The sequence below is a fragment of the Pipistrellus hanaki genome, assembly GCF_964339955.1.
Source record: "Pipistrellus hanaki genome assembly, chromosome: X".
NCBI classification, from domain to species: Eukaryota; Metazoa; Chordata; class Mammalia; order Chiroptera; family Vespertilionidae; genus Pipistrellus; species Pipistrellus hanaki.
In genome coordinates, this window is record NC_140524.1 from 77,843,942 (window position 1) to 77,904,889 (window position 60,948).

Sequence of the window (60,948 nt, forward strand, 5' to 3'; positions counted from 1 at the left end):
AGGCACTTAGGCTGTTTCCAAATCTTAGCTATGGTAAATTGTGCTGCTATGAACACAGGGGTGATTATATCCTTTCTAATTGGTGTTTCTAGTTTCTTGGGATATATTCCTAGATGTGTGATCACTGGGTCAAATGTGAGGTCCATTTTTTATATCTTGAGGAAACTCCATACTGTTCTCCACAGTGGCTGCACTAGTCTGCATTCCCATCAGCAGTGTACGAGGGTTCCTTTTCTTTACATCCTAGCCAGCACTTGTCATTTGTTGATTTGTTGATGGTAGCAATTCTGACAGGTGTGAGATGGTACCTCATTGTTGTTTTGATTTGAATCTCTCAGATGATTAGTGACTTTGAGCATGTTTTCAGATGCTACTTGGTATTCCTTATGTCTTCTTTCAAAAAGTATCTATTTAGGTCCTTTGCCCATTTTTTTTTTTTAAATTGGGTTATAGGCCTCTACTCAAGGATACAAAGTTTCAATTATAAAAAGATAAATCCCAAGAAAAATGGCGGCAGCCACAGAGCTGGAAAGAGCAGGCTAGGGTTGCCCCTGGCAATGGAGGAAGTAAAGCTTTCCACCTGCCCTGGCCAGCCTAGGCCTCCACTCAAGGATAGAAAGTTTCAATTATAGAAGGTACATAAAACCAAACACAAATGGCTGCCACCATGGAGTGAGCAGGGGGCTTGGCTCCGCTCCAGGCTACGAAGTTTCAATTGTAGGAGGTAAATAAATCCCAGAAGATACCAGGGCCTCTGCTTGGGTTGCAGGGGGGGGGGATGGCTGACCTGAAAACCAACACAGGCCCCTCACCCAGGCCACCCCACGCCTCAAGGGAACCCCAAACCTGATCCGGGACACCCACCCATGCACCAGGCCTCTAAAAGAGTAATGTGCAGATTGATCATCACTCCAACACACAAGATGGCTGCCCCCATGGAGTCAAAGATCCTGCCCCCATGTGGACACAAGAGGACCACCACAAGATGGGCAGCAGGGGAGGGCAGTTGAGAGGGACCAGGCCTGCAAGGGAGGGCAGTTGGAGGAGATCAAGCCTGCAGGGGAGGGCAGTTAGGGGTGACCAGTCCAGCAGAGGAAGGAATTTGGGGGCAAACTGGCTGGCAGGGGAGCAGTTAGACATCAATCAGGCTGGCATGGGAGTGGTTAGGGTGTGATCAGGCTGGCAGGCAGAAATGGTTAGGGGCAATCGGGAAGGCAAGCAGGCAAGCAGTTGGGAGCCAGCAGTCCTGGATTGTGAGAGGGATGTCCGACTGCCCATTTAGGCCCCATCCCAGTGGGCCTAACCCAGCAGTCGGACATCCCTCGAAGGGTCCCAGATTGGAGAGGATGCAAGCTCTCCAATGAGGGACACCTTCCTCCCCATGCACGAATTTCGTGCACTGGTCCTCTAGTTATTTAATAATATTATATTTCTTTCTCTTAAGCCTGATGTCCGTGCTCCCTCAGAGATTGTTTCTGCAAATTTATTATCATCCTTAGAAATGGCAATATTTTCTTGTTCTTTGCCTGTATTTTTAATGGGAAGTTGAAAAAAGTGGCAATTCTCTCAGTATTGGAAGAATAGTTTTCTACTTCTTAGCCAAGTTTAATTTAAAACTTAAGATTAAAATTTTGTAAAGCCTTAAGATCATTTCAAGTCTTTTCTGGACATGTGTTGCCTGTACCTGTGTGTGCTTCTGCATGTGTGTGTGTCACTTTTCAATTCCCTCATATGCATGGCTGTTTTTGTATGTCTTAATTTCCCCAAGATTCTTATCCCAGCTGCTCTTTGGGACCTTAGATATTCTATTTTATGTCTCTTCTATTATATTTTGAAAATTAATTTTAATAAACACTGCCTTTTTAACTATTTAAAGTGTGTATAGATTTTTGGGACACCCTGTATAGGTCAAATTGTATAATCTCAGAGTTCTAAGCTAAAGATTTTTAAGTCACTGTCATAATACCTTGACTATAATTAAGTTAGGTAAAAAATAACTTTAATTCACAAAAACTTTAACCAAGATTACATCCTAGCATGCATTCTTTTTACTATCCACCCTAACTTTATATAGACACATTGTATTTTCTGTTCTATAGTCTTTGAGATCATTAAAATCATTGCTCAATTAATAACAGAAAGAGCAACTTATCTTAAATGACTTTTTTTTTTACTTCATCAATATATACTAACATTTCGTGATCAATTTTAAATGACTCCATTCTACATGTAAAAACATTTAACATAATATATAGATTAGATTTTAAAGTTATGTCATTGCAGTTTCATCACAGAAATTCCTTCATATCTTATGAAATATTCTTACAAGAATAATTCCTTGGAGAATATTTTCCTTGCTTATGAAAATATAATTAAAAGTATTTCACTATTCTATTTAATGTCTTATATATGTGTCATTTAATTGGTCATATTGTATACTTTAAAAAAATGTAATTTAATATGTTTTCTTTTAGCTGTGGATTCTTGAACATTTACCTAAAAAAATCACTTGAAAATAATAAATTAAGTTATTTTATTCCAGAGAAAGAGAATTAATATACTAGTATATCTTTTGTCAAAGATATACTAGTATATTATTAATATAGTTTTAATAGCAATAGGCCAGGCACGTATTAAATATAGCATTTTAAAATTAGGATTTATTTTAGTATTTATTGATACTGACTTTTTTTTTTTATCTCTTTGTTGTACGTATTTGGATTTTTACTTTTAAGGATTATTTTTCCTTCTCTCAGTAGATTACTTATATAAATAAGATTATAGCCATAAAACTTTCAGGAACAGAGACTTCAAGTAGACATCTGGGATCATGAAAATTTGACTGAAGCCAACATTAACTTAATCCAGTTCTAACTTTCTGAAGGAACAAAGCCAATAACACAGTCAATTCTAGGAGAAACACTGAACTTTTTATGACTAGCTATATACAGTACATGCAGGACCAATGAGATATGATCACTGATCAACTACCATGAGCTCTAATCAATGAACACTTTAGTATATAAGACAATCCCATGGGCATGATGAGAGAAAAAATACAAACAAAAATTTTAGGCACTAGAAGAGGATTATGCATCTCTTAATTTTTTACTCTGAATAAAAATAAACTCTCAAATACTAACTACACATCCATATTCCAAATTAACTTCTTTAGAAATCTAAATTCCATTTCCTATTCTCTTAAAATCTATTGACTAAAGACTTTTCAATTTATGAATGTAACTCCTCCACAAAATGGTTCTTCTGGTCCCTGACGATGTTGATAAACATAATCTTCTTCTAGTGCCTAAAATTTTCATTTATATTTTTTCTCCCTGAACATGTAGGTAAACACATGGAAGTTTGTACCGGCTAACCTTAAAGATGCCTACAGCCTAGCCCCACAACTGTAAATGAACAGTCTCTTTCACTCTGAGGTTCCTCTTGGGGAATTTAGCCTCAGAAACACTGCATGTAGAAACAAGATGTATGTTCCATGATGTTTGTGGCAACATTATTAGTAATAGCAAATGATTGGGATCCAACAAATGTCATTGAGTGGAGAAATCTATATAGATAAATGCCTAAGTGACCATTATAACTGAAAGGCCAGAACAACCGGAATGACCAGTTGATCAGTTGCTATGATGCCTACTGACCACCAGGAATCAGATGCTTAATGCAGGAGGTGCCCCCTGGTGGTCAGTGTGCTCCCACAGCCAACCTCCCATGGCCTTTTCTTCTTCCCCCACTGGCTGACAAACCTCCTACTGCCCCACTCCCCCCCACCAAGCTGACCAACCTCCCATTGCCCCTCCCCCCAGCCAGCCAACTTCCTGCAGACCCTCTCCCTGGCCAGCTAAGCTCCAGTGGTCTCTCCCCTCCCAATATGCCTCAATCAGGGGGTTGGCTGGCCAATCTCTTGGGGTCCCTCCCTGCAGCAGGCTGGCCCCCTGATAGCTCTTGATTGCCTGCCAGGCCAAGAGACCCCACCTGTGCCCGTGCAGGATTTCATGCACTGGGCCTCTAGTGGTGAAATAATTCTGGTACATCTGTGCTATGGAATTGGTAAAGACAGTGGTACAGCCCATGTGTGACATAGAAGGATTGCTAAGATTCACCATTAGATAAAAAAAAAAAAAAAAAATCAGAAAATCAGGTTGCAGAACAATGAATATTAACAGTATATAATTTTCTTTCAAATTTTTAAAAACAAAAACTGGCATTTGTCTATATTTAGGTTAATACAATATATAAAAGGTTTAGAAGAAATATGAATGGAAGATAATCATTTCAATTATTTCACCTGAAATAGAATGGAAGAGAAAAAACAATTTTCTTTTCCTCTTTTCCCAAGATATGCAAATATCATTTGGTGAATAAAAATGACAAGTCTAAACTTAGGAATGAGAGTCTTCATGAAAAGGACATTTTGAATACTTATTACTGGAAGTTTAAGGGTAAGCATACCCCTTCTCTGTGAACACAAGCCAATGTTTTTAAAATTACACATTGGGAATAATCTATAAGGTACAGTTTCACAACATTTTGCATTCACTTAAAAGAGAAGTGTATTTTATTTGTCTGCTAGCCAAGATTTTGAAGTCTCCCCCCTGGGCTTCTGTTGTTTTTTGAAGAGCCCCTTAGGAGTTTTTTGAATCTCTACATCATAGAACACATGAGATTGTCAGAATTGGGACTTTTTCCCAGAATGAGGGATACTGATGGAGGAAGAAGAATTTAAGTGTAACTATATCCATTCCATCCTGAACTGGTATAACTATCATCATTATTTTTTAAAAAGTGGTGGCAAGGACAATATTCACAGTACTAAAATTGAATTACTAAAGCAAGCATCATAACTTCCAACAATAAAAACGTCATCTTTTCTTTTTAGCAACCTTTCCTTTTTAGTGATACATTTGTCTTCAATAATTTATGGACAAATGCTCAGTACTCCATGACCCAGAAATACAACTAAAATGCTAACTGTTTTAGTTAACCCACTGGCCCTATTAATAATAACAAAAATATGTATAACCTCATACAGTTTTCTCCTCAATTTCAGAGAAAACTCAGATCAGTGCCCAAAAGCATTAAAGAAAATATATAGTGTTGTTACATTGAATGCAGATGGTTTTATTTCTCAATCAATTATGGGGTACATAGTGATAAATACTTTTAAAGCTTTTTTAGTTCTCTCTTAAACCTGATAGGAAGTGTTAAATTATATTAAACTAAGGGAGGTGGTAGGGATAGTATAAATGGCAAAGACTAGGCAGTGGCAAGCCCAATTTAGTCCCAAATGTGCCATTTACTGGCTTTATAGCTTTGGGAAGGTAATTTACTCTAACCAAGTTTCAGTTTATCAGTCTGTAAAATGAGAATACTAATATGTTCAGTTCTATAATATGGTTCTGCTACAAGAATTAAATGAGGTAGTACATGTGGAATCACTTATGTATATGTAATTATTTATAATTATTCATAGAAAAAACAAATGGTTTAGCTATGTTAAAATACTGCCACAAAACAAACTGAAAGGAGAGTGTATCTGCAATCTCCTTGAAACCAAATAATAGATTTCACAAAAATTGGTTGTTTTGGTCCTGTTTTTGATTCATTTTATAAGTGCCATTGAGCCATTGTTTCACTCTGTATCTATTTTCTCACACATGATTAGGACTGATATTTATCCCTCTGGTCACTATAAAACAGTTTTCACAATAGGATCTCAGAGAATAGGCAGTATACCAAAGGCTCAGTTTACAATGTAATAGTGTCAATCAACCAAAGTTTTTCTCAACATAACACCAGCAAAGACAGGTTTTGTTAATAATTTAACATTCATTAGTTCCTTTTGGTAATCTGTAGTGCAACTCAAGTAAGTTCTATGAAGTGTTACTATTTACAATAATTTTAGTTTCTCATCTCCAGTAGTGTCAGACTGCCCTCTGCAGTTCTGAAAGGAAGATCACATTTGCTTAGACTGAAACTCAAACAATTTATTTTAAAAATCAAATATAAATCAAGATATTGAGAAATTGGCTTTAATTCACATTTTCATCTTTCTCACTCTAACCAAAGTTGCCCCCACACACTTGAAACTACTTGGTAACCCAAATTATCCTAGCACTTTCTTTTGTTTCTACACTGTACTAAGTTTCCTTTTACACTGACTGTTCAGAACACTGTACATCATCTTTGCCTGCCTCCATGATCACATGACACACTCTCCCTGTTTATGTGTATATGTGTTCAAAATTTGCTCTTCTCATGAAAACACTGCTCAATGTATTAGGACCCACTTTAGTCCAGTATGTCCTGATCTTAACTTGATTATATCTTCGAAAACCCTATTTCCAAATTAGGTCAAGTTCATAGTTACCAGATGGTAGGACTTGAATATAAGTTTATGTGGGACACCACTCAATTCATAACACTGAATCCTTTTGTATATTGTCGTTTTTTTTATTCCCTAACCTTACCCTAATTTAATAAAAGCCTAATATGCAAATTGTTTGATCAGGTGTTTGACCACTTGCTATGATGTGCACTGACCATCAGGGGACAGCGCAGAACATGGCTGGCAGTGGCCGGCAGTGGAAGCACTGCTGGACCCGATGGGCCCTGATGAGACCAGGACCATGGCAGGATGGTGGAGCAGGTGAGCAGGTGGCGCCAGGCCGAGGAACATGCTAGAGGGCACCCAATCAACCCGCAGATGGCGACTAGCGTCCCGCAGGCTCTGATTGCCCGATTGAGGGCTGGACCCTGGACTGGGTGGGGGAACTGGGAGTGGATAGTAGCAACCAACCTCCAGCGGCACACCCAGGCAGGGGGCTATGACCTCTGGCCGGCTACCTGGGAATGGGGGTGATTGGGACAGAGATGCAGTAAGAATGTGGAGTGTCCAATGAGCTCACTCTCACTCCCCTTGCTACCCTCCTCCAGGACGCCAGAGCTCCTGTGCAGGGAAGCTCTGATACTCAGGTGCCTTCCAGGTGATCTGGGCCACAGCTGCCCAGACCACAGGAACCAGTTGGGCTTCCTGTGGGTTTACACAGGAGCCAGTCTGTGAGGCTGACCAGGAGAGAGCATTCTGCCTGCCCAGCTTCTGTGTGGTGCCCCTGGGTGGTCCAGAGGCCCATGCTGTGTTGATAGTGTTCACCACATCTTTGCATGGGGACTCAGGTGCTGTGACTTAGGCAGAGGGTGGCACATGGGGGCTGAGGGTACAGATGCTGCCCAGGGCCCAGAGGTCATCTGGGACCTGCCCTTCCATGCCAGATACTATGCTTTCATCACTGGCCAAGCCTATCAATCAAAACTGTGCATGAATTTTGTGCACCAGGCTTCTAGTTGAGATATAATTGACATGTAATATTATGTGTACAATGGAGTGATTTATTATATTTGTATATTACAAAATGATTACCACAGTATTTAATTTAGGTTAAATATCACCTAAATTACACCACATTTTTACCATTTCTTTTTTTTGTGGCAAGAAAATTTAAGGTCCAATCGCTTTGCAATTTTCAAGTATCCTATCTAATAAAAGAGTAATATGCAAATTAACCTTCACTCAGCCACACCCATAAGCCACATCCATAGCCAATCAAGAGTGAGTATGCAAATTAGCCCCAACCAAGATGGTTGCGGCCATTGAGAGCAGGAAGGAGGCTTGGGTTTCCCTGGCAATGGAGGAAGCCAAGCTTTCCACACATCCTGGCTGGCGAAGCCCTCCACTTAGGCTACAAAGTTTCAATGATAGAAGGTAAATAAATGTCACCAGAAATGACAGCAGCCACGGAGCTGGAGAGAGCAGGAGGATAGGGTTGTCCCCGGTGATGGAGGAAGCCAAGTTTTCCACACACCCTGGCAGGCCCAGGCCTCCACTTAAAGCTACGAAGTTTCAATTAAAGAAGATAAATAAATGCCAACTGAAATGGCTGCCACCACAGAGGGAGCAGAAGGCTTGGCTCCACTCCAGACTACAAAGTTTCAATTGTAGAAGATAAATAAACCCCAGATACCAGGGCCTCGCTTGGGTCACCAGGGGGTGTGGCCGGCCTGCAAACCACCACAGGACCCTAGCTCAGGCTGCCCCATGCTCCAAGGGAACCTCTACCCTGATCCAGAACACCCTTCAGGACAAACCAGCTAGCCCCCACCCATGCACCAGGCCTTTATCCTATCTAATAAAAGAGAAATATGCAAATTGACCATCACTCCAACACACAAGATGGCTGCCCCCATGCAGTCAAAGATCCTGTCCCCATGTGGACACAAGATGGCTGTGACAAGATGGCCAGCAGGGGAAGGCAGGGAGGGCAATTGGGGGTGATCAAGCCTGCAGGGGAGGGCAGTTAGGAGTGACCAGGTCAGCAGAGGAGGGAAGTTGGGGGCAAATAGGATGGCAAGGGAGCAGTTAAACATCAATTAGACTGGCAGGGTAGTGGTTAGGGGGTGATCAGGCTGGCAGGCAAAAGCTGTTAGGGGCAATCAGGAAGGCAGGAAGGCAAGCAGTTAGGAGCCAGCAGTCCTGGATTGTGAGAGAGATGTCTGACTGCCCATTTAGGCCCAATCCAGGGATCTGGCCTAAATGGGCAGTCGGACATCCCTCAAAGGGTCACAGATTGGAGAGCGTGCAGTCTGGACTGAGGAACACCCCCTTCTGCATGCATAAATTTTGTGCACTGGGCCTCTAGTATAATATAATATTGTTAAATATATGTACCACACTGTATATTAGAGCCCAAGAACTTATTCATTCTATAATTGGAAATTTGTACTATTTGACATCTTCACATTTCTTACACTCTCAGTCCTGAAGCCATCATTCTATTATCTGGTTTTATAGGTATGACCTTTTTACACTTCACATATAAGTGAGGTCAGACATTTTCTCTCTCCTGAATTATTTCACTTAGCATAATGCCCTCAGGGTCCATTCATTTTGTCACAGATGGCAAGATTTCCTTCTTTTTCATGGCTAAATTATACTCCATTATATATCACATTTTATTTTTCACATAGCACACCCTCGAACACCCTCTGGCCATCACCACCCAGTTGCTTGTATCCATTAGATGTACATATATATTCTTTAGTTACCGTAATCTCTTCATCTTCTTTCATCTAGTTTATCCTCTCCTATGACCTTTGTCAGCCTTTTTAAGTATTCAGGCTTCTGGTTCTATTTTGTTTGTCACTTTATTTTTTTCATTGGATTCCATATCTAAGTGAGATCATATAATATTTGCCTTTCTCTGTTTGGCTTACTTCCTTAGCATTATAATATACAGGACCATACCTGTTGTCTCAAAAGGTAACAGTTCCTTCTTTTTCTTACAGCAGAATAGTATTCTATTCTGTAAATGTACCAGAACTTTTTCTTATCCACTCATCTACTGATTGACACTTGCGCTGTTTCCAGATCTTGGCTATTGTATTGTAAATAACTCTGCTATGAGCATAGGGGTGCACATATTCTTTCTGATAGGTGCTTTGGAATTTTTAGGATATATTCATAGAAGTGGGATCACTGGGTCCCATTTTAAAGGTAGTTCCAGTTTTAGTTTTTTTTAAAAAAAATCTTTATTGTTCCTCACTGGTTTGGCTCAGTGGATAGAGCATCATCCTTCGGACAGAAGAGTCCCAGGTTCAATTCCAGTCAAGAGCATGTACCTTGGTTTTGGGCACATCCCCAGTGGGTAGTGTGCAGGAGGCAGCTGATCCATGTTTCTCTTTCATCCATGTTTCTAACTCTTTATCCATCTCTATAAAAAGTCAATAAAATATATTTTTAAAAAATCTTTATTGTTGAAAGTATCACATAAGTCCTCCTTTTCCCCTATTAACCTATTCCAGCCTGCTCCCATCTCTCCCTACCCTCAGGCCATAACCACCCCATTGTCTGTGCCCTTGGATTATGCATATATGCCTACAAGTACATTGTTTGATGTCTTCCCAACCTCGCTCCCCTGCCTTCCCTCTGAGGTTCAACAAAAAATAGACCCAGAGACATAGAAGCAACAAATAATAGATCCAGAAACTGTTGGATCTCAGAAGTAGTTCTATTTTTAATTTTGTGAGAAAAATTTATACTGTTTTCCACAGTGGCTACACCAGTCTACATTCCCATCAATAGTATACCAGCTTTTCTTTTCTACACATTCTCACCAGCACTTTGTTGTTTGTTGATTTATTGATGGTATGCATTCTGACAGGTGTGGGGTGATATCTCATTGTGATTTTAATTTGCATCTCTGATGATTAGTGATGTTGAACTTTTTTTTTTTTTCATTTGTCTTTTGGCCTTCTGTATGTCATCTTTGAATAAGTGTCTATTCTGGTCCTTTGCCCATATTTTAATTGGATTATTTTTCTTCTGGTGTTGATTTGCATACTTTTTTATATATGTTGGAAATTAGGCTCATCAGATGTACCATTGGCAAATATGTTCTCCCATATAGTGGGTTCCCTTTGCATTTTGTTGGTTTTCTTTGATGTGCATTAGTTTTTTAGTTTGATGTAGTTCCATTTGTTTACTTTTTTCTTTGTCTCCTTAGCCCTGGGAGATATGTTGACAAAAGTACTGCTATGATGGGTATCTGAGGTTTCATTGCCTATGAATTTTGTAGGATTTTTATGGTTTTGCAACTAACATTTAAGTCTTTTATCCATTTTTATTTTATTCTTTAGTGTATGGTGTAAATCTGTGGTCTAGTTTTATTGCATATACCTGTCCAATTATTTCAGCACTGTTTATTGAAAATACTGTTTTTAAGCCATTGTATATTCTTGCCTCCCTTGTCAAATATTAATTGGCCATAAAGGCATGGGTTGATGTCTTAGGTCTCTGTTCTATTCAATTTATATATATGCTTGTTCTTATGCCAGAACCCAACAGTTTTGATTATAATGGCTTGGAGTATAGTTTGATATTCATTATTGTGATATCTCCATATTTATTCTTTCTTAAAATTGCTGACACTATTCAAGATATGTTTTGGTTCCATATACATTTTTAGGATATTGGTTCTAGATCTGTGAAATATGCCATTGGTATTTCAATAAAAATAGTGATGAATCTATAGGTTGCTTTGGATGGTATGGATATTTTAATGATGTTAATTTTTACAATCAATGAAAACAGTATATATGCTTCTACTTATTTGTTTCTTTCTCATTTCTTTATTTAATATTCTATAGTTTTCTGAGTATGGTTCTTTTATCTCCTTGGTTAAATGTATTCCTAGGGTACATTATTTTTTGTTGTATTTTTTTCAAAAGTAAATGGGATTGTTTCTTAGGTTCTTTTTAGTATAGTTCATTATTGGTGTATACAAATGCCATTGATTTCTGGATATTTCTTTTATATCTTCCTACTTTGCTGAATTCATTTATTAGGTCTGATTTTTTTTGGTGGGTTCTTTGGGGTTTTCTATGTACACTATTATGTATTCTGTCAAAATGAGAGTTTTACTACCTGCTTTCCAATTTGGATGATGTTTATTCCTTCTTCTTGTCTGATTGCTATGACGAGGACTTTCAGTACTATGTTGAATTAGAAAGGTGAAGGTGGACATTGTTGTCTTGTTTCTGATTTTAAATTTAAAAATTTTAGTATTTTTCCAATATTAGATATAGGTTTGTCTTATATAGCCTTTGTTGTATAAAAGTATGGTACCCCTATTTCCACTTTGTTGAGAGGTTTGTCACAACTGGATGCAGATGCTTTTTCTGCATTAGTGATATGGTCATGTAATTTTTGTCTCAATATGTTTATAGGATGCATCACATTTATTGATTTGGGAATATTGTACAAACCTTACACCTCCAGAATGAATCTCACTTGATCATGGTGTATTATATTTTTAATGTATTGCTAGATCCTGTTTGCTAATATCTTGTAAAGAATTTTAGTGTCTATGTTCATCAGGGATATTGGCTGATAATTTTATTCTTTGTAGTGTCATTCTCTGGTTCTGGAATTAGGATAATGCTGGCATCATAAAGTTCTTAGAAGTCTTTCCTCTTCTTTATTTTTTTAGAATAGTTTGAAGAGGATAATTTTTATTTTTTATTTTTGTGGTAAAATTCACCTCGAAGACACCAGTCCCAACTATTTTTTACAGGGAGTTTTTTATTTCTTTCACCAGATGGGGGAAGTTTTCAGTCATTATGTCTTCAAATAGGTTTTCAGTGTCTTGCTCTCTCTCTCCTTCTGGCACCCCCATAATTCTGATGTTGGTATGCTTGAAGTTGTCCCAGAGGCTTCTTACACTATCTTCAAATTTTTGGATTCTTTTTCTTTTTGCTCTTCTGTGCATATATTGATATGTTTACCAGAATTATAGCTTCTTGTTTTATTGATCCCATCAATATTATGAAGTGGCCTTCACTTTGAGATCTATTTTGTCAGATATGAGTATTGGTACACCAGGTTTTTTTATTTGCATTTGCCTGAAAATTTTTTTCGCATTCCTTCACTTTCAGTCTGTGTGAGTCCTTTGTTCTGAGTGGAAGAGGGTCTCTTGTATAATACAAGTATGTGGGCCATTTTCTTTCCATTCAGCCACCCTATGTCTTTTGATTGGAGCATTGAATTCATGTACATTTAAGGTTATTATTGATAAGTACCTGTTTGTTGCCATTTTTATTCTTTATGTCTATGTTCCTTCCTCCCTTTCTATTTCTTCTTTTTATACTAGTCTCTTTTTCATTACTTGCATTGCTTATTTGGCTGTAATAAACTCACTTAGCCTTACTTTTTTGTTTTCTGTAAAGCTCTTGATTTCCCCTTCAATTTTGAATAATAGCCTTGCTGGATAGAATATTCTTGCATGCATTCCCTTGATTTACAACACTTTTTATACTTCAAGACATTCTCTTCTCAACTGATGTGTTTCTGTTGAGAAATCAGTTTATAGACTAATGGGAGATCCCTTGTAGGTAATTTCTGTCTCTCTTACAACCTTTAATATTTTTTCTTTATCTTTTAGGTTTGCAAGTTTAACTATGATGTGTTCTGGTATAAGTCTTTTTGGGATTCCCTGTGCTTCCTAGATTAATGTGAATTTTTTTGCTCCCAAGTCAGGGAAGTATTCTGTCAGTATTTCTTCAAACAGGTTTTCTATTCCTTGCTCAGCTTCCTCTCCTTCTTGTACCCCTATTATGTGAATGTTTTTTTCTGCCACATTATCCCAAAGCTCCCTTAGACTCTCCTGCTTTTTATTTATTTATTTTTTTAGAGTTGCTGCTCTGCTTGGGTGTTTTTTTCTATTTTGTCTTCTAATTTGCTGATTACGACCTTAGCTTCTTGTAGACTACTGTTGAAATCTTCCATGGTGTTCTTTATTGCAGCTATGTCATTCTTCATTTCCTCTTAATTTTTTCTCCTGTTGGTGTATTTCTCATTCAGCTTGTTATAATTCTCATCGAGGTGCTGGTAATTCTCATTCAGAGACTTGAAAATCCTTATAACTATCACTCTGAATTCATTCTCTGATAAATAACTTGCCTCCATTTCATTTAGTTCCTTTTCTGGTGATTCTTCTGTTTTTTCATTTGGTCTTTATTTTCCCATTTTTTGCTGTTAGTTTGTATTTATTTCTATGTCTTAGATCAAACTGATATGCCACCCATATTTTTGGGTTATTCTTATGTAGTAGATGTTTGGTAAAACCCAGTGATGGAGTCTCTTATGTTTCCTAGGCTGGGTGTTTTGGGAAGGCTCTCTACTTGAGATATTTGGGTTATCCTGTTATAGTTGGGTCTTGAGTGTTATTGTCTCATTTGTGGATGGAGTCTATTCTCATGGTGTCTGGTTATGTGGCTCAATTTCTACCATATAATGCCAGTCATTGTGGAGGTAGTGACTGATAGCACAAAATACAAGACAAGGCATGACACAGAAGGAACAGAAAATGAATGTACACAAGACCCCAGTAGCCCCAACAAAAGAGGTAACCAGAGAAAATAGAATTATTAAAGAGAAAAGAGTGGAAGCATTATATAAAAAAAGAAAGAAAAATATGGAAGACATCACAACAAAACAAATAAAGAAATAAGCACAAAAGGCACAAACAAAATAAACAATAAACACAGAAAGGTTAGGCAGCAGAATCTGTAGATGCAGAGCTTAAATATAAAAAATAAATTTTAGCCGAAACCGGTTTGGCTCAGCGGTAGAGTGTCGGTCTACAGACTGAAAGGTCCCAGGTTCGATTCAGGTCAAGGGCATATACATTGGTTATGGGCACATCCCCGGTAGGGAGTGTGCAAGAGGCAGCTGGTCGATATTTCTCTCTCATCGATGTTTCTAGCTCTCTATCCTTCTCTCCTCCTTTCTGTAAAAAATCAATAAAATATATTTTTTATTAAAAATAAATAAATAAATTTTAAAAATTGAGAAATAGGGGAGGTACCATAGTTTAGAATAAAGGAGGGAGAAAATAAATGAGTAGACAAGAAAGAAAAGAATTGAAAAGGAAAATAGAGGATAGACCATATAGGCCTAAATTTAGGAAGTGAAACAACTTAAGAAATTAGGAGAATCAAAAAGACAAAGAAGGGAGAAAAAAAGGAAAAATAAATGAGCCGAGAGAGAGAGAGAGAGAGAGAGAGAGAGAGAGAGAGAGAGAGAGAGAGAGAGAGAAATTAGATAGGAGCAGGGGAGAGGAAATTAGAAATATAAGCAAAACATGAGAGACTAGAATAATAATAAGCTAAAACAAATAAATAAGGAAGATCAATTTAAAAAGGGGGGAATTGAAGAAAGAAAAAATATAAAGGGGAAAGAAAAAATGAAATAAAAAAGAGAAAGAAATAGGTGCAAATAATAAAAATGAAATTTCATTTTTCAAATGTTTCATTTTTCATTTTTCAGATTTTCAAATCTTCATTCCCTTCCGCTGAGTTTTGATACCACATGGGAGCTGGCTTAGGATCCCACTCTTCTGTTCTACCTGCCAATTCTGGTTTTTCTGTTACTTACTTAGGTGCTAACCACTGTCATGCACTGTGTTCTGTCTTTTGGCAACCATCCTCTGCTTTTTTCTGTCTCCACAGGCCTTGGTTGCAAGCAAGAGAGGCCAATATTCCCTTTTATCCTGTCCACAAGCTTTCAATCTTAATCACTCAACATTCTGTTTCTGACAGGGCTTTAGGTAGTGTTGGTGTTGTTCTGCTTCCAAGGAATATGATGGGTATATTTTCCCATCCAAGAGCTACTCCTCCATGAGTGGCCCAAAATATTCCTCTGCCCTTTGCTGAACAGAGATCCTTATAAGGAGACCAATGGGGTCCGCTGGGACCTTGGAGTTTTTATCAGTCTGGTTCCTAGAATAGTGGAGCAGATAGCCCCTCATCCAATCCAGTCACTGGAGACTTTTTGAGGCTGTTCCATCCCTTAAATTTGGCCTTTGCCTTTGTTTCCCCAGTAAAGCTCAAAATACAGTGTGTGTGGCAGGCTATATCACTTAGGGCAGGTTTTTTGTTCTTTACCTTCCCTCTGAGTTTGGGAGGAGTAGCTCCTACCAGGGAAAATAGTCACTTCGGTTTGGAAGCCTATGAATGACCCAATGCAGGAGTCCTGTTTGCTGCTTTTCCAAGTCTCACTGCTGTCTCCAACCTTTGCCTGTTCTCAGACACCTCAAGTTCGTGCCTCCTTCCAGCTCAATTTCTCGGTTAGTTGTAGTTGCAAATGAAAACTCATATGCTCTGGGTTTAGAGATTAAAAAATAAAAGACAGCCAAAACCGGTTTGGCTCAGTGGATAGAGCATTGGTCTGTGGACTGAAAGGTCTCAGGATTGATTCTGGTCAAGGGCATGTACATTGGTTTCAGGCATATCCCAGGTAGGGGGTGTGCAGGAGGCAGCTGATTAATGTTTCTCTCTCATTGAAGTTTCTAGCTCTCTATCCCTCTCCCTTCCTCTCTGTAAAAAAATCAATAAAATGTATTTTTTAAATAGACAATTGAAACTGCTGTTCTCTTCCCCACTGGCTCTGGGTGTTCTGGGTTTAGACTCCACTGCTGCCATCAGTCTTAATACCTTTAATAGATTTTTGGATGATAGGGGTGCTGCAGGTCATGCAGTGGTGGGTCGGAAGCACAACTGGTTGGGTCTCTGATGAGGCCACACAGAGGGTAGATCTGTGTGCTCCCAGAACATTTCTCCCTATAGCTCAGCATCATCTTCCCCACCTCTCATGATCTCGCCCTTCCCACCTGGCTCCAGGTGCCTACTGTTCTTGTTCTTAGTCACCTCTTCAGCTGGACCACAGTTGGAAATACCAGATGAATATTCTCCTAGTTGTATTTCCAACCTTGCCCTGGGACAAGGTGCCTGATAGGTCTGCCTAGTTGACCATGGTTTTCTCCTCTTCTAAAGATTATTATTGACAGGCACTTGTTTTTTGGAATGTTTATTCTTTATGCCTATGTTTCTTCCTCTCATTCTATTTCTTCTTCATACAACAGTTCCTTTAGAATTTTTGCATTGCTGGTTTGGTGATAATAAACTATTTTAGGTTTGGGTTTTTTTTGTTTGTTTGTTTGTCTTTTGTTTGTTTGTTTTGTCTATGAAGCTCCTGATTTCACCTTCAATTCTGAATGATAGCCTTGCTGGATAGAGTAGTCTTGAATTCAACCCCTTGCTTTTCATCACTGTGTATACTTTGTGACAGGATTTGAATTCAACCCCTTGCTTTTCATCACAGAGTGTATACTTTGTGACACTCTCTTCTGGCCTGATGTGTTTCTGTTGAGAAATCAACTGATAATCTAGTGGGAGATCTCTTCCAGTCTTTACAATTCTTCTTTTGTCTTTAATAATTTGCCATTTTAATTATGATGTGTCTTGGTGTAGGTCTTTTTTGGTTCATCTTGAATGGGACTCTCTGTACTTCCTGGACTTGTGTGATTTTTTTGTTCCCCAAGTCAGGGAAGTATTCTATCAGTATTTCTTCAAACAGGTTTTCTATTCCTTGCTCAGCTTCCTCTCCTTATAGCACCCCTATTATGTAGCTATTGTTTCATTTCATGTTGCCCCAAAGCTCCCTTAAACTTTCCTTCTGCTTTTTATTTTTTTCCAATCAATTGGGTGTTTTTTGTTTTGTTTTTTTCTACTTTGTTTTCTATTTCACTGATTTGGTCCTCAGCTTCTTCTAGTATACTGTTGAAACTTTTCAGGTATTCTTTATTGCAGCTATTATTCATTTCCTCTCAATTCTTATCCATGTTGGTGTATTTCCCATTCATCTACTTATAATTCTCATGATGCTTGAGTATCCTTATAACCTTTACTTTGAATTCTTTATCTGACAAATCACTTACCTCCATTTCATTTATTTCCTTTTCTTGCCAATTTTTCCTTTTCTTTCTTTTGGGAATTGTTTCTTTGCCTCCCAATTTTTCTGTCCTTTTGTATTTGTTTCTGTGTCTTAGATCAAACTGCTATACTACCCAGAAATTTTTGAGGTGGTCCTATGCAGTAGGTGTTTTATGGGACCTATTGATGCAGTCTCTCAGATTTCCTGAGCTAGATGTTCTAGGAAAGCCCCCTACTTGAGTTATTTGGGTTCTCTTGATGTATTTGGATCTCAAATGTTATTGTTTCATTAATAGAATGAATCTCCTCACAGATTGTCTGTCCATGTGGTTCACTCCTGACCTCACCCAGCAAGCTGTTGTGGATGAGCTGCTTAGTGTACCAGGCCATCCACCAATCCATTGATCCACTGCTTGTGTCTGTCTCCATGGGCTTTTGACACAAACAGGAGGGGTCAATTTACCCTCTAAAGTAGGCTTGTTAGTCACATAGGCCTCAGGGCTAATTCATCAAAGTTCCTCTGGCTCCCCAGGATTTGCCTCTGCCCACCTTGCCAGCTGTCAGTCTTAATCACTCAAAAGTCTGTTTCTCACAGGGCTTTATAAGGGAGAAGTGCTATTTATCTTTCAGGAAATATGGTGGGTGTGTTTTCCTGTCCCAATTAATTGTTGATGTCCTATTCATGGGAAGCATCTTGGATTACATTCTCATTACATTTTCTAAAATGAAATAGATTCAGCATTACATAATATAAACTTTCATAAATAAAGAAAAATTTAGTGGCAAAAAAAGTTCTAAGAAATTGAGAATAAATAATGAATTGCCTCTCCTCCTGAGGCTAAAAGATGCTCACTTTATGTAATTTAGAATACATAAGAGACAATCATCTGTACACACCTCTACCTGCCATGTGAGTTTATATTTCATATAATGAAAAGTTCAGATTTTCAAATTGCCTACCAACTAGCATTTGATAATGTCTTCTAAAATTACCCTATACATAACAATGGTTGTTTTCAGGTTTGTGGATGAAAAACAAAAACACATATATTTCAGACTTGACAGTACTATTTTATTATTTACATAATTTTATTTTTATTGAATTTATTGGGGTTACATCCTATCTAATAAAAGAATCATATGCAAATTGACCATCACTCCAACACACAAGAGGGCTGCCCCCATGTGGTCAAAGATGGCTGCCCCCATGTGGACACAAGATGGCCACCACAAATGGCCAGCAGGGGAGAGCAGTTGGGAGGGACCAGGCCTGCAAGGGAGGGCAGTTAGGGGTGACCAGGCAGGCAGAGGAGGAAAGTTAGGGGCAATCAGCTTGCAGGGAAGGGCAGTTGGGGGGGGGGGTAACCCAGGCCTGTAGGGGAGAACAGTTGGAGGGGACCAGGCCTGCAGAGGAGGGCAGTTAGGGGCAATCAGGCTGGCAGGGGAATAGTTAGGCATCAATCAGACTGGCAGGGGAATTATTAGGGGGTGATCAAGCTGGCAGGCAGAAGCAGTTAAGGGCAATAAGGAAGGCAAGCAGTTGGGAGCCAGCAGTCCTGGATTGTGAGAGGGTTGTCCGACTGCCCATTTGGGCCCTACCTGGATCGGGCCTAAACGGGCAGTCAGACATCCCTTGAGGGGTCCCAGATAGGAGAGGGTGCAGACTGGGCTGAGGGGCACCCCCCTGCATGAATTTCATGCACCAGGCCTCTAGTTGGTTAATAAAATCACACAGGTTTCACATGTACTCTATAACATGATTTGTCTGTACTATTTTTATATATATTTTATCTTTGTTTATTTTTAAAGTTCAAGAATAAACATTATTCAAGTTATTCTGAGGGAAAATCAGCATGAACATATACAGAGTTTTTAAGGGGAAAAGCCTGAATATGAAGAAAATGTACAAAAATACAGTTACTCTTTGTAGCAAAATGTTTATATTATTCTATTTTTCTTTCAGCTTATATAGGTAGCTAGTTTACATATACATACACACATTTACATGCATGTTTTTACTGAATTCATTTGAGTTACATTGATTAATAAAATTATACAGGTTTCACGTATATGATTCTACAATACATCATCTGTATATTGTATTGTGTATTTACCACTTCAAGTCAAGTCCTTTTCCATCTGTGTACAGATATACATGTTCCAAATTAGTGTTAAAATGGAATATCAAAAGTGTATATGTATAGATGAATGCAGGTTAAGGGGGTAATGGGGAAATAAGGACACATATGTAATACCATAATAAATAAAGAAATTTTTACAAGTATATGTTTATTAAATAATCAGATAAATTCAATGATTGAAAAAACTGATTCTCCCATTTAAGCTGTGTATGAAAAGAGCTACAATTTTAGATTTCAGAAGCACATATGCACTATAAAATAAAATAACTTGGTCCTTCCCCTTTAAATTCCTGTTGTTCACAATCTCTTTATGATGTCATCATTAAACATTACCAAATGAAACTTACATTGCTGCAGTCCTGGCAACACAGAGGCAGGGAAGATGTCTCTTCTAAGATTGTAAGTACTCTTTCTAATATTTTTTTAGTGTTTTTAATAAGAAACATGCTCAATTTAGCTACATGATTATGTTGTTTAATCTAAATAATGTTTTTTAATCATAATTTTGTTTATAGATTAAAATTTCTATTTTAAACAGATAAATGAAGTTCCCATCAATATCTTGAGTGTTTTTCTTTGAGATGTGGCTAGTCTAGACTATTTCACAAAATAGCTGCCTGCCCTTGACCATTTTATATTTGTGTGTGTGTGTGTGTGTGTGTGTGTGTGTTTATAACCACATCTTATTTTATAAAAATAAGTAATCAATGTGTGTAAAAGCATTTTCATGGTAAAATAAGATAAAACAGTAAAATTTTATTATACTTTAAATATATATATATATATATATATATATATATATATATATATATATATAATTGATTTTTAACAGAGAGGAAGGGACAAGGATAGAGAGCGAGAAACATCATTGAGAGAGAAACATCCATCAGCTGCCTCTTGCATGCCTCCTACTGGGAATGTGCCCACAACCAAGGTACATGCCCTTGACCAGAATCGAACCTGAGACTTTTTAGTTCATAAGCTGACACTCTATCCACTGAGCCAAACCAGTTAGGGCAGATTTTATTATACTTTGATACACTAACCTGTGTAAGGAAACTTAGATCCTTCCGTGTCTGATTAAATGGAAAACTTAGTATTATTTTCAATGAAGGAAAGCACAGTGAGTTGACTTTTTAAAATGAGTAATTGCATGGATAATAAAATTTTACTCATAGGGAATTAAACAACAGTATTTCTGCAGTTTTTAGTGGCTGTATCTTACAGTGTTGATCATTATTTTAAAAGACAATGTCCTCTAAAATTAGTAATAAAAGTAACACAAAAAAAGTAGGATAATATAGGGTGCATTGACTTGGAGTTGCTAATCAATATCCATGTGCATTAAGATGAACCATATGAGATTATTGATAGTCAACCATTTTGACTAATAAAAATAGAAATGTCTTAGGGTACAATCTATACTAATAAAAGGGTAATATGCTAATTAGACTGAATGACCAGACTCTTCCAGACATCTGACTTTCTTCCAGACAATTAGGGAATGACCAGATCTGCAGGGGGAAAGATAGGGAGTGACCAGGCCAGCAGGGGGGCAGTTGGGAGGTGACCAGGCCAGCATGTGGGCAGTTAGGGGGTGATCAGGCAGGCAGGCAGGCAAGTGGTTAGGAACCAGCAGTCCCGGATTGTGAGAGGGATGTCCCACTGCCAGTTTAGGCCTGATCCCAGCAGTTGGAAATCCCCCGAGGGATCACTGTTGGAGAGGGTGCAGGTTGGGCTGAGGGACCCCCCTCAGTGCATGAATTTCATGCACCAGATCCTTAGTCTAACATAAAAAGCTTGTAAATAAAACTCAATAATAAAGATACAATTAAGGTGGTATAAAAATAGAGTATACAAACAAGTAATTTATAGAAAAAGATATGTGAATGACCAGTAAACACATAAAATGGTGTACAACTTCAATAATGAAAAAAATTAGAAAATATTTGACTCCAAAATTTTCATTCTAAAAATTGCCAAGGCTTTTTCCTTTTTAATTGATACATCCTGTAATGTTTGGATCTTTTCTATGTGTATGTATCACTTTTAGAAAGAGAAAATTCATTAAGTTTGAAAGAAAGAGAAATAATGGGAAAATGAGGACATCTGCATTAGTGTCAACAATAAAAATAAAGTTTAAAAAGAATTATTTGATATACAAATTAAAATTGAGTTCCTTAATGGTTTTGTAAAGTTATTTTCAGTTTGATGCTGCCCACAGCTGGTCTTCCTGATGACATCACAAAGGCCTCAGAATTTTGTTAACCTACTGGTATTACCTCTTTGAAACACCCTGCCATCATCAAAATCCTTTGCCTCCTATCTGAATGATGATACCTTAACTTTCTTGCTCTACCTGAAACTTGGCTCTCTCTCACATACCCTGTTTTCCAGAGGCCATGTCTAGTGGGGAATGTTTTCCTTCTGACATACCCTCTTACCTCTGGATCTAGAGGTGAACTAGGTATCTGTTTGGCTACTCAATAACATTTCTAAGTCATTCTCCTCTGTTCCTTAAAATTAGCCAGTTATGAATATCATGTCAACAGATTATATTACCTGCTACCTTCTCTTGTTATATTCATTTACTGACTCCCAGATCACTTCCTTTAATTTTGCCATGATTTTCTGTCTGAGCCACTCCCATTCCCTCTAATAGTATTACTTAATTCCTGATAATTTTACTCTATATGTAAGCACTAGAGGACCAGAGCATGAAATTCATTCACAGTGGGAGCATATCTCTCACCCTCTCCAATCTGGGACCACTTAAGGGATGTCCAACTGCCCCTTTAGTTGGGATTGGGCCTAAACAAGCAGTCGGACATCCCTCTCACAATCCAGGACTGCTGGTTCCCAACCTGATTGCCCCTAACCACTTCTTCCTGCCAGCCTGATCACCTCCTAACCACTTCCCTGCCAGTGTGATTGATGCCTAACAGCTCAACTGCCGGCCCGATTGCCCCTAACTGCCCTACCCTGTAAGACTGGTCCTATCCATCTGCCCTTCCCTGCAGGCCTGGTCTCCCCTAACTGTCCTCTGCTGCTGGCCCCATCACCTTTAACTGCCCTCCGCTGAGAGCCTAGTCACCCCCAACTGCCCTCTCCTGCAGGCCTTATACCCCCAACTGCCTTCACCTGCAGGCCTGGTTCCTCCCAACTGCTATCCCCTAAAGGCCTGATTTCCCCTGACTGCCTTCCCCTGCAAGCCTGGTTGCCACCAACTGCCCTCTCCTGCAGTCCTGGTCACCACTAACTGCCCTCCCCTGCAGGCCTGGTTGCCCATAACTGCTCTCCCCTGCCAGCCTGGTCAACCCTAACTGCTTTCTCCTGCTGGCCTGGTCACCCTCAACTACCGACCCCTGCAGGCCTGGTTCCCCCCAATTGCCCTCACCTGCCAGACTGGTCACCTATAATTGCCCTCCCCAGTAGGCCTGGTCATCCCCAACTGTCCTCCCCAGCAGGCCTTGTCCTCACAACATTCCTCACCAGCAGGACTGGCTCCTCCCAACTGCCCTCCCCTGCAGGCCTGGTTCCCCCTAACTATCTTCCCCTGCAAAACTGATTGCCCCTAACTGCCCTCCCCTGCAGGCTTTGTCCCCCACAACTGCCCTCCCCTGCAGGCCTGATTCCTCCAAGTAGGCCCCCCCCCTTCAGGCCTGGTCATCCCCAATAGCCCACACCTGCAAGCCTGGCACCCACAACTGCCTTCCCCTGCAGGCCTTGACCTCCCAACAACCCTCACCTGCAGGCTTAGTTCCCCCCAACTGCCCTCCCCTGCAGACCTGGTCCCCCCTAACTACTCTAACCTGCAGGCCTGGTTACCCATAACTGTCCTCCCCTGCAGGCCTGGTTGCCCAAAACTTCCCTTCCCTGTCAGCCTGGGCCCTCCCCCCCTTGCTAACTGCCTTCCCCTGCAGGCTTGGTTCCCCCAAGTGCCCTCCCCTATAGGTCTGGTTGCCCATAACTACACACCCCTGCCAGCCAGATACCCCCAACTGCCCTCTCCTGCAGGCCTTGACCACCCAACAGCCCTCATCAGCAGGCCTGGCTCCCCTTAACTGCCTTCCCCTGCAGGCCTTGACCCCACTAACTTCCCTCCCCTGCAGGCCTGATTCCTCCAAGTGCCCTCCCCTGCAGGCCTGGTTGCCCATAACTGTCCTCCACTGCCAGCCTGGTACCCCCAACTGCCTTCCCCTGCAGACCTGGTTGCCCATAACTGTCCTCCACTGCCAGCCTGGTACCACCAACTGCCCTCCCCTGCAAGCCTGTTACCCCCAACTGTGCTCCCCTGCAGGCCTTGTCCTCCCAACAGCCCTCACCTGCAGGCCTGGTTCCCCACATCTGCCTTCCCCTGCCAGCCTGGTACCCCCAACTGGCCTCATCTGCAGGCCTTGTCCTCCCAACAGCCCTCACCTGCAGGCCTGGTTCCCCCTAACTGTCCTCGCCTACAGGCCTGGTCCCCCCTAACTGCCTTCCCCTGCAAACCTGGTTGCCTCCAACTGCCTTCCATGCAGGCCTGTTCCCCCCTAACTGCCCTCCCCTGCAGGCCTGGTACCCCCAAAATGCCCTCCCGTGGCAGGCCTGGTCTCCCTTAACTGCCCTCCCCTGCAGCATTTTCATCTGAACAGCCCTCACCTGAAGGCCTGCTTCCTCCCAACTGCCCTCCCTTGCAGGCCTGGTTCCCCCTAACTGCTTGCCCTTGCAAACCTGGTTGCCCCAAACTGCCCTCCCATACAGGCCTGGTCATCTCGAACAGCCTTCCCCTGCAGGCCTGGTAACCCCAACTGCCCTCCCCTGTAGGCCTTGACTTCCCAACAGCCCTCACCTGCAGGCCTGGTTCCCCACAACTGTCCTCTGCTGCAAGCCTGGTTCCCCTTAAATGCCTTCCCCTGTAAACACGGTTGCCCCAAACTGCCCTCCCCTGCCAGCCTGATCACCTCTAACTGCCCTCCACTGCAGGCCTTGACCTCCCAACAGCCCTCACCTGCAGGCCTGGTTCCCCCTAAATGCCTTTCTCTGTAAACTTGGTTGCTCCCAACTGCCCTTCCCTGCAGGCCTGGTTCCCCCAAATGCCCTCCCCTGTTGGTCTGGTTGCCCATAACTGCCCTCCCCTGACAGCCTGGTACCCCAAACTGCCCTCTCCGCAGGCCTTGTCCTCCCAACAGCCATCCCCTGCAGGCCTGTTCCCCACATCTGCCCTTCTCCGCAGGCCTGGATCCCCCTAATTGCCTTCCCCTGTAAACTTGGTTGCCCCCAATGCCCTCACCTGAAGGCCTGGTCCCCCCTAACTGCCCTCCCCTGCAAGTCTGGTTGCCCCCAACTGCCCTCCTGTGTAGGCCTGGTTGCCCATAACTGCCCTCCCCTGCAGTCTGTTTGCCCCCAACTTCCCTCCTCTGACAGGCCTGGTCTCCCTTAACTGCCCTCCTCCTTCTGGCCTGGTCACCCCTAACTGCCCTCCCCTGCAAACCTGGTTGTCCCCAACTGCCCTCCTGTGCAGGCCTGGTTGCCATAACTGCCCTCCCCTGCAGTCTGTTTGCCCCCAAATTCCCTCCTCTGACAGGCCTGGTCTCCCTTAACTGCCCTCCCCCTTCTGGCCTGGTCACCCCTAATTGCTCTCCCATGCTGGTCTGGTTGCCCCCAACTGCCCTCCCCTGCAGGCCTTGACCTCCCAGCAGCCCTCACCTGCAGGCCTGGTTCCCCCAAGTTCCCTCTCCTGCAAGCCTGGTTGCCCCCAACTACCCTCCACTGCAAGCCTGGTTCCCTCCAACTGCCCGCCCCTGGCAGTCCTGGTCACCCATAATTGCTCTCCCCTACTGGTCTGATTGCCCCCAACTGCCGTTTCCTGCCAGCCTGCTCACCTCTAACTGCCCTCCCCTTCAGGTCTTGACCTCCCACCAGCCCTCACCTGCAGGCCTGATTGCCCCAACTGCCCTCCCCTGCAGGCCTGGTCCCCTTAAGTGCCCTCCCCTGCCAGCCTGGTACCCCCAACTGCCCTCCCATGAAGGCCTTGATCTTTCACCAGCCCTCACCTGTAGGCCTGATTCCCCCCAACTGTCCTTCCCTGTAAACCTGGTTGCCTCAACTGCCCTCCCCTGTTTGCTCCCAACTTCTGCCCAGGGGAGGCCTGGTCCCCCCTAACTACCCTGCCCAGCAGGCCTGGTTCCCCCAAGTGCCCTCCCATGCAGGTCTGGTTGCCCCCAACTTCCCTCCCCTGTCATCCTGGTCACCCCTAACTGCTTTCCCTTGCTGGCCTGGTCACCCCCAATTACCCTCCCCAGCAGGCCTGGTTCCCCTCAACTGCCCTCCCCTGCAGGCCTTGTTGCCCACAACTGCCCTCCACTGGTAGGCCTGGTCTCTCTTAACTACCCTCTCCTGCTGTCCTGCTCACCCCTATCTGCTCTCCCATGCTGGTCAGGTTGCCCCCAACTTCCATCCCCTGCCAGCCTGGTCACCTCCAACTGCCCTCCCCTGCAGACATGGTCATCTCCAACTCCCCTCTCCTGCAGCCTGGTACCCCCAACTGCCCTCCCCTGCAGGCCTTTCCTCCCAACATCCCTCACCTGCAGGCCTGGTTCCTCCCAACTGTCCTCTCCTGCAAGCTGGTTCCCCCTAAATGCCTTCCCCTGTAAACCTGGTTTTCCCCCACTGCCCTCCCCTGCTGGCCTGGTTCCCCCAAATGCCCTCCCCTGCATGCCTGGTTCCCCCAAATGCCCTCCCCTGCAGGCCTGGTTGCCCATACTTCCCTCCCTTGCCAGCCTGGTACCCCCAACTGCGCTCCCCTGTAGGGCTTGACCTCCTAACAGCCCTCCCTTGTAGGCCTGGCTTCTCCTAAATGCCTTCCCCTATAAACCTTGTTGCCCGCAATTGCCCTCCCCTGCAGGCCTCATCCCCCTAACTACCCTGCCTTGCAGGCCTGGTTTCCCCAAGTGCCTTCCCCTGTAGCCTGGTTTCCCATAACTGCCCTCCCCTGCCAGCCTGTAACCCCCAACTAACCTCCTCTGCATTCCTGGTTCCCCCAACTGCCCTCCCCTACAAGCCTGGTTGTCCTTAACTGCCCTTCCTGCTGATCTGGTTACCCCAAATAGCTGTCCCCTGCAGGCCTTGTTCCTCCATGTGCCCTCCCCTGCAGGCCTGATTGCTCATAACTGCATGCCCCTGCCAGCCTGGTCACTTCTCACTGCTCTCCCCTGCAGGTCTGGTCATCCCCAACTGCCCTCCCTTGCATGTCTGGTGCCTCCCAACTGTCCTCTCCTGCTGGCCATCTTGTGGTGGCCATCTTGTGGTGACCATCTTGTGTCCACATGGGGGCAGCCATCTTTGACCACATGGGGGCAACTATCTTGTGTTGGAGTGGTGGTCAATTTGCATATTAACTTTTTATTATATAGGATTTTCATACACTCAAATCTCAATTCTTTGAATTTATATTCTCCAATGATCCTTTTTTGTTAAAGTATTTTTAAAATTTCTTTATTGATTAAGCTATCACATATATGCCATCATTTCCCCATTCCCATCCCAAACTCCTACCCATGCATGCCTCTATCCCCCTGTTGTATGTTACCACTGGTTAGGCTTATATTCAAGCATTCAAGTCCTTTGGTTGATCTCTTCCCCTTACCCCAACCCTCCCCTACCTTCCCTCTGAGGTTGACAGTCTGATCGATGCTTCCCTGTCTCTGGGACTGTTTTTGTTTATCAATTTATGTTGTATATTATTTCCCTTAGATGAGTGCAATCATGTGACATAAAAAATACATTTATAAGAACCAAAAATGAGACAAGCAATTATGCTGAGAGGCAAATGAATCAGTCTGTAGTGAGTTTCTTTCTGGGCTTACAGTTCTTTTGAGTCCCAATTTCGATGTCAAACAGTTCTTTTATGTGTACATGTCAACAATGATATTTCTGTTCTGGATGGTGGACAAATGGTGGTAATGCAGGTCTGACCCTCTCTGGTTTGGTCCTGGATAACCTGCAGTAACCCACAGCTGCTGTCTGCTAGTATGGCAAGGCATTGTCAGAGTCTTCCATCCCTGGATGGTTTCTTTTCTGTCTTCATGGCTGGGGAAGTCCTGTCAATTCCTCTCAGTTACAGAAATCCACATGGTCTTGGAGTTGTTTTATGAAAAGATACAAACATATTTTTGACCAAAATTTAATAAAAGAATCTCTTTTATAAATTTTATTTGGAATCCTTTTTCATTTTTTGCCCAAACAATTTTCCTTTGACTTGTTTTGACACCATATGTGTTTTTCATAGGTGTCTTTCTATTAGCATTACAAATGAAAGTTAATTTTTCTAAAGTAAAAATTTTCTAAATGTGATTTATTTAGAGAATATTTTTTCTTACACAATATGCTTCTACTATCCCCCTTTTTTATTTTAATATTAAGAGACTTCTGGAAATTTTATAACATAATCTTGATAGCTTTTAAATTTTAATTTTTTGCACTAAAATATGACTGCTTCAGGTTCATTACATGTTATGCAATTTTATCATGACATGAACTACACTAAAATTTTTAGTTAACACTTTAGAATAGCTTTTTTTGTCCAGTACAATTATTTTTTCTATAATATTCACTTATTTCTATGACCCAATTTAAATTAGTCTGAAAATTGACTAGTATTTTACTGTCAAATTTAATACTCTAACAACAATCTTATTTTACCCTGTGTATATTAGTGGAAAGGATTATTTGCTTTTGTGACTAGGCCCTGAGTATTCCTGGTACTAGGCTGGATTTAGATATCAAAAACTCACTTCCCCACACCATGGGTACAAGACAATTCAAACAACTCTTGTTGCAATGAGAGGGCAGCTGCTTTCAGCCAAGTCTCTGTCTGTTACCAGGGTCCCAATTTGAGCTGGGCTTGGGAAGCTAAGCAGCCATGGGGGCAAGAGACCTCCCTCAGAAGTAGTGATGATTCAGGCCCCTGAAACTTTTTTTGGGGGGGGGTTGAGGGCCTGTGCCCACCTCTGTTGACCCCTAGGTTCTCTCCTGATAGCTCCTCTGCGACTGTGCCTGTCTTAGGTTGTTCCTTCCCTGAGGAACCTTACCCGTCTCTAGCTAACCAGCCATTCTCCAGGACCAAGCAGTGTGATGTGAGGTTCAGTTCTGTCTCATTGGTAGCCTATGCCCCCATGGCATCAACCTCCAGTATGTGCCTTGGGATCCACTTGCCTGCTGTCGGGGCCCCAGAATTGATCACATACCTTGGGGAACCCAGGTTTCTTCTCCAGGGAGGGCCCAGCTCACTCCACTTGGCAAGAGACAGATCCATGGTACCAGCCACCATGAGGCTTCAACCTCAGCATGAACAGAAAGCTCAGGCAACAGCTATGGGCAATTGTACTGTAAGAAGAGGGTCTCTCTTAGCCAAAAAGGCAAGAGGGGGCAATATAGAATGTTCAGGTGCCTTCCCAGGGGGCCCTCTACACAATGGAAGGGATTAAATCCTTTCATATCCTTTTTAAATTGCTGCCAGACATTCAAAGAATTAGTTTGTAAGTTTGTTTGGGATAATTGTACATTATGCTATTGTAATTCTAAAATATCAAGAGATTTGTTACCTTTGTCTCCAAGCACCAAAAGGATGATTTTTTTTCATTGATTCCTAAGGGTGGGAGGTAGTATTATAGGAAAAGGGAGTAACACAAATCTGGGAAAAATTGTAATGACATTGTAGAAAAATATCATGTAAGGATATTCTTTGCTCTGGGCCATGGCAGTTCCATTTCAAACTGGCTGTCAATTTGTTTTTGTATAGACAAGGTCTTAGTTACATTTTCTGCACCTCTCCCAGGAGCAAGTAGTGATAGTTCCTTCCTTTGGTGTCCACACAAGCCAGAAACCTGTCTTTAATTTTATACACAAAGGAGCAGTGGTTTGATTTTGTGTCATACAAAAGGGAAGCTGGATGGTGACCGTGTGTAATTATACTTCCATGGTCCTCCTGGATGACCAAGGTATTTGGCATTATTGGTGACTACATTAGGTGGGGAATCAGCCCCTTAAGGGCTCTTACCCATGAAGGATGAGGAACATAAGTCCAAAATACTTCCTCATTATCCCCAGGTAATATTACTATCTATCTATCTATCTATCTATCTATCTATCTATCTATCTATCTATCTATTTATTATTATTCTTCTTTACATATGTGTCTTTCATACCCAACTCATGCCCCATCTTCCTGTTGTCTATGTCCATTAATTAGGCTCATATGCATGCACACAAATCCCTGGATTGATCTCTCCCCTTTACTCCCACCAACTCCCCTTTTCCCTGAGGTTTAAGGTTCTGATTGACATTTCTCAGTCTCTGGATCTGTTCTTGTTCATCAGTCTATGCCATTCATTATATTCCACAAATGAGTGAGATCATGTGATATTTATTTTTTTTCTGCCTGGCTTAGTTCAATTAGCATAATGCTCTCCAACTCCATCATTTCTTTCAAAAGGTAGGAATACCTTTTTTTTTTTTTTACCACAGTGTACTATTCCATTGTGTAGATGTACCAGTTTTTTTGTTTGTTTATTTTTTTAAGATAACAAATTCTTTTTTTTCTTTTTTTAAACTAAATTACTATCTGTGTACATATCTTACCATTTCCCTCCCCCCTCATTCGTACCCTCCCTCTCCAGAGTTTTGTGTCCATTGGTTGTACTTATATGCATGTATACAAGTCCTTCAGGTGATCTCTTATCTCCCTCAGATCTCCCTATCCTCCCCACTGTAATTTGACAGTCTGCTTGTTGCTTTACTATCTCTATATCTATCTTTTGGTTCATTGGGTTATAATGTTCTTTATTATCCATAAATGAGTGAGGTCATGTGGTGTTTCTCTTTCATTGATTGGCTTATTTCACTCAGCATGATGTTCTCCAATTCCATCCAGGTTGCTGCAAATGATGCGAATTCCTTCTTTTTTATGGCAGCATAGTATTCCATTGTGTAGATGTAACATAGCTTTCGGATCCAATCATCTGCTGATGGGCACCTAGGCTGTTTCCAAATTATAGCTATTGTAGATTATGCTGCTATGAACATAGGGGTGAATATATCCTTTCTGATTGGTGTTTCTAGTTTCTTGGGATATAATCCTAGGAGTGGGATTACTGGGTCAAATGGGAGTTCCATTTTCAGGTTTTGAGGAAACTCCACACTGTTCTCCACAGTGGTTGCACCAGTCTACATTCCCACCAGCAGTGCACGAGGGTTCCTTTTTCTCCACAACCTCGCCAACACTTGTCGTTTGTTCATTTGTTGATGTTGGCCATTCTGACAGGTGTGAGATGGTACCGCATTGTTGTTTTGATTTGCATCTCTCGGAAAATTAGTAACTTTGAGCATGTTTTCATGTGCCTTTTGGCCTTCCTTCTGTCTTCTTTTGAAAATGTTCTATTTAGGTCGATTGCCCATTTTTTAATTGGATCATTCATCTTCCTTTTATTTAGTTGTATAAGCTGTCTGTAGATGTTGGAGATTAAACCTTTATCAGTGGTATTATTTGCAAATATGTTCTCCCACAACGTGGGCTTTCTTGATGTTTTGTTGATGGTTTCTTTTGCTGTAAAAGAGCTTTTTATTTTGATGTAGTCCCATTTGTTTATTTTCTCTTTAGCTTCCATTGCCCTAGGGGCAGTATCAGTGAAGAAGTTCTTTTGGCATATGTCTGAGATTTTGCTGCCTGTGGATGCTTTTCGTATTTTTATGGTTTCCCATCTGATGTTTAAGTCCTGTATCCATTTTGAGTTTATTTTTGTGTATGGTGTAAGTTGGTGATCTAGTTTCATTCTTCTGCATGTGTCTGTCCAATTTTCCCAACACCATTTATTGAAGAGACTGTTTTGAATCCATTGTATATTCGTGCCTCCTTTGTCAAATATTAATTGAGCATAGTGAATTGGGTTGATATCTGGGTTCTCGATTCTATTCCATTGATCTATATGTCTGTTCTTGTGCCAGTACCAGGCTGTTTTGAGAACAGTGACTTTGTAATACAGTTTGAGGTCTGGTATTGAGATCCCTCCTACTTAACTCTTCTTTCTCAGGATTTCTGTGGATAATCAGGGTTTTTTGTTGTTCCAAATAAAGTTTTGGAGGGTTTTTTCTAGGTCACTGAAATATGGCATTGGTATTTTATTGGGGAGTGCATTGAACCTATAAATTGCTTTGGGAAGTATGGACATTTTGATGATGTTGATTTTACCAATCCATGAACATGAGATATTCTTCCATCTGTTTACATCTTCCTCTATCTCTTTTTTCAGTGTCCTGTAGTTTTCCGCATATAGGTCCTTTACTTCCTTAGTTAAGTTTATTCTTAGGTATCTTAATTTTTTTGGTGCAATGGTAAATGGAATTGCTTTTTTAGTCTCTGTTTCTATAAGTTCACTGTAGGTGTACAGAAAAGCCAAAGATTTCTTGGTGTTAATTTTGTATCCTGCTACATTGCCAAATTCATTTATTAAGTCAATTAGTTTTTTAATGGAGTCTTTTTTTTATGTACAATATCATGTCATATGCAAATAAGGATAACTTTACTTCTTTTCCAATTTGGATGCCTTTTATTTTCTCTTCTTGTCTAATTGCAATGGCTAGTACTTCCAGTACTATGTCAAACAGGAGTGCAGAGAGTGGGCATCTCTGTCTTGTTCCTTTTCTTAGAGGGAATGGTTTTAGTTTTTGCCCATTGAGTATGATGTTGGCTGTGGGTTTATCATATATAGCTTTTATTATGTTGAGGTATGATCCTCGTACTCCCACCAAGTTGAGAGTTTTTATCGGGATAGGGTGTTGGATTTTATCAAATGCTTTTTCTGCATCAATTGATATGACTATATGATTTTTATCTTTCAATTTGTTTATGTGATGTATCACATTTATTGATTTGTGGATATTATACCATCCTTGCATTCCTGGAAAAAATCCTACTTGGTCATGGTGTATGATCTTTGTGATGTTCTGCTTTAGCCGATTTGCTAGAATTTTGTCCAGGATTTTGGCATCTATGTTCATGAGGGATATTGGCCTGTAAGTCTCTTTCATTGAGTTGACTTTATCTGGTTCTGGTATTAGAGTGATGCTGGCTTCATAGAAGAAGTTTGGAAGTGTTCCTTCCTCTTAAATTTTTTTGAATACTCAGGAGGATAGGTTTTATTTCTTCCTTGAATATTTGGCAAAATTCTCCTGTGAAGCCGTCTGGCCCTGGGCTTTTGTTTGCTGGAAGCATTTTGATGAATGTTTCAATTTCTTCCCAAGTCACTGGTCTATTGAGATTTTTAGATTCTTCCTGGTTGAGTTTTGGGAGCTTGTATTTTTCTAGGAATAAGTCCATTTCTTCCAGGTTTGTTGGAATAGAGTTGTTCATAGTATTTTGTATCAATCCTTTGTATTTCTGTGGGGTCTGTTGTTATTTCACCTCTTTCTTTTCTGATTTTGTTTATTTGAGTCATCTCTCTTTGTTTCTTGGTTAGCCTGGCTAGAGGTTCATCTATCTTGTATATCCTTTCAAAGAACCAGCTCTTGGTTTTGTTGATCTTTTATATTGTTTCTTTGGTCTCTATGTCGTTTATCTCCACTCTGATTTTTATTATTTCCTTCCTTCTGCTTACACTGGGCATTTCTTGTTGCTCTTTTTCTAACTCTTTGAGTTGTAGAGTTAGAAAATTTGTTACCATTTTTTCTTTTTTTCTTTTTTTTTTTTCAATAGGCTTGTAGAGATATGAACTTCCCTCTCAAAACTGCTTTTGCTGTGTCCCATAGATTTTGGATAGTTGTCTTTTCATTGTCATTTGTTTCCGGGATGTTTTTAATTTCTTCCTTGATTTCTCTGGTAACCCAGTCCTTGTTTAATAGCATGCTGTTTAGTCTCCATATGCTTTAATTCTTTGGATTATTTTTATTGTAGTTAATTACCTGTTTTATGCCACTATGATATGAGAAGATGCTTGATATGATTTCTGTCTTCTTGAATTTGAAGTGACTTTGCCTATGTCCCAACATGTGGTCTATCTTTGAAAATGACCCATGTGCACTTGAGAAGAATGTATATTCTGTGGCTTTGGGGTGGAATGTTCTGAAGATGTCGATTAATTCCATCTAGTCTAGTGAGTCATTTAGGATTGATATTTCTTTGCTGATTTTTTGTTTAGATGTTTTGTCTAAAGGTGACAGTGGGGTATTAAAATCTCCTACTATGATTGTGTTGCTATTAGTCTCTTCCTTAATGTCCTCCAGCAGTTTTTTTAATGTATTTGGGTTCTCCCATATTGGGTGCATATATATTTACCAGGGTTATTTCTTCTTGTTGGATTGCTCCCTTTAATATTATGAAGTGGTCTTCATTATCTCTTATGTCTTTCATTCTGAGATATAATTAGTCAGATATAAGTATTGCTATTCCAACTTTTTTTTTAATTTTTTATTTCCATTCACCTGGAAAATCTTTTTCCATCCCTTCACCCTCAGTCTATGTGTGTCTTTTTTTCAGAAGTGGGTTTCTTGTAGACAACAGATATATGGGTCTTGTTTTCTTATCCAATCTGTTACCCTATGTCTTTTGATTGGAGCATGTAATCCATTTACATTTAAAGATATTATTGATAGGTACTCATTTGACGCCATTTTTATTCTATACCCCTGTGTTCCTTCTTCGCTTCCTATTTCTTTATGTTTACAGTAGACCCATTAGCATTTCTTGCATTGCTGGTTTGGTGGAGATAAATTCCTTCAGTCTTTTTTTGTCTTTAAGGCTCCTGATTTCCCCTTCAATTTTGATTGATAGCCTTGCTGGGTACAATATTCTTGGATTCAGACCCTTCCTTTCCATGACTTTGTATATTTCATCCCATTCCCTTCTGGCCCTATAAGTTTCTGTTGAGAAATCAGTTGCTAGTCTGATGGGGGTTCCTTTGTATGTAACTTTCTGTCTCTCTCTGGCTGCTTTTAAGATTCTTACTTTGTCGTTGGTGTTTGCCAATTTATTGTAATTATAATGTGCCTTGGCGTTGGTCTTCTGGGATTCATTTTGCTTGGGACTCTGCAAGCATCTTGGATTTGTGTGGGTTTTTTCTTCTCTATCTCAGGAAAGTTTTCTGTCATTATTTCTTGAAATACTTTTTCCATTTCTACCTCAGTTTCCTTTCCTTCTGGAACCCCTATTATTTCAATATTGTTTTGTTTTGTATTGTCCCAAAGTTTCCTTAGGCTCTCCTCCTGCTTTTAAATTTTTTTCTCCAAGAAGCTGCTCTAATTGGGTATTTTTATCCATCTTGTCTTCTAGCTCACTGATGCAGCTCTCTGCTTCTTCTAGTCCACCCTTGATGCTTTCTATTGAGTTCTTCATAGTAGCGATGTCATTTTTCATTTCTTCTTGGTTCATCTTCATTTCCTCTTGGTTCTTCTACAATTACTCTTCTGTCTTCTTCAATTCCTCTTGGTTCTTCTTCATTTCCTCTTGGTTATTATTCATATCGTCGAATTTGTCTTCCATTCTTTTTAGCCATCCTATGATCATTACTCTGAATTCTTCCTCTTGTAGGTTGCTTGCCGCTAACTCGTTTACTTCCTTTTTTGGTGATGCTTGCTTTTCTTTCATGTGCGCGCTATTTCTTTGTCTCCCCATGGTCTCTCCTTTCAGGATGTCTGGTTATGTAGTATTCCTTCTTCTGTGTTGATTTAAAGGCACAAAATACCACACTACCAGGTACAACACAAAAGGCACTGAACAGGAATGTATTTGCGATCTCAATAACCTCTAATAAAGGTGACTACTAGAGAAAGGCAAATTAGGGGATAAGAGAAAGAGAAGAAAGGTTAAAAAAAAAAAAGAGGGATAAATAAAGAGATAGAAAAAGATGAAAAAAAGTAATGTCCAAATGAAATTGGGAAACAAGACAAAAGAGAGAGAGAGAGAGAGAGAGAGAGAGAGAGAGAGAGAGAGAGAGAGAAAAGAAGCAGACTAAGAGAGAAAGGGGAAACAAGATATATATATATATATATATATATATATATATATATATATATATATGGAGAAAATTCCCATAGAATAACCACTAATCCCAGTAAACTCCAGCAACAATACTTGGAGATTAATACAAACTATAATATCCACTATTACCCTGTTTCCCTGAAAATAAGACAGTGTCTTATATTAATTTTTGCTCCCAAAGTTGTGCTAGGTCTTATTTTCAGTGCATGTCTTATTTTTCCATGAAGAAGAATATGGTACATATTTATTGTTAAATGAAAATAAAGGAAATTTATTATCTGTATACGGTACAGTAGTACAGTAATTGTCAACACAAACCAGACAAACTGTGAATCCTACAGTATCAAGAATTTACTCATTTATTCAATGACAATCATGTCATCATCTTCTGTAACATCATCATAACAATCCAATTCCTGAATTTCCTGGTGAATTTCTTGTGACTCCATTTCTTTCAGAATCACTGGACCAAATCTCTCATGTTTAGCAATAGCACTGTCTTTAAATGAATACTTCTTGTCAAGGTAGCCTGCTCACAGTGCATTTGCAATGCAACTGTCAGTGATTTTCTCCCATGAATTCTTCACCCAAGTCACAACTTCTTGCAGTTTAGGTTTAACAAAGTTTCCACACTGGTTTCTCTCCATTCTATTTTCAATGTAGTCATTAATTTTCATGCGCAAATTGTCTTTGAATGGCTTGCTTATTGCAATATCAAGAGTCTGGAGATAGGCCGTCATTCCTGGGAGAAACATTGTCTGGTCTATTTTTCTTTCGTGAAGAAATGTCTTCATGTCTTTAGCGCGGTGACTGCTGGCTGCATCCCAGACTAGCAGACCTCTTTGGCTCCCTCGCATAACAAGCGGCAGCATTAAATCGATCCACTTCCTTATAACTGCTTGTGTGGCCCAGGCTTTTTCAGTTTCAAGAATAAAAATGCCCAAAACATGTTCAATCTTTTCCTTCTTGTCCTTAGAAATGATTAAAGGTGGGATTTTAGTGCCATCCAGACGAATTGCCAAAATACAGGAAACACGTGCACTTTTGTGAGCAGTGGAGGGAATGTACACTAAGAAGGCACCCTGCTGTTCAATTGTTGTTTGAGATGATTGGCCCATAAACACTGCAGTTTTATCCATAGCAATCATGTTGGAAAGATTGTATTTAGAGAAGTCAGCATCATCAATAAAGGACTTGAATGCAAGTGCTCGCTTAATAACTTTAGTATCTTCCAACCTAAACAATGTTGTACTGGTAGATCTTAAAGACAGTTCACTTCACTGAAGGAAATTATCCAGCCAGTGTTGTAATGCTTTGAAGTCTTCAGGGGATATGTCAAAATGTGGTGCCATTGCAAGGGGAAATTCTTGAATCTGAGCCCTATTCACAATCGAAGTCTTTGCTCTCCTGTCAACAACCCATTCACAGATCAGGTTTTCCAGCTCAGAAAATAATGGTTGCCGACCTGATCCACACTTGCGCTTTTTAGCATTTTCCTTGTCCACTTGTTCAATGAGGTAACCATACTCTGCTAGCCATTTTTGGACCAATCAGATACTCAACATCTTCTCTTTGCAGAAAGCAGTAAGATTTTGGCCCCAAGAGTCTTCCAAGATTTCTTTCTTGTACTCCATGGAGTAGCTTTTTCTTTTTGTGCTCATTTCTAGGGGTAAAAAAAAAGGAATTGGGGTATCAAAGTAGGGGGAGGGGGATCACTTAAAATGACACAGGGGGGATCAGAGAGGGAAATCAAAATAGCATAGGAGAATCAGAGCGGGGATTACCATTATAGAAACCCATTTTGATCCTCCTGTGTCATTTTGATTGCCCCCTCTGATCCTCCTGTATCATTTTAAGTGATCCTCCTCCCCCCACTCCTGTGCCACTGAATACCTTCACCAGACATCCCCCCCTACCCCTTTATCAGAAATTTACCCCCTGGGACCTGCCTGGGGACTGTCACTGGGCTTGCTGGGGCCTGGATCTGGGCTGGAGCAGGGTCTGCCTCTGACTGAGAACCTTCAGTCATCATGAGGGCAGCCACGAGCATCAGGTAGTATCCCCAGAGACAGACCAGCACTCACCACCTTCCCCTTGTCCCGTCCGCTCTAATCCTCCTGTTCTTCTACACGCATATGCGAAAGTCTCCTCCTCTCTCCTGCCCCGTGCTCACCGCTCACTCAGACCTCCGCTCCGCCTCCACACAGCAGTCAGGATTCCGTGTAACGTCACTGGTTGCTAGATGCCAGTCAGGTCAGCCCTAGTGACCAGTTTATGGTAAATTAATTTTTATTCTGGGACAGAGCCTAGGGGGGCCCTATTTTCGGGGGGGGGGGGATGCCTTATTTCACTCAGAAGGAAACCTGTAAGTAGGTCTTATTTTTGGAGGATGTTTTATTTTCGGGGAAACACAGTATTAAGCAAGGCTACAATAAACAGAAGTAAAAAACAAACAAAAAAAGCAATTAAAAAATACTAAGCAATAATAGCAACAAAAGAATAAGCATATCAATTTCACTAAAAAGCATAAAAATTCACTATAATCAACATTCACGCAAACAACAACAAAAGGATAAAGAGGAAAACAGTTTTTTGTTTTTTGTTCTTTTTAACTAGTTAATATAGTGAAGAGAGTGGTATTTATGCACTTGGAGCAGGGAGTTGGAAATTAGGTCTATAAGTATGATGAGAGTTTTAGCAGGGGGTATACAGAAAGAATAAGGAAAAACTAAAGCTAGAAAGGGATAAGATAAACAGGAGATGAAAAGGGTAAAGGTTAATAAGAGAATAATGGCGTAAAGGTCAAGTTGAGATAGGGTTGAATGATGCTATAGTAGAGATTAAAATAGAATGAAGACTAATCCCAATGTAAAATAAAGAGAAAATAAAATGGTACTGAAAAAAAGAAAAAGAAAACAAAAAATGCAAAGTAGCAGTAGTAATAATTATGATTGAAATTAAAAAATGAATAATTGAAAATGTAAAAATCAAGTAAGGAAAAAATAAAAAAATCATTTCTTAAGTAAAAGATGTAAAAAAATGAAAATAAAATAAAAGATGTAAAAAATGAAAATAAAGTAAAAAATAGAAAAATTAGCATAAAAATGTGCAGTAGTGGTCATTCACTTCCTCTGTTATTCTATTTGGCATGCCTGTTTCTCGGTCCAAACAGTATTGCAGTTACCAGTGTTCCACTGCACCTCAGTTTTGTAAGCTAGTCCTTAATTTTAAGTAGGCTATTTCTTAGTTCTTTGTGTCCGTTTATTTTTGATTAATTAAAAGTAATAAGAAGCCGAAACTGGTTTTGGCTCAGTGGTAGACCATTGGTCTGCAGACTGAAGGGTTCCGGGTTTGATTCCAGTCAAGGGCATGTACATTGGTTGAAAGGCATCAATCAGGCTGGCAACGGAGTGGTTAGGGGGTGATCAGGCTGGCAGGCAGAAGCGGTTATTGGCAATCGGGAAGGCAGGAAGATGAGCAGTTGAAAGCCAGCAGTTCTGGATTGTGAGAGGGATGTCCGGCTGCCCATTTAGACCCTACTGGGATGGGGCCTTAACGGGCAGTGGGACATCCTTTGAGGCGTCCCAGATTGGAGTGGGTGCAGGCTGGGCTCAGGACAATCCCACTCTGTGCATGAATTTCATGCACTGGGCCTCTAGTACTATAATATGGGGGACCAATTCAAATTCTCACCATTTGTTTCATACCCACAAAAACCACTTCAAGGGCATTAATGATCTTTCACAACTGACCAGTTTTGTGCAAGTAAACCATGTTTCTTTTTTTTTAAAAAAAAAAAACTTGTTTACTTGCCCAGGCTCAAGCATATTAAAATCTAGCACATAAAGCCAGTTACTAGAGGTAGAAATACACACAATATACTATTATGGCAACAACCATCAATTACAGTTAAGAATTTTTCTGTAACAACCAAATGGATAATCAAATATTGCAACAACTCAAGTATTACTGAGCAAAGTGCATTTCTGCACTATTCAGTGTTGCTATTCAGTTTTCTAACTTAAAACAGCCTATGATAACTGGCAGCAAAGAAAATCCTTGCAATAGACTGCCTTCTGCTTGCAAACTTATGATGTGAGTATTGCATGCTGCTAATATGCTATCTAAACATTAAAGATACTCTAAAATATTTGATGGTATCGATAGACTATGATTATGACATTACACTACAAAAAAAACCTTATGCAGAAGAAAATCCTAACTGACGTGATTCTGCTTTAAATATTGTGAAAACATTACAGTGGAATGAATTTTCGCAATGGTTAGGTCAAACGCAGTTACATCATAGCAACAGTATGTTTTCTACAACTTAAGGCTTTGGCTGGTTCTTTAAGTCAGCTTATTCCTCTGATTCTTCTTCTTCAGCAGTTTCTAGCCAGGTTAGTCACTGATTCACCTGGAACAAAGCCTTGCCTTTCCCCAGAAACTCTTGGGTTATATCTTCTTTCCAAGCCAAGAGAGCTTCTTCTTCAATAATTTCCATGTCATGGAAGTGAACAAAAAACTGGAGTAACATGCCTTTTGGGAATTTGCTATTGTAGCAATGCACCTGAAGAGCATAGAGGGCATTGACTTGTAGATCAACATGATCTTGAAGGAATTTCTGCATCACTGGCTTGAAAGAAAGAAGCAGTTGTTTTTCCTGCTCTAACTGATTTCTGGAAGGAGCAGTGGAAGAATCTGTTTCATCACTGGGTGGGTTTACTTCACTAGAAATATACTGTAAGAAGCTAGTCATTAAGATGTTCACAAATCCTGCTGAAACCGGTTTGGCTCAATGGATAGAGCGTCTGCTTGGGAACTGAAAGGTCCCAGGTTCGATTCCGGTCAAGGGCATGTACCTTGGTTGCGGGCATATCCCCAATAGGGGATATGCAAGAGGCAGCTGATCGATGACTCTCTCATCAATGTTGCTAACTCTCTCTCTCTCCCTTCCTCTCTGTACAAAATCAATAAAATATATTTTTAAAAAAAAATATTTCACAAATCCTTTATCTATATGAAGTTTGGGAGAGGTGTTATCTTTAATCCTCTTATCTCTGAATCCATTTCATTCATCACTTTATTTAATTAAATTCCATATATAAGTGAGATTACGTGATACTTATATTTCTCTGACTGGCTTATTTTGGTTAGTAATACTCTCCAGATCCATCCATGCTGTCACGAAAGGTAAGAGTTCCTTCTTTATTATGTTCAAGTCTCTTCTTTCCGCTGTATCATTAATAGATTTCTATCTTCAATATTACCATCTGCCCTAATCTATTTCTTATGCTCACCAATTCATTCTTGATCTCTTCTATTGAATTTTCATCTCCAAAATTTCTTTCCAGTTATCTTTTAAAGTTTCAATCTCTTAGGTAAAGTATACATTTTGTTTGTTGATTTGTTTCTAAGCTCATAAAATTAACTATTTTCTCATATATCTTTGAGTTTTTTTAGAACAACAATCTTGAATTCTTTGTCATTTATATCGTATATTTCTATATTTTAAGTTCGTTTTCTAGAAATTTTTTAAATTTCCTTTTTGAGCTTACTTACTACATTAGTTACCCATAGTATTTGAAGGATTACTTCACTATCTAGACCTCTCTGTATGAGTGGCACTTCTCTAGATGATCAATACAAAGAAGCCTTTCTATTATTTTCCAGTAGGTGGCAATGAATCACAAGTTTTAAACTGTGAAATCCCAGTACTGTTCCTCCCTCCCCCCTCCCCCCCCCCAAGCTAGATGTTGCCTTCACTGTATCCAGGATGTATAGAGGTGGGATGGACAGGGCGGGAGAACCAACCAGCTTCTTTGTTGTTGTACCCTCACAGTAACACCTACCTCAGACCTCTCTGGGGTCCCCCCTGCATACCAACCATGACACTGATCACAAAGTGCATTCTTTGCTGAGCCAAAAGTGTTTTTGAAGTGCCAGTTTTCAAGTTTGCAGATAACGCGCTTTACAGATTTACACCAGGGGTGAAAGGAGGTGAATTCTGGGAGGCTACAAGGTGGCAGAATTCTATGGCTTTGTTTCTCTGTCTAGAATGCCATCTGCCCCAAAACCGCAGGTGCACCCCCATATTGTGTATTTGCACAGGTCTCTGAACCAGTTGCAGCATGTACAGTTCACTCCTGCAGGAAGGCTTGCTAAATTCCTTGGCTCCTTTGTTCAAAGGGAGCACCCGCCACACCTGATTCTTTCCCTAGGTGAGCCCAACCATGCGCTTCTGGCTTCGGGGTTGCTTCCATGGCTCCTAACATCTCTCCTCCCTTCTGGCCTTTGTCTTTTTCTCCCATTTGCCCACTTTTAGATGTTTCAATGTGCAGATTTCTCAGGTATGCTTGTGCATTGAGCAGGAAATTCTTTGTTGAGTTATAGCTGTTCAAATTGTTGAAACTTCAAGGGAAGAGACCAAGGGATTCTCTCACGCTGTAATTCCTCATCTATTAGGTTATAATGCCTGGTTATAATCCACTGTGGATTGAGGTTCCACACTCTGGGCCTTTGGCTCTTATTTCAGAGTTATTATTATTTTTTAAATGTAGCATATGTTTGCATGTGTTAGTAATTTTACCAGCCTGTTTCCTGCCTATATAATGTTCACAGTTTAATATCCTTCTATTATTTTTCCTCTTCCTGTCCCTTTTATTATTTTTTTCTCTTTCATTTGGAAGTTTTACTTCTTTTATGACATCTCAAAAATGTGTAGTTCTCTTGTGTATATTATTAGGATTTTCACCATTAGACATAGTGCTCCTCCACAAATTTTTATATATAATCTCATTTCTATTCCTTGCTATTACTGAGATGGCTAAGTTGTTCCAAGAGTCACACAAACAAAACAAAACAAAACAACCCTGCAAAGTCCCCCCTCACTCTTGGTTTTTCTCAATCATGTTTATTTAAGACTCTTCTTGCTTCTTTAGGTAGGGCTATAAGAGTATTAACATTATTCTCAAAGTTGCTTTTTCTGTGTCCCATAAATTTTGGATTTTTGTGTGTCCATTTTCATTTGTATTCAGGTGGGTTTTTTTATTTCTTCTTTGATCTCAGTGTTAATCCATTCATTTTTAAATTACATGTCATTTCCCTTCATGTGCTTGAATGGTAGTTCATTTCTAGTTCCATGCCATTGTGATCTGAGAAACTGCTTTATATGATTTCAATATTGAATGAGCTAAGACTTATTTTGTTTCCTAACAAGTTGTATATTTTGGGAATATTCCATATGAACTTGCCAATAATGTATGTATATGTATATATATATATATATATATATATATATGTGTGTGTGTGTGTGTGTGTGTGTGTGTGTGTGTGTGTGTGTACACATATATAAACTAGAGGCCCAATGCACAAAATTTGTGCAAGGGGCTCAGTCCTCACAGCCACAGCAGCTGCCCTTGGCTCTCACAGCTATAGAGGCTGCTCTTGACCCTTGCAGCTGTAGAGGCTGCTTTCAACGCTTACAGCCCCAGCTTCATTCAGAAGGTCATCCGGAAGGATGTGTGGAAGGTCTTTCAGCTTTCCAGTCTCATTAGCATATTAAGCTTTTGTTATTATAAATACACACACACATATATTGTATGTATATTATATATGTATATATATGTATATGTTCTCTTATATTGGGTGCATATATGTTTATCAGGATTATGATCTCTTGTTGATCAATACCTTTAGTATTATATAGTGACCTTCTTTGCATTTTTTATGATTTTTGTTTTGAAATGTATTATGTCACATATAGGAATTGCTACCCAAGCTTTTATTTCATTTCAATTTGCTTGGAATATTGTTTCAAGTCCTTTACCTTTAGCTTGTGTGAATCTTTTGTTCTGAAGTGGGTCTCTTGTAGAAAACATATATGGATCTTTTTTTTTTTATGTATTCTGCTTCCACTATATCATTTAATTGTAGCATTTATTCCATTTACATTTATGATTATTATTGAGTAGAGGCCAAGTGCATGAAATTAATGCACAGGTAGGATCCCCAAGCTTGGCCAGAAATCAGGGCCTATCAGGGCCTTCCTTACCCCAGCTGTCAGCTACTAGTTGGGGCCTTCCTTTGTTCCATGGGTGCTGCCCAACCTTTGCAGTCAGACATCTGGCAGTCAGACCTCCCTCTGACAATCCAGGGCCACTCAGGGGATATCCAGTTACCGGGTTAGGCCTGTTCCCTGCAGTTGGACATCCAGTAGTCAGACATCCCTCTCACAGTCTGAGACCCCTCACTCCTAACTACCTGCCTGCTTGCTCCTAATCACCCGTCTGCTTGCTCCTTACTACCCACCTGCTTGCTCCTTACTGCCTGCCTGCTCACTCCTTACTGTTCACCTGGTTGCTTTGGCTTTCATATATATAGACTAGAGGCCCAGTTCATGAAATTCATGCATGGGGAGATGTCCCTCAGCCTGGCCTGCACCCTCTCCAATTTGAGTCCCCTCAAGGGATGTCCAACTTCTGGTTTAGGCCCGATCCTTGGATTAGGCCTAAATCAACAATCGAACATCCCTCTCACAATCCAGGACTGCTGGCTCCTAACTGCTCACCAGCCTGCCTGCCTGACTACCCCTAATCACCTCAGCCTGACTGCCTGATTGCCTCTAACCACCTCTGCCTGCTGGCCTAATCTCTGCTTAATTACTCACATGCTCGCCTGGTCACCCCTAACTACCCTCCCCTGCCAGCCTGGTCACCTCCAACTGTGCTCCCGTGCTGGTGTGTTTGCCCCCACTGCCCTCCCTTGCTGACCTGATCACCCCCAGCTGCCCTCCTCTGCCAGTCTAGTCACCCCCTAACTGCTTGCTTTCCTGCACTGGCCTGATTATGCCCCTAACTGCTTGCTCCCTTGCTGGCCTGATCTTGCCCCTAACTGCTTGCTCTTCTGCCAGCCTGATCACCCCTAACCACCTCTGCCACAGCCCCCACCACTGTGGCTTTGTCCAGAAGGAAGTTGGATGTCCAGAAGATGTTCAGTCGACCTGGTCTAATTAGCATATTACCCTTTTATTAGTATAGATGTTTGCTGTGGAAAAAGTCCTACATTTACTTTTTTATTTTATTTTTTAACTTTAAAAATATTACTCCATTGTCTTCTGGCATCTATCACTCATTTTCTTCTTTATGTCAAGATATAGCTTGGGGTCATATACCAAAAATATCCACAGAATAATTTATAAAATTTAAAAACCTAATATATTTTAAAGAAAGAAAACTATTTCGAAGTTTAATCATATTTGATCTTCTAATAACCTAATGCAAAGCCCATATCTATGTAAAGGAATCATGCCATAATATATGGCAAAATCATCCCTTTTCTCACTATTTCTTGATTGCTTTTTCTAGTGTTCTCCAAATTGGGGTATATGTGAAATTAATCCATCGAAGTGTGTGAATAAAATACTATAATTTCAATTTATATGATTTATTTAATCTTTAAAATGTATCTATCTTAATGTATGATTTATATAAACTATATTATTATAATAGAATATAAATTATACATAAGTTGTACTAAAAAGAAAGTGTTGAAAACACTACACTGTAGAAAGGAAGTGAAAAATCAATGTAGGTGCAATGTGTCTTTTTCCAAGAATATGAAAGCATTGATCAGTTAGCACGCCAGGCTTCCAAACTTAAATTCCCATGATCACAGGCCATACCATCTTCCCCCAAGATCATTTAGAGTTGTGATTCTTAATCAGAACTGAATATCCAAATTATCAGAGAAAAAAATGTAAACGCATACTTAATTAAGCACACCCAGAAATTCTGCTTCATGAATCTACGAGTTTTCAAGAATGTTTATATTTTTGAAAATTTCCAAGTTAATTCTGACATTAACCTTCAGTTGTGAACAACCGGATTACATATTTTAATTACTCAGTATCTCCAAAATCTTTCCTAAGTAAGTCAGTAGTTATTTAATGATGAGTATAGGCTAGGATTTGGGCTTTAGACTACAGCTTTACTTAGGAAATGAAAATATGTCTAACTCAAATATAAATATGTTTGACTAATTTTACTTATTTTTTGTTTACTAATTTGATAGTTTAGAAAAGTAACTAAAAGGCCTTAGAATATATATATATATATATATATATATATATATATATATATATATATAATATCAGATTAAGGAGTGTTCACAACTCACTATTCTTGCTAACTAATATGGAAGTATTATTTAAAAAATAATATAATTATTATCAAATCAAATTGGCACTTTCCAAATAGAACATATCATGCATCAACTTCTCCTGTGTGTAAGAACAATACAAAATACAGATAAATTGTTATAGTATATGCCACTATCACACATCATTAGTGGTTTGATTTTATGTAAGTACTGAGACAACATCAAAATGAAGATTTTAAAAAAACTTATTTAGTGAATGTAAAAGATATGTGGCTAATTACCATTTTAAACTTTTTCACTGAAAAACTGGAGGTATACTGGTTGGATTTACTATTCTATATAATTAAATAAAAGTCTATATAGTAAAAGCTTAATATGCAAATTGACTGTCACTCCAACACACAAGATGGCTGTCCCCATGTGGTCCAAGATGGCTGCCCCATGTGGACACAAGATAGCCACCACAAGATGACCAGCAGGGAAGGGCAGTTGTGGGCAATCAGGCTAGCAGGGGAGGGGAGTTGGGAGGGATCGGCTTGCAAGAGAGGGCAGTTGGGGGCAATCAGGCTTGCAGTGAAGGACAAATAAGGTGGGCCAGGCCTGCAGGGGAGGGCAGTTAGGGTGACCAAGCCAGTAGGGAAAGGCAGTTGGGAGGGACAAGGACTGCAGGGGGGGCAGTTGGGGGGATCAGGCCTGTAGGGGAGGGCAGTTTGGGACAACCAGGCTGGCAAGGGAGGGCAGTTAGGGATGACTGATCAGCAGGGGAAGGCAGTTGGGGGCGACCAGGCTGGCAGGGGAGGTCAGTTAGGGGCAACCAGGCTGGCAAGGGAGAGCAGATAAGGGGGACCAGGTCTGCAGGGGAGGACAGTTAGAGGCAATTGGGCTGGCAGAGGAGCAGTTAGGCATCAATCAGGCTGGCAGGAGAGTGTTTAGGGGGTGATCAGGCTGGCAGACAGAGCTGTTATGGGCAATCGGGCAAGCAGGCAGGGGAGCAGTTGGGAGCCAGCAGTCCTGGATTGTGATAGAGATGTCCAACTGCCCGTTTAGGCCTGATCCCTTGAGGGTTCCCAGATTGGAGAGGGTGCAGCCTGGGCTGAGGGACACAGCCCACCCCCTGACCCCCCCGTGCATGAATTTCATGCACCAAGCCTCTATTATTTTATATATTTTATAATATTCAAATTAATGTTTTTATTTTATCTTTTGTTCCACTATTTTTGTTGAAGTTTCTGGTAAAAATATACTTTTTATCATATATAACTTGATTTAGAGGAAAGATATGATATGGATTTTAAGTATACATTTTTAGATAATGGAAATCAGATAATTCATGAAATTTCTTTTTTATTATTGAGAGCTATTAATAATTACTGATCAATAGTAATTATTACTGTTATTATTATCTGTAGTACAAAGTCAATTAAAGCATTTTCTTTCTTTTTTTTTTTAATAGACAAGCAGTAAACATCAAACCATATGACAAGTCCATGCCAAGTAAGAAATTTTAGTCCTTGGAGTTTATTATCTTTTAGATTTGAAAATAAGTTTATTGGTAAATTACTAGTATCTTCCATTCAATATGATAAAGCATAAAATGTATTGAAGTTTTGTTAAAATTTAGGAAAATATATGTGTGAATGTATATGTCTATTTTGGTATGTGTGTATTTGTAAAATATTTCTGCCCTTGATGTGAGTTTGTATGCATTATTTTAAAAGATAATATTTAATATACTCTTCCTCATGATAAAAAACAACCTTAGTTTCATAAGGCTCCTTTATGTTTAAAATTAACTACAACAAAATGAAAATTAGAAAAGGAAAATACAGTTAGAACGATGAAGTGGATGATCCATTTGTTATACAAATACAACTTTCAAAAGTTCTTAGTATATTGAGTTTAAATCTATCTTCATTACTACAATGTTTACCCATTGGTTCTACTTCTTCCTTCAAGAAATTCCAGAAATAAGTCTCTAATTTTGTGATTAAGAGAATAGACACTGGACCCAAAATATCTGTTTGAATTTTAAATCGTATACTTTATTACGATTTTGATCAAATAATTTAAAATCACTACTTTATTTTTCTACATCTGTAAAACAGAGGCAATTATCTATCTATATAAAAGCCCAACCAACCATCACAACCAAACAAATGATTGAACAGGTTGTGTGGGGTGATCAGGCTGGCAAGCGGGGGGTTAGTGAGGGGCGACCAAATAACTGAGCAGCAGGCTGCGTGGGGTGACCAGGCCGGCAGGGGGAACATTGGGGGTAACTAGGCTGGCAGGGGGGAAAGTGAGGTGACAACCAAAACAACCAACACAACCTGTACAACCAAAACAACCTGTACAGCAGGCTGTGTGGGGCGACCAGGCTGGCTGGGGTGGAGGGGCAGTGAGGGACAACCAATCAACCAAACAGCAGACTGCATGGGGCAACCATGTCAGCAGGGCAGGAGCAGTGAGGGATGACCAAATGATTGAACAGCAGGCTGTGTGGTGTGACCAGGTTGGAAGTGGGGGCAGTTGTGGGCAACCAGGCCAGCAAAAAGGGGGGAGAGGGGGGATTGGAGGCAATCAGGCCAGCAGGCAGAGGCAGTTAGGGGTGATCAGGCCAGCAAAAGGACAGTTAGGGGTGACAAGGCCAGCAGGGAGGGCAATGAGGGGTGATCAGGCAGGCAAGCTGGTGAGTAGTTAGAAGCCAGTGGACCAAGATTGTGAGAGGGATGTCTGACTGCCAGTTTAGGCCCGATCCCTGGTATCAGGCCTAAAGTGACAGTCAGACATCCCCCAAGGGGTCCCAGATTAGAAAGGGTGCAGGCTGGGCTGAGAGGACCCCCTGTCCGGGCACGAATTTCATGTACTGGGCCTCTAACACATTATATTATCTAATTTAAAGCGTTGCTTGAGGATTAAATGAGGTGATCTGTATAAAATGTTTAAAACACTGTCTGATACATAGTAAGCACTATTTTATGTTACCAGTTACAACTATTTTATAAATGCTTTACTACTATTCTTCTATATAACATCTTAAATATTTGAAAATAGAGAGCACAGTGTCCCCATCTTTAGGACTGTCCTTAATTACCTCACCAGTTCTCTTTTCGCAGAGCTATCACATAATGTGATCACCTGGATCACTCTATTCGGGATACCCTAAAGTGTGTATATGTTCCTTTAATAAATTTGATTAAACTTATTTGGGTAACAATAGTTAATAAAATTATATAGGTTTCAAGTATACAATTCTATAATACATCTTCTCTATATTACATTGTGTGTACACACAACATCAAGTCTCCTCTTTTTAAAATAGAGTTCACAGAACTGAATGGATTATTTTGCTCTGTGGTCCTAATTCTTGTGTCTTGGAATAACACTGAGGTCAGAGGAGTGCTGAAATAAACGATTAGATCTAATCAATTGAGATTTTTACAATTTAATTTATATTCAGCCTTGTGTTAGCTATTATGGAGACTATACAAGTAGTCATATTGTCTGCAACCTAGCCAAAGGGACACAAAAGAAGTAAACCAAGATAGAGGAGATTATGAAGATGTTTGAAAATAAAAAGTGAATCTTCCTCTATTTTCCATTCCTATCGTTGTACTATTTTAACTATTATTATTTAAATATCTATCTGTAAAAATGGGTTTAATCTAGAAAATTAAATTATATCTTGTGATGGAAGATTTGAGGATTAAATGATGTTGTGGACACCTAATGCAATATACAGATGATATATCATAAAATTGTACACTTGAAACCTATATAATCTTATTAACTATTGTCACCCAATAGATTTAGGTTTTTTTTTAAGATGATAAATGCTATTTTTAAATATAGTTATTGCAGATGAAGACATAATCTTTTATTGTAAAATCTCATTGAAGTCCCTAATTGGTATTCAAAGAAACTACAAACTCCAGAAAGAAAAGGGATATTTTGAGTTATAACTTAGTTTAATCAAACAATATATTTCTTACTCATGAATATCTCAGTATTCATGAAAGTATGCCTGCTAACTGTAAATTATTTATTGTCTTCTCTTATGTTAGTCAGAGAATCAAGAAGAAAATTATGGAATCAAGAATCCTTCACTTTGACATTTTCCAAACCACCTCAGCCAGGTAGAAAAAAGATATCAAGACCTTCAGAATTACAAATCACAGTTCCTGTAAGTACTGAAAAGGGTATTTTAAAACTAAATCTAAGATAATATATTATATAAATATAGATAAACATATGTAATTTGAATTTTACTAAATATTGGTAGCAGATATTTTAATATGCATAATTCTCCATAAATCAGGTTTTCCTCATCTGTTTCAGATAAAACTTTTATTTATATGTGGCTCTACATTTCAACAACATTATATAGCTAAAAGGATAAGAAAGCTAAATAATCAAATACTGCAAATGGTGAGATATCTCAGAAAATTTTTTACCAGATGTAAAACCAAAAAAATTGAAACTCAGAACAGGAGCTGCTCTTGATGAGGTGTCAGAGCCTCTCCCTTTTCCTCAATATGGCTCTAAGGATACTAGATACTGGGAGGATAAAGTTTTTTACTACTTTTATAAAGTGGAGTTATCAGCAGCCAAAAGAAAAACTAGCTCTCAGAGGTCAATCCATACTGTTATCAAATTATGTTTCAAAAACATATCCAAAAGCATCATTACATTCAGTACGCTTATTCAAGAGCTATTCATTACATCTGTAGTGATTTAGTGTATGTTTTTTCTTTATCATCTTCCTTTAATTCCTTATGACCAGTTCATTGACTGGTGATGACTATACTGAATAGTTGAAAGAATATAAGAAGTAAATGTAAAATTAATCTAAAAATCCACTATGACAAATGTTGGGTGGGAGTGTAAAAATACTACACTACTGCTACACAAATTAATCTGAATCAAACATTTGTTTTATTCTATGTATTTGCTTTTGATAACACTTCACAACAGGGAAGTTGATCAGAGACATTGAAAGCAGAAATAGAAATGAGGCTTTGCCTGAAGCCTACAGCTATCACAAGAATTGGCATGGCAATCTTGATGGGCATAAGCTTATTTATTAACTAACTTGAGGGTCAAAGATACACAAAATGTTCTAAAAGGTCTCTCCCATATTGGGTCCAAAATGAACCCACTATCAATTGTAAATACAGGCCCTGAAATATCATGGATCATTTTTTGTCTGCTTCAATCTCAGTATAAATCAATATGTGAATAACATTTTTCCTAAAGTAATTTTATTTGCAAAGTAGAATTATCCTAGCCATTAAAGAGGCAATATGCTAATTGACCTTTACACCATTGCAAAGATGGTAGTGCCCATAGTCAATAAGGAGGGAATATGCTAATTGACTGTTCTTCCTTCAAATATGGAGGTGCCCACAGCCACAAGATGGCGGCATCCAGTCCCCTCAGCCTTGCCGGGGTGACAGGGTGGACCCAGCCACTCTGCATGCCATCTAGAGTCCCCCAGTCCCCTCAGCCCCCCAGCCACCCAGGGCTTGTCTGAGACACAGACAAGCCTCAGGTGGTGCCTTCCCTGCCACCCAGGACCAGCCTGAGGTGCAGGCAAGCCTCAGATGGTGGCTACCCAGTGCCCAGGGCCATCCGAGGCTCAGATAACCAGGGCTGGCCAGGGCTTGTGCTGCCGGCAGTGACAGCAGCAGAGGTGTCATGGGACATCACCTTTTCCTGATCACCAGGTGGCCTCCTGCCCCTGAGGGCTCGTGACTGTAAGAGGGGGCAAGCCACGCTGAGGGATCCCCCTCCAGTGCATGAATTTTCATTCACTGTGCCTCTAGCCTCATATAAAAACATATAGGACATTGGAAAAAATAAATTTTAAATAGATGGTTAGTAAGAAACCAGACTTATTTTCAATTTTTAATATATAATTATTTTTTATTTCATGAAAAATTTTAAAATTTATTGGGGTGACTTTGGTTAATAAAAGCATATAGGTTTCAAGTATACAATTCTATGTTACATTATCTGTATATTGCATTGTCAAAAATTCTTGTTGTTATTCTAACTAATCTTTTTAGAGATATGATAAAAGAAAATTGGAGGAAGTCTGTAAGCCAGCTCATACATGGATATGGCATTTTTTAAGAAAAAATTTCCAAAGACCATCTAATTACTTCACTCTCAGGCAACAAGCTCCATTTAGACATCCCTATACTCTTAAAGCCCATCCTAAAAATTTTAAAGATGACAGTAAAAAAATAACATTTAAGAAAAATTCCAAGAAAAATACTCACCCACATGAGACAACTATAGAATCCAAGGAAACAGGAAATGATAAAAAATCTAAAATAGCAAACAAAGAAGATAAAACTCCATCAAAATCATTACATGCAAGTGAACTATCTAAGAAGTCAGAGTACAAGTCTGGGATAAATCCAAAATCCAAAAATTATCAGACAGTCTTAATAATACATCCAAAAAATAGTAGAGCTTTCAAAAATTCCAAAGATACAGACATTGAACCCATATGTACAAAAAAGGATTCTAAGAGCTCAAAGAACAATTCTAATGCCAAATCTGAGGCTTGCTCAAAAAATAATTCCAACATGAATTTAATGCTATATTTAGAGGAGTCTGGTGCTGAATCTATGGAATTCGATATGTGGTTAAAGAATTACTCACATAATAATTCAAAGAAACCTGCAAAGAAAGACTCAAAGAAAAGCTCTGATGCTGAATCTGGAGATTCAAAAGATGCAAAGAAAGATAAAAAAAAGAAAGGAGACAAGAAGAAGAAGAAGAATGCAAAGGACACAGAGTCTACTGAAGTGGAATCTGGGTCTGAATTGGAGTCAAAAAAAGGTAAGAAAGATTTGAAGAAAGGTAAGAAACCTTTAAAGAAAGATGACAAGAAAAAGGATATCAAGAAGGAAGTATTGTCAACTGATGATGATCCTGAATCTGAATCGATCTCAAAAAAGGGTGAAAAAGATGAAAAAAATAAGAAAAAGTTAAAGAAAAGTGAGAAAAAGAAGCCTGCAATGAAGTCTGAAAAGTCTAGTGAAACTGAATCTGATTGGGAGTCACAAAAGGATAAGAAAGATTCAAAGAAAGCTACTAAAATGCCAAAGAAATATTCCAAGAGAAAGGATGCAATGAAAAACATAGACTCTACTGACGCTGAATCTGATGTGTCTTTGAAGAAAGACACAAAAAAACCTGTAATAAGCAAAAGTTCGGATACTGAATCTGAAGAGTCAATGTATAAAGCTGGGTCTAAAAAGAAAGTTGTTTATGAATCTGATGCAACATCTACAGATTCAAAGAAGGAAGCACTGGTAAGAAAAAGAAATGTTAAAATGGCATTCAGAAGGACCTCATTTAAAGGAAGAGGAAAAAGCACAATTATAGGTAGAGTTCCTCCATCAAGAGAGAGTTCACTACCATCTCCTTGCGAGCCTTTACGCCTATCACCTAAGATCAAACATATCTGTCGGTGCAAGTTGGATCCTCCAAAACCAAAACCAAGATATGCTCCTTTGGTATGTTTACTCATTTTATTTTATAGATATATATTAGAAATGAAAGGTATTTTAATTTTTTGAATTCCTATTTTCTCTAAAGAATAGTCCTCTTTTACTGAAATATTGACAAGTTTGGGACTCTCAGGTAAGAAAGATAAAGAATACTTCTAAAACACTAAAAATAGTTGCAAAACAAATGTCAAAAAGTTAGAATAATATATAGACTGAAGCATATAGAACTTGTGATTTGAAAAAAAAACACTTAAAATTAATTGTAACGGGAATCACATTGCAAAAGTGGTTAACTGTTCTATACATGAGGGGGAAAAATGAAACTTGACTAAAACTTGTACAGAGGCAGATTTGAGTAAGATATAAATACATTCTTTAGGAAATTGCTGACTATAGGGGGGGGGGAACATAACCAATATCCAGACAGAGCTTGTTGGAACTAAAACATACCATAATTCAGATAGGCAAAATATTACTTATTTAATCCATATCTGAACTAAACTTCTTTATGAGACATTATTCTTACTGATGATCAGAAAAAAAGTTAACTTGCAAGAAGTAACTGGAACTCCTCTGGTTTATAAATGTTTCTTTCAGGTTAGCTCAGTCTCATGGAATAAATATTCCATAAATTTAAATTTTGCATTTTGGCCCACCGGGGTATGACCTCTTTCATCCTCCTTCACCCAACATCTGGCTATAAGGGGAAACTTAAGTAGAAATGTCACTTTGGTTAGAGCTGCTTCTGTCCTCCATGTTGTCCTCTCTTTATAGTTTTCTCTTGTCATTGGTTGAGTTGTAGCTCATATTCATGGTTACAGTGTATCAGCCTGTGTTTCTCTGCTTTCTTACATAGTTTGTTTGTTTGTTTTGTCTATTTTCAGTATGGTATGGCAAAATCTGCTAAAATGAGAGAATCTGTAGCTATGTCTGGGTATTGATATTGAGCTTCTAATATTAATCTCCTCCTCCCCTTTCTCTACTTCTTCACTGTCCTCCTATTCTTCTTTTTCTTTTTTTCTCAAAGGGCTTCAATTTACTCTTCTAAACTTGTTGGAATCTCCATTTGCTTTTCATATATTCTTTTGGAATTTATAAATTTTTTTCTCTCTCAGAAAGTCTGGAATTTTAAGTCCATTTTATCCTACTGGATTCAAAAAGTCAGCTTTGAGACTAAAAGCTGAAATAATAATGCCCTTGGTTAGAGTTCAATCTTGGAGGTTGAGTCAATGGGTGGGTAGTAAAAAATGAATATATATTGGGGCTATAAGGATGAATATATATATTGTTGGATAATTTTAAGGTAAATAAAAACAGTAACCTCAAATAGCTGTATTATTTTCCACAAGCAGTTTTTATAAAAAATCAGTAAAAGTAAGAAAACAATTTGATGCCAAAGATAAGTTCAACTTCAGGATACATTCTGGACTTATATGTATTCACCACCAAAGGTCTTTAAAAACTTCCATATACTATGGAAACCAGTTTGGCTCAGTCGAGCATCGGCCTGCGGACTGAAAGGTCCCAGGTTCAATTCCGGTCAGGGGCATGTGCCTTGGTTGCAGGCACATCCCCAGTAGGGGGTGTGCAGGAGGCAGCTGATTGATGTTTCTCTCATCAATGTTTCTAACTCTCTCTTCCTCTCTGTAAAAAATCAATAAAAATATTTTTAAATAAATGAATAAATAAAATTCCATATGCTTAGCTACCATCCAGTCAGACTTTTCTATCCTTACCACTTTTCAAGATTACCAAATGCTTTCTTGGGACCGCATCAACTGGTCTCTCCTCACCTTTTTTTATATTTTTGACAGTATTAGAGATGCTCCCATTTCCCTCTTACCCACTTCCATCCAGCAGCTGACCTACCCCTACATCTTATTCTGTAATCTGATAGCATTTGAGCTAATCTCTCCCTCTTGATAAAGCACTTACTTTACTTGACTTCTATGACTCCATGCTCTCTTGTTTTTCTTTCTACTTATTTATTGCTTTTTACTATCTTTATTGTATCTTTATCTACCTAACATTTAATGAGGGAATGACCAAAAACTTGGTCCTGATTTTTTCTATCTATAATTTTCCCTTGGTGAGTTTATTAAATGCATTGATTTCATATACCATCTGTCTACCGATGAGTACAAAATTATTACATGTAGCTCTGATCTTCCCATTGAGTTTCAAATTCTTATATATAACTGTTGTGGCAGAATGCATGAGAGAATGATCAGCCAGCACTCTGAGGAAGGAAAGTTTAACCTTTATTTCACAGATCTGCTAGTCCAGGGGAATTCCAGATCCAAAGCCTGAACAGAACTCGTGGGGAGACTATGACTATATATCTCCTCCTTTGGTGGGCCCCTGAGCGTTCCCGCAACTCCATCCAAGTCAGTTTTGGCAGGGTCCTGGGGTTAGGCTCTGTAGATCTGCCCAAGTCAGTCAGAGTGGGGAAGTAAGACCACAGTTTTAACCAGATACCGAACTAGGTTGCAACCCCTCCCCCCTGGCTGCCATTTTACTTTTCATCCCCCCCCCCCCCCCCCCCCGCCGCCGCCTCTTATTCCACAGGCTATTCTTAGCCTTGGGGATTATAAAGACTCAGCAATTTTGGGCAAGTTCAATGCTTTAGCTACAATACTTCCTGCTGAAGGAGAGGCGACAAAAAAAAAGGTTCAGTATCCCGAGTCTTCACCATCTTCCCCAAAGGGGTTGTTGGAGTAGCAAGAGCAGAGAAGTTCCCCTCCCAGTACCAGTCTGGGGTTCTGGCAACACTTGTATGAAGACAGAATAAAACTATTAGAATAAAACAAAAACAATAATTATCCAGATAGGAGGGGATTAGGAGATTCAGGTCAGGCAGCCGGATCCTCTGTCTTCTTGAAGATGATCCACAGTGGGTGGTTCAGGTCAGAGATCACCTTCCACTCTGGATGCTGATTGTCCATCTGGTGGGCTGCTTTTACTCGGGAGCTGTGGATCCAGGTGTTCAGTCCTGCAACTTTGAGAGCAGAGGGGTTGGTTAGTATGACTGGATAAGGTCCCTCCCAGGTTGGCTTAAAGGGTTCCTTTTTCCAATCTTTTACCCAAACCTGGTCCCCAGGCTTGTGGCAGTGCACAGCTGTTCCTAGAGAGATGGGCAATAGATCAGTAACCCATATGTGGACTTCAAGGATAGTTTTCCCAAGTCCTTGTAGTTGTTTCTGAATTTCTAAGTTCCCTATTTCCCCCAAATCTCCATTTGGCCAAATTAAGGGAGGGATTCTGCCATATGGAATTTGAAATGGAAAGAACCCTACCCTGGCTCTCAGGACACAAAACACCTGTAGGTACACAAGTGGTAAGATATCTGTCCAGGACAAGTTCGTCTACTGGCATAGCTTAGCCATAGCCTGCTTGAAAGTCTAGTTCATGTGTTATACTTTCCCTGAACTCTGGGGCCTGTAGGCTGTATGTAAGTTCCACTTAATTCCTAAGGCCTTAGCTACCTGCTATATTACCTTAGCTATAAAGGTTGGGCCATTATCTGGCCCTATGAGTTTTTTTTAAATATATTTATCGATTTTTTACAGAGAGGAAGGGAGAGGGATAGAGCGTTAGAAACATCAATGAAACATCAATCAGCTGCCTCCTGCATACCTCTTGCTGGGGATATGCCCACAACCAAGGTACATGCCTTTGACTGGAATCGAAACTGGGACCTTTCAGTCTGCAGGCCGATGCTCTATCCACTGAGCAAAACTGGTTGGGGCATGACCCTATGGTTAATGGAATTTTATACCAAGGAATTATGTCCTTTGTGACTTTTCTCACCTTCTCCGTGTGGGTAGGATATGCCTCAACCCAGACTGTAAAGGTGCTAACAAAAACTAAAAGATATTTATTTCCTCTACTGGGGCACTATTTCTGTTAAGTTTACCTCTAGATCTTCAAAGGGAGCCTGCCCACAGCGCTGAATTCCTATTGGTCCTACAGGACCCTGCCTTGCCTTGTTCTGTACACAGAGGATGCAGCACTGTGTGACTGAGCTGCATAAGGAGGGGAGATGGGCAATTAGATAGTACCTGCTTAACAAGGATTCTAGAACCATTTTCCCTAAATGGTTAAGTTCATGCTGCTGGAGGACTACTCTATGAGCTAACTGTTCTGGAATGTAGACCCTATGATATGGGAATGTCCACCAACCTTCTTTCATCCTTTTACTCCCTTCTTGTTGGGCATATTCTTCTTGAGGGATATACTTTGGAGATTCAGCATGATCTGCGATGGCACTGCTCACTCCTTAGCAGCTAGCCTTGCCATTGCATCTGTGTGATGGTTCCCTTCTGACACTGAGTCTTCTCCTGTTTGGTGTCCTCTACAATGGATGACTGCTACTTCCTTGGGCTCCCAGACTGCTTCTAGTAACTTCAAGATCTCATTCTAATTTTTTATTTCTTTTCTTCCAGCTGTCAAGAGCTCCTTTCCTTACATATAGCCCCATGGATATGCAGGGTAACGAAGGCATAGTGCAAGTCAGTGTAGATGTTTGTGCGCTTATCCTTACTGAGATATAAGGCTCTGACTGGGGCCCAAAGTTCTGCCCGCTGCACTGATTATCCTTTAGGAAGGGTCTGTGCCTCTATTATTTCAAATTTTTATACCACTGTATACTCAGCTCATCTTTTTCCTTTATCTAGGAAGCTATGGCCATCCATTAACAATACTAAGTCTGGATTTGGTAGAGGCCTGTCTATTAGATCTGGCTGGCTGGAGTAAACCTCCTCTGGGATTTCTAGATAATCACACTCCGGGGTTTCCTCTGTGATGTCAGCTGCAAATAGTAACAGCTTTACTTCTTTTCTGATTTAGATGAATTTTGTTTCTATTTCTTGCCCAATTGCCCTGGCTAGAATTTCCAATTCTATATTAAATATAATTGGTGAGAGTAGGATTTTGTCTTGTCCCTGATCTTATATAAAAAGCTTATCACCATTAAGTACTATTTTAACTGTGGGTTTGTTACATATGGCCTTTATTATGTTAAGATACATTCCTTTTATACTCATTATTAGAGGCCCAGTGCACGAAATTTGTACCGACAATCAGGGCTGATCTGGACCTTCTGGCTGCTGGCCAGGGCCTTCCTTCCCAGATGCCAGTTCTTTTTATTCATGCCACCTCCTGATGGTCAGCACATGTCATAATGAGTGGTCGAATTCCCAAGGGGACAATTGGCATATTAGCCTTTTATTATATAGGATTGTGAATTACTTTTTTCATAAATTAATGTTGAATTTTGTCAAATCCATTTTCTGCATTTAAGGAGATTATTTTTTATCCATCATTTTGTTAATGTGGTGTAATGAATCCACTGGATTGTGATATATTTTTTAATGTATTGTTGTGTGTGATTTGCTAGTCTTTTGTTCTCTTGAAATCTATATTGTCAGATATAAGTATGGCTGCACCTGCATTTCTGTGGATGACATTTACTTGGAGAATCATTTTCTACCTTTTTATTTTGAGTCTATCTGTTCTTTTGCAGTTTAGATGTTTTTTGTTGTTGTTTGTTTGTTTGTTTTTATCCAATATGTTACTCTGTACCTCTTCATTGGTGAATTCAGTCCATTTGTATTTAAGGTTATTATTCAATGTATGAGGATTTCCAATAGTCATTTATCTTTTTTTCTTCTGCTAATTCTGTGCCTCTATTGGTTCTTTTCCTTTATACCTCTTTGTTGTTTTTGTTTGGTGATAATCTATCATTTTTCTCTGTTTCCTCTTTTTATACATTGTGTATCTCAGGGGATTTTATATGTGTGGTTACCTTTAGGTTTGTTAAAAAGAATATTTCATATATACAGTAGTCTTTTTCTTTAAAAGTGCTCTTTTAATGGTCTTCTGTAATAATAAGTCCTCTATGATAGTTGTCAGTTTGTTCCATGTATCCAAATATTTGTTAAGTGCCATGATGTTGGAAAGAACATTTAACTGTGAATCAAGAATATTAGTGATAAAACACATATATTACAATAAAATCAAGATACTTATAATCAATGATCAAGAAATAAGAACAGATAATTTATGCAGGAAGAGATAAATATAAAAACAAAATAATGAAAAATATTTACTATGAGGTATTAGTAATCAAATAAAACTATGAGATAATTTTTCATCTAATAATGCAGTAACTAAATGTAAAATTGTGTATATAATTTTATATGTATTAAATATATAAAATATATTGTATAAAGATGGATAGATAGATTTTATGTAGAGTTGTCAAGGCTTCAGGCTCATTGGTACATTTGTTCACTGCTGACTATAGAAGAGGAATGACATAAATTGGCTTCATTTTCCTCTGGGCCTATATGGAACTATGTAAGAAAGGTCCTAATTTGATCAATACTCTTTGATTCAGTAATCTCATTATTTAAAATGTATTATAATGAAAAAAATCAGTAGAAGGAAAAACAAACTCTAGGAATAAAAATAATGAGTGCAATAAGTCTATAAGAAAAATCTTTGAAATCTTAATGTATAAAATTAAGAGAATGGTTTAGTAAAACATAAAACAGAGTAGTATGCATTCATTGAAACAATAATTATGAAGCCTTGATAATACAAGGGGAAATTTCATACTATGATGTTGGAACTACACAAAAACCTGCATCCTTGTGGAGAAAGTGGACAAAAACATGCAAATATAAACATACTTGTATCACTGTGGTGTAATTTAGAGTGACTATCAGCTATTTTTAGTGTATTTTTGTGTTTTTGTTCATTATAAATTGTTTAAGTTCTAGTATATTAAAATATTTGTGAAGCTTTAGATTTATAATATAACATTGCTAGGGCCTGGTTTTTTACACAAATGCTGGTGGTGAGACTAGAATTTAGTACTTCTCATCTTTGAGTGGAGATTTTAGAATTACCCAGGAAAGTTGTTGAAAATGCATGTTACTAACTCCATCTCAGAATTTAACTTCGAAGGTCTGGGGTGGAGTCCATGGACCTGTATTTTTAATTAGAAATAACTAAAATTTATATCCAAGTTCTCTTCCACTTATGGCATTCTGCTTTTTTAATTTAGTGCTTAATACACCAGAAACTCTCTATAATGATTAGATAAATAAGAATCTTTTTTTTTCTTATACTTTATTTCTTAGCCTGAAGCAAAGTGGATTCACAAGCTGCTTTAAAGAACAACTGAGTGCTTGCTTTCACAGAATGGCCTTACCACAGTAAACCCCAGCTACTCGCAAATGGGCATTGATACTTCTGTGGGACTGTAATAAATAACATCAAGTCTTCTGTGAGTACCAGGATCTGATTTTTTGCGTGTGATTTATAGAAGTCTTTGTAGAGGTGTGTACTTTATTCATTAAATATCTGAACTAAAGTACTCCAGTATTTTACCCCATGCTCTGAAGCTTCATTTGGAAGCAGTTTTTTCAGTCTAGGTTAAAACTTAGTGATTTTCCTTTTATATTGTGTTAATTTTTTCTTCTATTTACTATTAAAAGAGTAAATAGAGCCCTAGATTGTTTAGCTAAGTAGTGAGAGAATCCTCTTATGCAAGGAAGGGTTTCAGGTTTCATCCCAAACCTGATCATCATACTTATGGGAAGCAACCAATAAAAGGGTCTTCTCTCTCTCTCTCTCTCTCTCTCTCTCTCTCTCTCTCTCTCTCTCTCTCTCTCTCTCTCCCTCCCTCCCTCCCTCCCTCCCTCCCTCCCTCCCTCCCTCCCTCCCTCTCTCCTTCCCTCTCTCCCTCCCTTTCCCTTCCACT

At 39.5% G+C, this 60,948-nt stretch overlaps 1 protein-coding gene across 1 annotated transcript; it reads left to right on the plus strand.

Annotated features, from left to right (window-relative positions):
* Positions 1-19,856: 19,856 nt before the first annotated feature.
* CYLC1 (cylicin 1) lies at positions 19,857-60,419 on the plus strand. The gene is made up of 5 exons (XM_084869649.1): positions 19,857-19,883; positions 47,105-47,145; positions 49,716-49,834; positions 51,720-53,183; positions 60,326-60,419. Exons 1-5 carry the CDS (start codon positions 19,867-19,869, stop codon positions 60,356-60,358), a joined length of 1,674 nt encoding a protein of 557 aa, XP_084725775.1. The 5' UTR covers positions 19,857-19,866; the 3' UTR covers positions 60,359-60,419.
* The last annotated feature ends 529 nt before the right edge of the window (positions 60,420-60,948 follow it).

What these genes read in the sequence shown, in the direction of transcription:
- CYLC1 (XM_084869649.1), top strand. An exon ending in AATTACAAATCACAGTTCCT is followed by an intron (nt 49,835 to 51,719) that starts GTAAGTACTGAA and finishes TAATCTTTTTAG; the next exon opens with AGATATGATAAAAGAAAATT. An exon ending in AACCAAGATATGCTCCTTTG is followed by an intron (nt 53,184 to 60,325) that starts GTATGTTTACTC and finishes TTTATTTCTTAG; the next exon opens with CCTGAAGCAAAGTGGATTCA.